Raw genomic sequence first — 69,483 nt, forward strand, 5'->3', positions numbered from 1 at the left:
TTGTCTATCTAAGGATAGTACAGTATATGCCAGCAGCTCCATTAGGAGTAATGGTCAATCTCTATGAATAGACACTATCCCATTGAATTGTTTCTTTTTTCTGCCAGCTGGAATATCACTTTAGATGCTATAAACTTTCTTATTCCAAAACTCAAAGACAAAGAAATAAAATTTTGCTACAAAATAAATTTAACATTGTGATAAAAGAGATCTTGATCAAAGGCCCGGCATTCACTTGCTCCAAATATTCAGAGAAATACATTTTATTTGTTTAAAAGTTCATGAAAAGACAATTCAATAGGGACACAGTTAATTTATAATTAGGAATAACTCAAAGGCTCAGGGTAGCACGTAAGTATTTACCATACACTTAAATTTCACTGAAGCGAATTATATATAACTGCATTCACGGAATTAACCGCACGATGCAGTGCTGTCCTGAGCAGTAAGTACACACTTTGGTACTTTCCTGAATCAGGGTTGCAGTCTGTGGGATTTTCTCTTTCATTAACTGATTCATAAAAGGCACGTACACAAAACTGAACCTTCCGCGTTGACATATCTGTCAGCAGTTATGAAAACTGGTGTGTAACACTTCAGAACACCTGAGCAAATAATCTTTCATTCTAAAACACTTCATCTGTTTTGCCATTATACACCACAGATGATTGTTTATTTTCTTTGGCACAGTCCTGATTAAAGCGGAATACTGCTACAAACTAGAACAATTAGACTTTCCTAGATAAATTTTCTACTGAGAGTTTCATTGGTCCAGAACCGAATTAACTTATTTCTAAGCACAGAATGGTTTGAGTCCTTTTAAATCACCACAGGAAGCTATATGCCATGGATATTTCATGTGTTAGGAATTAGCAAAACCTAAAGTTAAGGTATAGACCTGGACAAATACAGCACTACTCATTAGTCACTGCAATGTTACTGCTTTCTCAGGTTTCTGGTATTAATTAAATTACAGAATAGACTTAAAGTCATTTGTATCCTCTAAATCATCTAATGGAAGACAGAAGCAAGACTGAAGCTAGAAGAATGATGCATCTCTGAAGTTTTATTGATTACAGAAAGATAGGAGGAAGCTTTGTTGAAGGTAAGTATGCTGCAAACTTCTTAGGCTGCATTTCTCTTTCTCTATTTCCTGTACTAGCTCCAGTCATGAGTGTGTGCATATGTATGTGCGTCTCATGTATAGGGAACAAAGCTAACTTGATGTCCCTAAGCCGAGTGCCTAGACTGACCTACCAGAAGGGGACCATCAATATGTACTTTCTGGGAGGGGGCAGAACATGGGAACCTGGTGAGGGGAATAATATGGCAGCAGTGGCTTAGTACTCTGACTTGAAACCTATTCGGAGAGAGAAAAAGAGTAGCAGTGTATCTCAGACACAGCACTGAAAGAGACAGGAAAAGAACCTAACTGTTCTTACATGAAGGATGGACTCACAAGAAAGACATCTGCGGTCTTTGCTGGAATTTTTGAAGAGACATCCTCTGCCAGGAGATACTTTCCCTGCTGATAGGCAAGTGAAAAGTTGTACTATGCTTCTATCATCTCTTTCCCACTCTCCCATTTCCCCAACTATGGCCCAAGCATGGCAGACACAAGCACATACAAGGTACACAGCAGGGTAGGCTGCATATAGACTCCCAGCACTGAGAACAAGGACCATCTGAGTGGGGTGATGGAACTAGCCAGCCTGAGATGATTCAGCCGTTGTCTGGGAAGTGCTGTGTTAGACCACATGTTTAATCTCCGTGATGTCCCTGTCGACTATTCTTTCTATAATTTCTGGAACATTTTTTCTTAACTAGTTCTACATTACTATATGTATGTACCTACCACAGCTATTTTACAATAGTTAATCCTAATCTGTCTTTATTAAGATCTTTATCCTTCTTCATCTTCGTCTGATGGTAATTCCATGGTTAAGACACTTAACCTTATATTTCTTTTATTCACATTCATTCCATCTCACATATTCCTCTCAGATCAGACTGGGTAATTTGTTTTCTTCCTTTGTATTTACATCGCCCTAATACTTCCAGCTGCTTATATGTCCTCTTTGGTCATCCTTTCGACTAAGCTATACAAAATTAATTTAGCATTTTCTCTCCACTCCTTTAACTGGTTTTGCTGTAATTCCATGCAAATCTGATGACACTATGATACTGAAAAATATATGCACAACACTACGTATCTGAGGTTTCAAAGGGTTAGAAATGTATTGCATGAATTTCAGTAAAATGTATTCTATGTACATTCTCCAGGTTCCTTTGTTTTGCTATACTTTATGAACTGAAGAGAGCTTATTGCTTCATTACATAGATTGGAGGATACCTGAGTAGTTTAACTTGCACATCCTTCATCTGGAACTATCAAACTCTTAACTGTCTCCACTTCCTCCTCCATGCTTAGTCTATTCACAAGTGACTATTTTCTTTTCAAAACACTAGCCCAACTTTGATGGCAGCAGGATCTTTTAACTTTTTTCTGACTTGAAAATTTTTAAAACTGATTTTTTTTTTTTACTTTTAACCAAACACACAAGTCATCCCTTATGTAATGCCACAGATATCATACAGACCATACTGAGAATTTAACTTTACTGCCATATTCTCCTCTCATATAGAAATACATTTCCATTTCCATATTAAATTTCTCTATATTTTGTTCTGCCCTCACATACTGAAACAAATTGAGCCTTGTCCTCTTAATAATATCCTCCTTGATCTTAAGTCACTCCTTATTCAGTGCAGACTGTAAAGTTACCATATATTGCACACTTATAATAAGACCAGGACATGACTGCTTCAGTAACTGGCATAGTTTTTGCACTATTGCACATATGCACATCATCTCTCTTTTTCTGGTTTGTCTGAGCAAGTACACGAGGGATCCAAAGAGCTGAATGGAAATAACTTCATCTCTTAGAGAATGTTAGCCAGAAGAGCACGGCAGCTGAACAGGCACTGGACATCTCTCTGGCTGGGACACATACCACGGCAGTTACTAAATCATGTGTGTTGAACTATCACCCAGTTGTTTTCAGGAAAAATCACGTAAGGCACAAAAATGCCACATGACAACAAATATTACGTTAATCCCTTAGCGGCTGGCAAAAGTGAGCTGCAAGTGACGTATCAATATACTGTGTTGGAAAATCCTGGTTTTCAGCAGAGAAAGATTGCAAAATCCTAAATTTGGTACTGACTCAGATTTTCAGCCTGTTATACTCTAGAAGTCAGCATCCGTCAAAAGACTAATGAATGGCATGCTCTGTGACAGCCTGGATTGCTGTGTTTTCTGGTGGTGCTTAAAACAGTTATGTAGACTATCTTCCTCGCATAGATCTCACTCTTACCCTGAGGACGAACTGTTTACCACCGTCATTCTGCGTGCACAAAAGGAGCTCTAGACAATATGGTCTAAGCTAAAACCTAAATTTTGTCACTTTTACAAGGGAATTCTCTTACGCAGAGCTTGAATGCTTGGATATCTGATTATTTCTACATGTAATAATTATACATTGAATTAACAGTGAAAGAAATTCCTAACRGAGGTAGATGGACAATTAAAATACTTACCATTTCTAAATTAATAAAACCATAAAAATTGCAAAAGATCTCTGGAGGTTATTTAGTCCAATCTCCTGCTAAAAGCAGGACTATCATCAACGGTACATCATTTTAGCTCAGTCCTGAAAATCTCCAAGGATGGAGATTCCATAGCATCTCTAGGTAATCTTCTCCTGACTACCCTCCTGGTGAAAAAAAAATTCCTATGTCTAATTTGAACCTCCCAAGCTATAATTTGTGACATTTTCCCTTAATATATTGTCTGTCACTACAGAAGAGTTTGGCTCTGTCATTTTTGTAATTCCCTTTCAAGCAATTATAAGCTGCTATTAGATCTCCCTCCTCATCCTCCTCTTTGATAGACTAAACAAGTTTAACAGCCCTTCCTACCAGATAGTAGACCATCTCCAGTTTCTGCACTGCCCTTTAACCTGGAAGGAAGAGGGGAACACAAAACTGGACACTGCATTCCAAGCACAGCCTCATCAATACTGAGCAGGAGGCTATAATAACTTCCCTTTATCTGCTGGCCATACTCCTAATGGAGCCCATGTATATTTTGCCTTATTTACACTGTTAGCTTATATTCAGTTTGGCATTCACTGTAATCCCCAGCTCCTTTTCAGCTGGGCAGCTACTCATCCAATTGGTTCTCAGCATAAGCTTATTCTAACTCTCGTGCAGAAGTTGTCACTTCTCTGTATTGAACTTCATGAACTTTTTGCTGGCCTAATCCTCACGTTTCCCAAGGTCTCTCTGGATTCATGTCTACCACTTGGTGTGTTAACTACTCCTCTCCTCGTTCAGTATTATCCACAGATTTTCCTTGGGTTTCAACGTGTAAGTGCAGCAAATCCTCCCAAGTATTAGAATCTAAGGCTTCCCACCCATTTACTTCAACATGTAGTTCATCAATGTTTTCTTTTTTGGGCCTCTAAAGGGATATTAGTCCTATCCTTCCTTTAGTATGGATCTTTTATTTTTCCTAGTTTTCATTAAAGGGTCTGGAATATAATGTACATTACAGTATGCATATTAGGTTTATAATGCTTGGAGGAATTGCTAATTGGCTAGTCACACATTTTTCCACACAGTTCAATCATTGTGTGTTAAATACAGCAAAGGGAAATGTTAATGGCTGCATTTTTAATCATTTAAATCAAATAGACCCAGGGCTAGGGAAATGTGGGTATGTTTCCTTTTCTTACCTCTTCAAAATATCTGCGATCTCTTATTGTCTGTATCTCTTATATGTCTGCTTGGTAAAAGCAGAAGATCATTTCCTCTGCTGCAAAAGTTTCTAAAAGTCAGATTAGTCTTGATGGGGAGTCAAAGCATTGTAGTTACAGAAAACAATGTATCCTTTGCATTTGTTTGCAACAGATACAGCTTTGCTAAACTCAAGGCCTTTAATTGAGTAGATTCTTCACAGGGTCATACTCTGCCTTAAGAATATAGGCCTGCAAGTACTACCATTCTTAATAGTACTTACTATATATTAACTTTCATTTTTTGTAGTAAATTGTTTTATTTTGCAGACACGCAAGAACTGGTTCACTTTCACTGAAAGATCATCCCTGAAGAGATGAAAAGCAGGCAGAGGTTAAAAAAAAAAGATTTTTAAAGTAGGTTTTATGTAACAATTATGTACTACTTAACTTTAACACAGGCAGAGTGAATAGCTTTGCAGGCAAGTTCAGGGATTCCATCTTGGTGCCTTTTTTGTCCTTCAAACAGTCAGCCACAAGTTGATTGTGAATCAACACAATGATGAAATAAAACTTTTGTGGGATTAACACGTGAGCAGTGTAACATATTGCCCCTAGTACACGTGGTCTGCATTGTAAAGCATGATCAATAGCTATAAGCTAATCAGGTCTARTTCAGTCTCAGAGCAAATAACAGAAGGAAACTTTCATTTGTTCAGATTATCTCTGGAAAATTTCTGCTTTGATAACATACCATTTTTCAGTCATAGCCAGCCTCTGACAGTGTATTCATCTCATATTGTACATTCAGCCCACGGTCTTGCAGTCAGAGTCTGAGGTTGTCAGTGGCTCTTGTGACATCTCAGTTTCAGCATTTTCTATGTCCAACAGCTTGAAATACAAAGTCCTCACCATAACTTAATGAGCTGTGAAACAGAAACAATGAAGTTGTTCATTGCCAATAGCTTTGTCATTTAACAGCCACGATCCTTTCCAAGCCTCAGATAGCTATTTATCTGTATGAGGTCCAGAATTCCTGACTTGGCTGTTTGGCTGCTTTAGCCAAAAGCAAGTGGCAGATAGAACTCTTGCATTGCAGCTGCTGGCACAGAATGGTAGGAATGCAACTGTACAACATGCTTGCACTGAATGGTTGTTCCATGGAAAATCCTTATCTCTTTCACTGAGCAAAACAACCAAGATTAAATGCACAATGTATGGTAGACGGACCCACTACAATTTCAAAGTCAAAGAAAAGTACTCCCCACCACACACAGAAGACATCTAGTAAGATATAATGATACTGTAAAAACAATACGAATAAGGACCAGCTCTCATTGTGCAAATGAAAGGAGTTAGTGAAACTATACTAGGGGCTATTCGGTCTTACGTTCTGCCAATCTGAAGCATTTGGTTAAATGGATAGAGACAGGAAACCACTTCCTTTTTGCAGTTAAACTTACTAAAAAGCATTTCTGCAATCTTAACAAAAAGAGTGTGAGCAGTTCTTACAGCCAGGCTACTAAAAATACCCCAACACCACACTTGCTCTATTTCTTACTGACTCCATTTATTCACCAAAGTTTCACACTGAATGTTCACACAGAACCATCAAAGACCACAGAAAGGAAATGATAAATCTTAACATCCAGAACCCATTCACACAGCATAGAAAGAACATCCCTCGTAAATGCACAGTGGCCATGTTAGACGGTATCAGCAGTAATCATTCTATTTTATRCATACAGATTAATAATGAAACTAACTTGAAGTTCACATTCTGTTTACAAGAAAAACTAGTATGTTATTAGCTCATCTGATATACTTGGATTCTGTTAGGGTTTTTCAGGTGCTTTTTTTAAAGGCTGACTGCTGTGAATAGACTACATAATAAGACACCATAAAACACCAGCTGGCTAAAGACTGTGTCAAGAACTTCTTAATCAGCTCACTAGGTGCCTCATGGTTGTTCAGTTCTCATAAAAATTTTAACAATCTTGCTGCAGAACATTTCCTGCAGTAATCTCCTCCTCTGTTTTTCTAAGCAATCTGCATACACCTTAAAATATCCTAGATTAACAAAGACCTTTTTCCAGTATAGTAAGTATTACAGTGAGACTATCAGACTGGCCAGGGCTGGGTTCTGGCCTTAAATCATAGCTTCTGTCTTGCATATTACTATGATGTTAGCATTTAGAAATTCCAGCCCCTGGAATCTGTAAATAATTTTATAACTTAAGAGCAAAATCAGAATGGAACTTCCAAGAAAATTAACTCAATAGAAGTCAGTTGCATCTTTTCACATCCCCATGGGCATCTTATTATCACTTGATTTGTAATTGATTTGATTACTTTCTTTTTTTTCTTTTTTCTTTTCTTTTTTTTTTTTTTTTGCATTACAACTGACCCAGACTGATATTTAGAAAATTTGAATCTTTATTCAGCCACAGCTCCATTAAAAGTACCAGCATCAAAAAAATATGGCTGTCTATGCATGGAAATAAGAAGGCCAGGATGATTTCAAATGCGCTGTCAAAGCAGCTGTTAATGGCAAATATCAATTTCTCAACAGAAATATAGTTCATTTTCTTTCTGATTAGAAACTTTTTGATTTCTTAAGTGTTTTACAGTATGATATAAAAAACCTGCAATCCAGAAACATTAGTAGGAGAATTTCAAATGTTTACTGATTTCAGTAGGAGCAGTATAGGCCATACTGCTTTTGAAAGTGTCCAACAGATGTCTATATGGTGATGTCACAGCTTATGGCATATACAATAGACCATCACTTCTATTAAGCAGGTTTCTGTCTGAATTATACCACAAACAGGTATTAGTAAATGACCTGTAAATGACAAGGATAATTGTGCTCTGTTCTTGGTTGAAACTGAATAAGATGGAGCAATGGATTTTTACTGCATGGTTACAGCCTCACCTAGAGTGTATGGAGTCACTTGAAAATCTCCAACAAACACTACCGGGCTTTGGGTTCTTAGAAAGAAATTCATTATGAATTTCTCTTTTGTAATAATCTAGCAATCCAACAGACACTTAAAAAAGAAATAAGAATATGGTTTAGTATCTCATTATTTTGTCATTGAAAGTCTTAATGTTTTCAGTGTAAAACAAACTTCACTCAACAGAAGAACCGATATACCTATAATCAATTGAGCCTATCATAGAGGCAGATTTAAACCATCTAACCATCTTTTCCAACATGCCTGCTATTTCTGAGCAAGAGGTTAAAAAGATGCAAAATTTCAAGGTGAAAAAGATAATTAAAATCATCTTTATTAACAGTAAAGTAAGCACTGGGTAAAACTGAAACAACTACCCTTTATTCTTTTCTCTTTTCTCAGACACTTTTAAATGTGAGCTTGATTGCCTTCCACACAAGGGAATGTTGAGACTGTCTGATAGGTACTTTAACCTGATATTCCTTATTGCCTGTCTACTCTGACTGAGAGAGCTACCTACACATATCCTGTCTGCCAGCAGGTGCATTAAAAAAGTGTGTCTTTAAGTCTCAGCCATTCCTGTAATTCAGAACAAGCTTTACAGATGAAAATACCATCAGAGCAATGAAATAGCAAATGTTGTCAACATAGCAATTAAGCTGTCAGGATGCTGATGTGTACAGCTTTCTACATATTCATTAACTCTTTAGTTCCTTCCTTGCATATAATCTGGATTTCACTATCAGTTATAAAGCACTATAGGAAACTTAACTAGCTCAGATGAAACAATTTTAATTTCAAGTGACTTTACTTTCCCTTTGCTACGGTCTATTGTTTTCTAATTCCCATTTCTTTTCCAATATAGTATTCCAGTTCCTCTGCAGTTTAACAGACAAGGATTCTTTAGATTTCTCCATACCAAACATTTCTGTCACACTGCTTTCTGTTTTAGATTAGAGAAATAACAAAATAGCAAAAAACAAACACAAAATCTACATAAGCAGAGAGCATAGTTTTAATTTACATTAAACATGCTACCATTATAACTAGATTTAATTTACATTAAACATGCTACCATTATAACTGAAGGTTAAAGACCAGGCTTGGATCATGATCCATCTTACTAGGTGCTCTGCAAACACAACAAAAACATTTCTGTCTCTAAAGAACTTATGACATACAAGAGTGTCCAATATATGGTCTTTGTATGGCCCACAAGGTTAATTCTTCTTTGGAGGAAAGTGTGGGATGGGATTTGCTCTGGCAGTGGCAGACACTGCCAGGGGCACACACATTTTTCCAGGTGCTTTCAGTTCTCTGCTGAAAATATGTCCCTAGAAGTATAGGGACATACAAGAAAAATCTTTGATCATTCAGAGGACAGTGGAAGAAATGGTGTAACCATCTATTCTACAGTTGCTAAGAAGCTAGAAAAAGAAACATTCATTTTTGCTTTACATAAAAAAATCCTAACTCTTAGAGTTTCATTTTGTAAAATACTTGAAGCAAAATGCCAATTTGGAGATAAAATCACAGTTCTTCAATTTTAGGGGTGTATATGCAGCCAAAATGTGGGGAAAAGTGTTGTGGAAGGGAGATAAAGAAACAGTATAAGTGAACAAGAGCTTTCTTTGCAATTGCAGGACTCAGCATAACATCAGGAAATGGAAACAGACAGAAGTTTAATCTTATTGGAGGCAACCAGCAGGTTAAGTGCTATATTTAGGAAAACGGTGCAAAACTCATTCAAAGTAATCATCAGTAAAATATCCTTCTCTGAATCAAGCAAAGTAGCTATACCACATCACTGATGGAAAATATGGCCATTGCAAAGCTCCAATCCTATTATAAGATTTTTTTCTATGAGAGCTATAGGACTGAGATGATAATCTTTTTCTAATAGATATCAATATGCCAATATTTAAGGATACATCTGCAATACAAAACACATAGGCTTGTAAGTTTTCTGTGGAGGTGGAACAGACTTCACGTCTATGAACCTCTGACCACTTCTACTACTTTCACTTCACAAAATGCTGGTGCTGCCTTAACTACATATACACATAAAACATTTTATACGTATAAGCTGGTCAAATGCTAAGGACAGCTATGAAGATGCAGCTTCAGTGCACGAAAGCAATATCCTGTCAAAAGAACTAAGTGAAGAACACTGACTTCCCTGTTACTGTAATTTCATACCGTAAATTTTGCTTTAATTATCAACAATATAACTTTTTGATCTCTATATTGCTGGAAACTAACAGACAAAGATCTGAGACATAATTGTGTATCTTGGGCATTTTCAGGCAAAGGGGTGTACACAGCAGAGGGAACTCTGAGAATCTTGGGGTTCTAGCCAGATTCATCAATTCTAGAAAGGGGTTTTGCTCTGATTTTTTCAAAGAAAAATTGCCATAATACATTTTTAGGACAGAAAATTCTCTTTTTCTCTTTATTCAGATCCAAATAATAAATTACAGTGGTGTAAGCTTTTTGCTTTTAGTGAGACATCTTTCACAAAGCTTACAGTTTTAAAGGTCAAAGCACAGTACATCTTATAGGATCAGGCTCTAAATGCTAGAGAAATTAGTGCTGTTCCTGTCCAGCCTTGTCCTTTGTGCAATTTGCTTAAAGGCTGTTTCCAAAGCATATTTTGAACACCGAGTTGTTATTATAATGGGTGAGGAATTTTTTAAAGGGTCAATTCTTATATAGAATTGTTGAGTTTGGAATTTGGCTGTAACCATGTAAAACGGCAATCAATTGAAAAAGATAAAGACAGTATATAGTGTAAAACAGAGCCTCACAATGAGATAAAAGGCAGTAAGGTCAAGCAAATATAAAACAACAGAACCTTCTGCCAGGAAAAATAAGTTTATAAAAAGGCTAAACAGTAAAGGAAATATTGATAAGACTCATGTCAAACTTGGGCTGGGAAAAACTACTCAGATTTTTGCTGCAGATTTTACTTCAAAGTGTTATTTACAAATCTCCTGCCCAAGGTCATTAAAAGCATTCTCAGAAAGCACCTAATGCAACAGCTACACATTAGGGAGCTAACAACATAAGCAGGATCCAAGATTTGTTTTCACCTGAATTACATGCACTAAGAGAAATTCAAAAGAAAACAAAGACACTACTTTATGTATCGCATGCTAAGAAATAATGATTCCCTATTTATAAACCTAACTGGTTCTTTATTGAGAGAAATTCTCCCGCAGATGCTGCCATTGTACTGTGCCAGTTCTAGCCATGTGCTAAAAGACTGAGTTCCTGCCATTTACCTCGCTCTTCCCTACAACATGTTCTTTGCCCTCCAAATTCCATGCAAGTTGCTACCTCCTTCCAAGAAATTCCATTCTTCCAATTCATTGTGTAAACGTCAACTTCTCAAAGCACAAGGAGTAAGCACAGATTAGAAGTACATAGTCTGTACTCCCATGGTATCTGTTATTGGTGTTGATTCAGGATGTGTTTTTACACTTCCTCCATCCTATTATGTATGGTCCAATTGGTCGTCTCCTGATGGCTGTTTGAATGCCTTTTACAAAAAGGTTTGCCAATGGTAGAAGACCTCTCAAAGTTCTCACACAGAGGTAGGTTCTCACACCTACCTGGTGTGGTTCAATCCGGTTTTCTGTCTGCTACTGCTTAGTAGACTGCTCCTTTTGGTAAACATATTTGGTTCTCTGGCAATCAGATCTTTTCCCCCAGTGCCTCACTCCACTCACAGTAGTCCAGTATTGTGAGAAAGGATTTTTTCAAGTCTCTTCTGCTTTTGTCATTAACCTCTTGGATATATTTACTGTTAATTCAGCCTTCTTATTCCAGCACTATTGCTGAAGATGCTATCAATTCACTTTAAGAACTTATTACTGAATTGCCTAATTTCTGCCCCAGTGCTGTGTTCCTTGATTTGAACACTTCCAGTTCACCATCCAGTAGCTTTACCATGGCTATTAGAATTCTGGCCTTTATTTCTCTTATTGAACACAGATCTGTTTCTAAATTCAGGCTTTTCCTCTAGGTGTTTTTCTTCCTGAAAAACCCCTTACCCTCTTCTCAAACACTAGTGAGAACCCCCAAGAACTGATCTTGTGCTAGGACTTTTCTAATATTGCATTGCAACCAGATTTATTGTTTGCACAGTCAAATGCAATAGATGTGTATGTCAACAATTATAAACTTCAGTTGATAGTATCTTTTTATTTTCGCAGGTTTCTTATCAATCCACAGTATTTGTCTTTGGGCCTTAGAATAGCTTTATTGTATACCCCAATAGTCAGTCATATTTCTTTAGTCTAGTGCTATGTTTATTCTGTTGCTGGGATTGCCTTACAGCTTGCTCTACAATTTAGCTAGAATCACACTCATTATTGATTAAAGAGCACAGCTGCAAATACAGAGTCACACCACTAACAGTCTCCCTTTACACTGCATAGCTCACTGGCATGGTGAACTGGTAAAACTATATTGCAGATAGCCGCTTCTCTCTGGGGAAATTCTTGGATTCTCAATCATTGTGCCCACTGCTGCTTTATTTCAGGTGAGATGGCTGTGGCATTGGGACATAATATGATTCAGTATCTCACACCTTTAGCACTGTTGACCATGAACTATACATTAATATGTCTACCTTCCATGCTGTCCTAGGGCACATACGATAGATCATAATGGATGGTTTTTCAGTCAGCGATCCTTGATCCTAATAAAATGTGGATGAAAAGTACTGCAGTGACTTCATGTGTTCCAGAAATTCACCATTTATGGTCCAGCCATGTGATTTGCGTCACAGTTACTGCATAGTTTAAGTTTGCTGTTTAGATCTGTGCTGGCAAATGTGCTGGGAGAAGCAATTTCCCTCCGTCTACTCTCTCTAGAACTTTTTATGGTCTCTGCAGTACCAATACAGCTTTGCCTGTTGGGCAGTCATCAGCCTAGCACATCTGCACCTGATCCTACTCCAGCAGACTTGTACTCCTAAACTCTTTTTGACTCAAATTAATTATATCTCTTTTTCTTCTTTAGGCCTTTTTGGCTCATTTTCTTGGCACAAAAATTCAAGATTATTCTCTATCTACTACCCGTTCACTGATAAGAGATCCCACAGTTTGACAGCTCCAAGACTCTGGGGTCAGTGTTAATCCCCAAGAATCCCAAGAAATCTCAAAAGGGGAGAAGTGAAATTGCCCTAGATCCTCTTTTCCTTTTCATAAGAATGGTTCCCTGGTGGATAGAAAAGACCTGGAAGATGAAACATATCCTCTACCACAATATTCACCATGCAAACAGAAGCAGTTTTTAACACTTCATGTACACATCCTCTGAAAAAGAACTGTGAACAACTTAGTCAAATTATTTAACATGAGAAATATGCAAATATGCAAACTGAGACAAACCTGTAGGCATTTCCTTGCTGAGGCTGATGCCTCTTAGGGTTTAGGACAGAATTCTTTAGAGTTGTAAATGAGAGAGCTTCAGTTTATTAATATATCTATTGTCTGATCCATTGCTAGTTTTCTGAATCTCACGTTCTCTATCACTTTTCCAAAGCAGCTTTCTCTAGCCCAGGTTACTGCACAGTTAAATACATTCTCTTTGAATTAAAGCCACATGTCCTGTCACTCTCTTCTGACCCACCTAACTTTTTCGTTGTTAAAATGACAGCAGAAGCAACAGTTTCGTTCATTTATTCTGGTTGGGGATTTCCAGTCTTGAAACCCTGTACTTTGTTGAAGAGACTCTTTACAGAGAGAACTATTTCCAGAGGTGCTATAATAACAGATAGCCTTCCAACTATGTGCACACATTCAACATTCCTAGGCTTTCTTCCAAACTTTTCCATTGAAAAATCTGTGTTTCTCCTTCTAAGTTCCAGACAGGATACTAGAGCCATCTGATAATGTTGCTATTTCTACTTGCTTAAATTATTGCTGAGGTGTATTAACTACTGTCTCTGGCCTGGAAGGTGTATGACTGTGACCACATCCAATTAACACTGATGCTTTGAGGCACTTCCAGAAGTATGAAATTCATAACTACAACCAAAACTCCTATGTTGTTTCTAGGCAGAACCCCAAATAATCACAAAGTCTCGTTTCTGATGCTTTCTCTGGGTGGTTCTGGTAATTCTGCCACCTATAGATACCCGTTTTGGGTTAGACATCTTTCTCAAAATAGTCTCTTCTGTAAGACAGAACTGTATTTCCCACAAAAAAAAAAAAAAGACACCTGTAATTAGTGGTCATTTGGGGCTTCCAAAGTAATATGCTGACACTAAAATTCTCAGCTTACTCACTTAATCATTTTTTTTATTTCTTAGTTCACATAAAAAATAATGGTGTCTTGCAATACTGTGATTGAGACCAACACTACTACACTCATAAATCCTTTCAGAAATTATTCCTTCATTCAGAATTATTACCTCTCACCTACCCTCTTTACCACCTACAAACTCTTTACTTTTATTCCTTTTGGTCACCAGATTCAGTATTTGATTGCATGGTTTCCCTAACTGCTTGCCCAAAAACTTGCTTGCCAAAACAGTCAAATTTCACAACAGGCTGAGATCTACCATGTTGTCAATACGTTTCTCTGTGTCTATATGTTTTTTTATTATTATTATTTTTAGCCATGTTCTTCTTTGTGGTTGATCTATTGAGATTCCCTGTTGATAAAATTGGGAATGTACCACATTTCATGTACTGCTAGGAATTAGTATAGAAGGGCTTTATGTTGCAATCTGCAATATTACTAACCTAGCTACTTTTCAGAAGCTGCAAGCACTTTTGCAGCTGCATATACCAATATAGTCATCTGCATACAGACTGAGGTCATTTTTGCTTGTTTTGAAGACTTCCTTCTGGCTTCCACTGGAAATTCCACATGATCCATAACAAACCCAGAGTATCTTTGGGCCTTTGATAGGCTATGTCTGAACACCAGAACCTCTCATTATTAATCATTAAGAAGCCATGCAAAGTGTAGAGCCTTTGCAAGGCACTTTGAACCTTACACGATCCGTGATCACGAAGCTACAGGATGAAGCCTTTAAAATGGTCTGTACTTCAGAAAGAGCAGAACACAGAGAAGACCAAAATATAAGCACGGTTACACTAAGAGTCCAAACTCAGACTGCAGAAAGATTCATTCAGACCAAATCTTCCACATGCAATTGAAAGACCTGTGCTTAATTGTACTAGGGATCTGTCTGCAATTGCACACTATGGTAGAATAACAGAACTGACATCTGACCCTGAACATTTTGACGAGGGAATGAAGCTGAAACTTGAGTATGTAACTAAATTTAACTTCACTATTGAGGAAAGTTGCAGAAAGCTGGAAATCGGCATATAACTGAAACCTATCAGTTTTCTGTTTATCTTAGGACAGGTTGCCTTTCATCACCTTCATCACAACAACTTAACTGTGAACACTCTTATTCTGCCCCAAGTAAAACATCCTAGGTGAAGCCATCATCACAGCAGTTGCAAGGAACAGATTTTTTTTCTCTAGTTCAATTAAGTATGGTAGGTTCTTTGTCTTAGTTTGATGGTAAGAACTTTCCTTCCATACCACTGCATTTTAACTAGCCCTTAATGGATGCCGTATCTTTGCCCAGTATTAAGAAAGCTTCCATTCTGGTTTTCTGCAGTGAGGAAGGGCTCAACTGTAATCATCAAAATCAAATAAATTGTGATCACAATTAAAATCAAATTGGATGTCTTGTAGCACAATCACAAGCATCAATTTATTCTTGCTTGAACCAGTCCTGTGTAGAAAATTAAACAGAACATTTCCAGTGAGAAGAAGGAGAAGGAAGGGACAAAAATCAAAAACTGAAGAGGCTTTTTGCAACAGCAATTTATAGGCATAAATTCTAATCAATCAGAGCAATAGAAGGTCTCAAGAAAAGGCTAAGGCAAATGCACTGGGTCACAATAGAATGAGAAAATATTCATAGAATGTAGTGTGTCTGGTCTGTCTTTTGATTACCTTTGTTCTTGCTGTTTGCATCAGCTGATTTTTAACTGCTAGTTACTGTGTTAYTGTGGCCTAAGCATGATTTCCCACAAACCAGGATTTCACTTAAAAGGCTTTTTAGAGAGGCTAAGCAGAAGGTATTCTATTAGAGAAGACAGAGAAGGAACTATACAATTGTAAGGAAATGTCATTTCAGTAGTTAAAAATATATTAAGTATAATTTGGGTATATGTAAGCTACATATTAAATTACCTATGTCTAAACTGTATGAACCCACATGTATAATAATGAAGCCATAGGAAAAATTAGGGCTTTAGCACATTGTGTTCTGTGTATAGATATACATACATATGCAGATATAAAGACGCTGTGTACATACACAGTTTGAGTACATACCTGATGACACTTCAGAAATCTATGCTACTTTTTATCCTTCTAAATTGTCATAAATTCAGCTTTTAGTTAAAATAGTGCAAATAGTGGAACAACTGTATTGAAACACAGCTAATTCAGAATAGTATATTGCTCTGAGTGTCTGTTGTTTCTGATAGCTTTTAGTACCACCCCAAAGACAGTAAAACAATAAATTACACACTGAATCAGTATGTCTAGTTATATTTCTGTCATTATAGGTGAAGACCAAGAGTGACAGAAATTATTTCAACAATTGTCAAAAAGGTACAAAAGAGACTCAGACTGCAGGCAATTACAAGAAAGATGCAAAAGCCTGCAGCAAAAGCTGATGCAAAATCTGTTGTGTTCATCCTGTAGTTTTTATCTATCTTCTGATGTCTAAAATCCACCCCCTCACCCTCCCAAGTTTTGCATGGCATTTCATTTTGTCAGCTCCCCCAGAAGTACAGAGGAAGACAATTTTTGTCCTTCTGCAGATGCTTACTTACATTTCTTTCTACTTTTGAATCTCCAGACCAGTCCCATATCGACATGCATCAAGCTTATCAGTTCTGCAGTATCCCACTCCACACTACCATTCCTGCAACTCATTGTCTGTCTAGTTTGATTCCATTGCTCCTCTCCACAACAGGTGCTGCAATGAGAATGGAATGGAAAACAAATCCCAAGAAATCTCAGAAGGGGAGAAGTGAAATTACCCTAGATCCTCTTTTTCTTTTCATAAGAATGGTTCCCTGGTGGATAGAAAAGACCTTAATCTGCTTGTCCTCCCAACAAACTGGACAGGAGGAATTTACCCCTAGATAGGTCTGATACCCTCCAGAGGGCACAAGATTCTAACATGACAAGTTCTGACAAGGTCCAGCCAAATACTGCGCCACCCCCCCCACACACACACACTTACAGCACTGCTGCCACTCCCTGTGCTAGAACTCTGTGAGTCAGAAATTCCATTGATCTAGAATCTTCAGGTACCATCTGTATTCCAGACACTGAACATACAAAGCAACTTCAGAGATTTCAATACCACTGTTTCTATCTGTGTGAAATGTAAAGCTTACAAGAACAAAAAATCAAATAAACAATGTAAACAATCATTTGCCACACTTTCCATGCCAACTGACAAAAAACATATTTAATTCAACATGGAATGGAACGGAACCCGATGAAGAATAAATATATTACTTTAAGATGATGTAAACATATTAGTTAAATAAATACTTTCCAGTAGCATTCATCTAGTTAAGATGCTTCAAGTAGCTAATTTATGACTTTGTCCTCAGTTTGGCAGTATTTTAATGTTTCTCTAAACATGATGCTCCAAAAATATCCAGCCAGTTCTTGGACATAGCCTACTTTTACTTTTCAAATTCAGACCTGAAAGCTATGAAAGCATGGGAAGTATTCAATATGTGATACACACAGCAGGAGCCCATTTGCTTCTGTTAAGACGGTGCATATTTTTGCCTGTATTCAGACATTTTCACAAACCATGTAACACCTTTGCGAGCTACAGAGCTAGTGAGCTAAAGATTGGCCTGACAAATACAGAAACTAATAACTCAAACCTCACCTTTCCTTTAAAAAAATCTAGTCTTCATGAATGATGAGAAATGCTTTAAGTTAAAGACTTGAATTACAGAAGGTGAAGTAGAAAAATCCAATATTGTTATCATTATAATATCTAAAGATTTTGAATCCAATCAAAATATCATAAGCCAGACCCTTCCAGTCTGAGAAGAGGCTGGCTCACTACATTTAATCCCTACACTTGCCTATACTACGTGTGGTATAAGAACAAGTCTTGACACACACCTCTCTCAGCTCCCCCGGCTGTTTTGCTCTCCATCCTATCAGCAGGTCCAGGCATGGGTTGTTTTTTATGTACAAAGGGTGGCATTGATGGAAACAAACAGTTGAGGCTTGTGGGACAAGTTCTTCAGGTGCCTTATGGGAAGGCACTTGGGATTTTCCCTGTTCCTTTTCCTCCTGTTAGACTTGACTCCCTGTATCCTCAGCAGAATTCATGTTAGAGTCAATCTATACCAGAAATGCTAATACTATGCCTACGGGAATTCAGATGAGGCTTGCAAGACTTACTATTACATCTTTATCAAAACATAGCTGATTTAGCAATTTAAAGACATATCTTCATTGAACAGGGCTTTCTCTTTCACTTTGTTAGCATTTCTCTCTCACTGGCACTCTTTCAGCTGTAAGTTCCTTAGATATAATTCATCCTCTTCTTAATGAAACTTTTCAGGCTATGCATTATTTTCACCTTTTAGTAGTGAATTCTTATGAATTCCAAACTGAAGTTTTATTAGGTTATGTTCAAATGATTTAAAAACAGAAAGGGCTCCCCATACTCTAGTGTGACTGCTTCTATATCACAGGCCATTAGATTTTACCCCACTGTAGTGAGACCAGTGATGTTGTGTGGCTACAGCAAGCCTTTCAGAAGGGCATCCAGTATTCCTCAGATGACACGTCATGGAAAAGCTTCTTCCATGTTTTACAGTTTGTTCCAATGGCTTCTGTAGTGACTGTCAAAATTATATCTTTTTACAACTGAATTTGTCTGATTTCATCTTCTGCTCAGTTGTTGTGCTTCACTCTGTGAATTAAACACTCTACTACTTATTCTATATTTTGTCCCTAAAATTGTATATGGCAATCCACACAGTTCTTAGTCTTTTTCATGTTCTAAGACTACCTTCTGTAGCATTTTTTGAGAACTTTCTTACGCTTCAGCAACTTTTCAAAATGTAGACACAGGAACTGAAAAATGTATTGCATTCCCAGAGACATTTCTTTTGTACCATGTTTGGAATCTACAGGAATAATACACCACAAAGCAACAGATGTAGGTGTACACTTGTGGCAGCCAGTTTTCGAATATCAGTGCTGAAAATCACAGGTAGCATGGAGGTGTAGGATAATCCATATTTCATCAAGTTTGTTCCATTTGGTTACACAACACATGCTGTTTTCCTGAATGTCCACCATTGCCGTAGTTATAGTTCTCGTATAAAATGTTCCCCATACTTAAGCATATATGAATCCAGAAATGGAAATCTAGTGGTGTGACCAAGGAAAAAAAGTTTGTGGAAGAATATCTGAAAGACACAAACAGATCAGTTATCTGACCAAATAAATTAGATGACATTTGATGTGCCAATAGAAGCACATCTTTGAGACTATGTAGACTTAAACATGTCATATGCATTTTAACTGCTGCATGTTTCTATAAGGTCTTCCAGGTCACCTGAGTCATAATCATTTTAAGTAATGAAATGATTCTTAATATTACAAATTCTGTTCTTTGGTGATGATGGTTTTTTACAGGGAATTACTTTGAAGTTTTACTAGGACATCATGTACTCCAGTCCTAAGAGACAACAGACCATGTCTTTCCGCTTTTCTTTTTAAATGTGGATAGGTCAGTTCTCTAAGGAGAATCTGGCCTTAATGTTTTTTGTTTCAGACTCTGGCTCCAATTATAGTTGCAGTTCCACCCAACTTGAACATTTTTTCTTAAAAAAAAAGGTTACGGGCAGAATTAACTTCTGTCTTGAATCAGCAAACATATATCAGGGATAAATTTGGCCTAATTAAATAACGATGGCAAGGAAACTGAGTTACATGATTTACTATGATAAAGGCAAAGCCTGGATCTAACTGTTTCTTTCAATCCTGTTTTCTGGAAATGTGAAAGTAAGGAAACAGTCAGCAAGACTTGCCTGACAGAAGAAACAAAGCACTAGCAGAGATGTCAGATATTGTATGCTAGGTGATTTTCATAATCATCATATTTGCTTTTTCCTGTTTATAATATACATAGAACATTGTTGCCTCTATCTTCATCCACAGCAGATTATTTTAAAATTATCTATATTTCTAATTAGCAATATAAATACTTAAGCAACAGTACATGACAAGAAAATTGCATTTTGAGCTACTGATGACATATCTTTGGTAGTGTTGGCAGATGCATATTATTGTGAAACGGAATTTGAGTTGAAAAAAACCCCAACAATGAGAAGAACTGAGGAGAGTACAGTATGTTCAATGCCAGGTAATGCTGCCATGAGCATGAATTTCCTGACAGCCAGTCACAAAAACTCTGCCTGCACCAAGCAGGAGCATGCTGCTTTGTAATACTTCAGAATCAGCTGAGTACACAACTTTATCATGTGCAAACTGTATCATTATAATAGGCCAAGCAGTTAGAGACAAATCCTGCTCTCACTCAGCCTCTTCTTTAGGAAACAAGATTTGATCATTTATGAGACTCTCATAAGTCTACTAGATGCTAGCTGTCTATTAAAATCACATGGTTGCTCAGTATGTGCCAGAGAATAATTCTTTGTGGTGACTTTGTAGTTGTGAACACTGAAAGGAGGAAGGGGCTTGGAGAATTCAGGAATTAATTCTATCTCACTAGCAGTTGAGTATAGGCAGATAAGAGTCATGGAGTATTACTACAGCCTGAAGGAAGAAGCAATGTTTGCATAATGACTGTCATTAGTACCAGAGGGGCTTTACATTTCACTTAGTCAAATTCCTTGCTATTGCAGTCAACCATGTCGCACAACCCAGGTCATATATTTACCAAATTCCATCTTAAAATCACAACAGGCCTTTTTGTCCCCCCTGGTCTTAAAAGAAAGAGCAGTTCTTATTTTAATTTTGCTGATTGTTATATATATTCTTTAATTTCAACTCCAAACTTATTTCTAGCCAGTTCTTAAGCCAGTTCTGCTTTCTCCTTTCTCTATGTTTGTTCCCTAAAATTTAGAGACGACAACTACCATCTGCCCCAACTTCGATTCTGCTAGATTAAGCACTCTCTTTCAGACACCTTTTGTAACTTAGGTGCTCTATTCTTTGGCTCATCCTTCCTTTGCACTTGATATCCCTCTATCCTTGGGCAACCAGAAATACAGAAGGTATTTTATATGTGGTTTTACTAGTCCTCTTCACAATATAGTCCTTTAATATATCCTTATCTCCACTGAAAATACCTTTCCAAGCACATCAAACAACTCATTTTTTTCATAGCCAAAGACGTGAAATCATCAAATAGATGTCTATCATTCCCCTAAAATCTGATATTTTGAACTAGGATACTAATTACTAACTGAGTTTATCCTGTAAATGTGAATCAATTCATTGCTACTCAATGTAAAATAACATAATAAAATATTTCTTTAATTCAAATTGGGTATAAAATAAAATCTCTAATGATTTAATGACTATTGGGGAAAAGTATATTTGTTATCAATTTCAAAATTAGGTTGTAATGTTGTTTGCAGCACTTCCTCTTCAGTCTACAATGCTCTACAATGCACAACTGCAATGGAAAATTGACTGTCCCCACTGTCTTTATCTGACCATTTTCCTTGCATCCCCTGCACTAGATCAGACTTTCCCAAATTGTGATTTGAATCACTGTTTGCCACCAGAACAGATCTTACCTATGTTCCTCTCTTGCAACTGTTGCGTAGTGCTGCTTCACTTTAATCAACTTTGCTTCCATGGTGATTGAGCAAAGTGACACTAGAGAGGTTGTAAGCAGTGTGGGTTTGCAGTCTGTAGATATATATATACACTACATGCTATTGCTTGCTTAGAGCCATAGAATCAATTCCAGCATATACTGTGATCACAGACTAAATTGAATGAAAACTAATGGACATGGGGTACATGATTCAAAAGACAGATTTTTCCTTTATGTACTGCAATATTTTCTCAGTATAATGTTTCAGAGTCATACTATTTCAGGGGTAGAAATGATAACTGGACATACTGACTGCATTGGACATACTGACTGCATTGTGGGTCACTGTATAAAGACTGTAGTAGGGTGGTACTACACAGATATAACACTTGCCCCAGAGAGATCAAAATCTGGAAGAGTGTATGAAACCTGAGAGATACAGAGCAAGTCTTTTTTTATTTTGGAAAGTTTGCTGCATTCTATGCCACAAGGCCACACTGTGAAAAATCAGTAAGGACAAACCAATGATCAAGCACTGTGTATGGGTAGGATTAACCACAAGCACTTAAACTGCAGAGCAAGCCCATCATTATGTGAGTAAAAGTGTACAGCATAGGCTATTTCTACTCATGACCTTACGATAAAATGATGCCTTTTAACAAAGAAGAGCAACACTGCAGCTACTAGTCAGTGGAACAGCAGACAATTATCCATTCTGTGGCAGTCCTGCCTTTAATCAGTAGGAGTCTTATGAATGCCAGCTACAATGTTATTCCACTCTCAAAATTGCCATGTACATTAATCCTCTAACTTTGGTCAGCAAATGATACAGCGTTTTCCTGCCACTTAGTCCCATGAGGGATAACGGAGCAAAGGAAGGTGCCTGCAAGATGATATATTGTATTTTGTACTTGCCTCTACTATGAAAAAGTCAGTCTCTGAGGCTTTCAAAAGAGCAGGAAAATTTAATTAATCCCTCTTCCGCACTGGTCTACAAAGTAGGCCAGAGAGATAGTCAAGGGCCTGCCACAGATACATGGAATACTACATCTAAGGATTGACTCCTAGGACTTCCACTGAGAGAATGCAGCTTCATGATGATCTGCTCATCAGCTGTGCCCCAAAACTACGGCAAATAGCAGCAACACAAATATCCAACGATAGCGAAATGATTTAGGTCATTCAGTATTACAGTGTTTCATTGCACAGCACTTACACTATCACAAATATCTATGAAATGTTTTAGTAGTTTCTAGTTAAAAAGAAAAGGGTATTATTTTCTTATGTTAAATAAATGAAAAATTCAGGAACAGTACCCCTAAACTGAGTTTGCTAAAACTGAGCAAACACCTCTGACACAAAAAAATACTTTCAAGCATCCAGTACTTTCCAACTTCACATCTTCATCTATTCCAAATAATTACTTCCGTTGAATGTATAAAAATGTACTCACAGGGATAAAATTGAAGCAACAAACACTTCAGAAGAACAGGTTTGTTCCTTTTCCTTGATTATCAGTTGGGAAGGGTTCCACAGCAGAAAAGGCAGTCCACGAATGTGACTACCATGGAGGAAAGGAGTTCATACAAACAACACTAACCCCCTGTTGCACTGGAGAATTCTGTTTGCTTTCTAGTCAGAAAGGACTCAGAAAACACCACGTTGTTTGTTGCTTTGGAAAGACAGAGCCAGGCACTCCTGCCATGCAGACTCTGTGGATAACTTCAGCAATTCAAGGCAAATTCTAATTCACAGAATCACTGAAAGATAGGTTTGGAAGAAAGTTCAAAAAATCACTTAGTTCAGTGCTAAGATGGGACTGCTTTCCTGCTTCTTATAATATTGAGAGAAGTCGCAAAAAAACAAGCTCATTCTAGCTGCTGAGATACTTGACATTGAGCCACTTTCTTCACCATTGCCACAGTATTATCCAGTAGATCTTTCTTTTTGCTTTGTCCCCCCTTCCCTTTTCCCCTAGATTGCCTCTTTTTCACAGGGAACACAGTATCACAGATTTCCAAGAGTTAATGATTTACATTAGATAAACAAGAGTATGTCACTTAAAATCTTATCAGAAGATCTAAAAAGATGCCATGCACATATCAGATTGTTGCTTGATTTGGAGAATGAGAGCTCTGCTTCAATGTTTTTTGCTTTTGCCGTCAACAGTTAAATAGAAGTCACATCTAGCTGTCAGATCACATCAACCTTGCATGAAACAGTCTTCAGGGTGAAGCTAATAGTCTTGACTCCTTACTGTGGCATATTGCTGACCTTACTAGTCCTTCCTCAGTTTAAAGGATGGCCTAGGAAGTGCACTTCATTGTATTAATGCCAATCCTACTATTAAATCTCCTTCTCAAAATAAATAAAAATAGGAAAGTTTGATTTTCAAATCATTATCTCAGGTGCCRTGGATTTTAAACAACTTTTACTTATTTCTAACACTGCTTACCCTGATTAAACTAAAGTTAAGAACTTTTGCAATTGGTCTGAATTTAAGTATAAAGAGAATAGAATCATAGAATCAGTAAGGTTGGAAGGGGCCTCTGGAGATCATCTAGTCCAACCCACCTGCTCAAGCAGGGTAACCTACAGCATGCTAGACAGAGTTGCGTTCAGGCGGGCTTTTAACATTTCCAGAGAAGGAGACTCCACAACCTCTCTGAGTAACCTGGTCCAGTGCTCCATCACTCTCACAGTGAAGAAATTCCCCCTCACGGTCAGGCAGAACTTCCTGTGCTTCAATTTCTGCCCATTACCTCTTGTCCTGTCACATGGGACAACTGAAAAGAGTTTGTCCCTGTCCCCCTGACACCCTTCAGGTACTTGTACACATTGATAAGATCCCCCCTCAGTCTGCTCTTCCCCAGGCTGAAGAGGCCCAGTTCTCGCAGCCGTTCCTCATAGGGCAGATGCTCCAGTCCTCTGATCATCTTCATAGCCCTACACTGGACTCCCCAGTAGCTCCATGTCTCTCTTGTCCTGGGGAGCCCAGAACTGGGCACAGGACTCGAGATGAGGCCTCACCAGGGCTGAGGAGAGCGGCAGGATCACCTCCCTCGACCTGCTGGCAACACTCTTCCTAACACACCCCAGGAGACCATTGGCCTTCTTGGCCATACGGGTATATTGCTGGCTCATGGTCAACTCGTCATCCACCAGCACTCCCAGGTCCTTCTCTGCAGAGCTGCTCTCCAGAAGGTCAGCCCCCAGCTTGTACTGGTGCATGGGGTTATTTTTCCCTAGGTGCAGGACTCTGCACTTGCCCTTGTTGAACCTAATGAGGTTCCTCTCTGCCCAGCTCTCCAGCCTGTCCAGGCCTCCCTGAAAGGCAGCACAGCCCTCTGGTGTCAGCCACTCCTCCCAGCTTGGTATCATCAGCAAACTTGCTGAGGAGGCACGCCATCCCCTCACCCAGGTCATTGATGAAGWAGTTGAACAGGATGGGACCAGTACTGAGCCCTGGGGGACGCCACTAGCCACAGGCCTCCAACTAGACTCCAGGCCACTGATGACGATCCTCTGAGCTCTGCCTTTCAGCCAGTTCTCAATCCACCTCACTGTCCACTCGTCTAACCCACACTTCCTGAGCTTATCTAGGAGGATGTTATGGGATACAGTGTCAAAAGCCTGAATCCGAACCAAAACTTCAGATCAAAATATTCACAAGCTTCAGTGATGTTCAAACTGGAACCCATATATGTGTGGTTTAAATCTTCTTTCTTTGTTAATGTTCTTTACTGGCAACATTTAGATTGAAACTAACATTAAGAAAACTCATTCAGTTGTGAATTTTGTACTTGTACAATGACTAGAAAAACGTGCTTCTGTTTTAGTTTGGGGCTTCTGTGTGCTGTGATGATAATACAGATAATAATGAATAGCTCTATAGCTAGAGAAAGCTGTAAAAGCTCCCATAGCTGCAACTTTCATTACAGTCTTCAATATATGACCAGTTTTGTCAAATAGCTTCATAACAGTTAACGTGAACCTGAGTTGACTTTTAAAATAAATCTATTGTCAGGCTCAGGAAAACTGGTATAATGAATCTGTGCCTGGTTTTGGTAGTAGAGACTGCTTGTCAATACATAAAACTCACAGGCCAGTAAGCGTCAGTTACCCGACTAAGAGGTGATCTCCAGAGGGAGACATCAACACATGCAGTGCACACTCCTCTTGCTGGAGTATGGTGTAACTATGCCTCTGTGATTACCGTTGGTGGAAGCTGACTCCTGTATCACAAGCCTCCATCATCCCTCTCTAGTTCAAAGTTTCTGTGTTGATACTGGCACCGTTATCCTATGTAAACATTTGGCTTCTCAACAGATGTAGCCTCAAATTTAAAAATTTACATTAAAAAACAATTGAGGGCTTTCTCTACTGTTTTTTTTTCATAACTTCACCTTCTTCTTTTTTCTTTTTTTTTTTTTAATTTTCTTCAGGTTTTCATAATTAAACCTTTCCCCCAGTATGTGAACACCCAGCCAGATAAACAGCTGGAACTCAGTACCGGCTCTCACAGATTAAGTAAACAGAAATATATGTAAACACATATAAGCTGTCTTGAAAAGCCAACTCAGATCATCTGTATATCTGACATGTCAGACTATCTTGGATAATGAAATAAACACTTTATAAAAAGTCATTTAGCCAACCCACAACAGGAACAAACCAAACAAATAAAAAATCATCCACGGAGGACAAAGACAGCTAAAAGGTTTTAATTTGACATGTACTGTAATCCATTTACATTATTTGCCTTTCTGTGTGGAGCCAGTTCTAAGCTGTTTTACCTTGTTTTGACAGTTTTGCTTCCATCCTCAAATTATTTCTAGACTATTTTCCCTGCAATTTGTTTCATAAGTTAAATATATTAATGTTAAATAATACTATGAGCTTCTAGCTGGTTGTGCAGTACCTGCAAATAAGCTTTCAATATTGACTCTCAACAGCAAAACCAGTAATACTCATCTTTAAACCTTACTGACTTGATTTTATTCACCTATAGTCAATCTACAGTTTTCCAAATCAGGTATTGTGGCTTGCTTCACTAACTTTGTGCATTTGCTGTTCTTTGATTATTGGATCTAATGAAAGCATAATTCCATATCTCTGGTCAACTTATAAAGAAGAGAAAGTCCACATTCACTGACACTTCCTTAACATTTATCATTTATATCGCTAACAGGACGAAGACTACGAAAACCGAATAATTACTGGGAGCACTTATTTCCTGGGATAATTTATCACTGTAAATTTAGTATGCACTGTAGGCATAGAATTCTTGTCTGCTAAGACTGGAACACTGAAGCTTCACTCAAATTTTGAACGTCACAGACATTACAGGATGAAAGTTTCCTCAAGGATGCAGAAATAAACTCTCAACTCAGTGTAGTTGCTAACTGAATTAAGAGACTAAAGGCCACTTCATTGTGCTTTGATATGGGTTATTACACACAGAAAACAAGAGTTTGATTTCCTTGTCAAGCTTCTGTTTGTGCTTTGCTATAACTTCATATTTACTTTTTTAAACTGGCTGCAGTGCTTGAGAAAGGTGGTAGGCTAAAAGTCCTGCAGATTGGAGCCGTCTACTTGTTCTTTGCACAGGACAAGATGTAATACATTACATCAACCAGCACAATCAGACTGCAGTTTGAGGAATCTCTTCTAGATATATCTGAGCATATTATCAGGCCAAAATGGCATACTGCAGTCATTTAACTTGCTCTCCTACATAAAAGAGGTTATAGGATTTCTGCTTCAGGGCAACAAGTGTAATTGAGGTAGATTATATATCTTTTAGAAATATATTTCTAGAATTTTGTAGGTAAAAATTTAATATAATATGCGGTATTTTTTCAAATGGTTCAGAAAGTTTATTACTGTTCTTTGTCTGAATTCAGATATTGATCCATATTGTGTATTATCCCTTACAATGAGAAGCCCTAAATCAGACCTAATATGGCTTTGGTTATGCAAAATAAATTAAGCTCTTTGATTTCTCCATAAAAACTACATTTTCTAACATTTTAGTCCTTTTCTTAGCTCTTGCTGAATTCTCTCAAATTTTTCTAAATATAGCTAGAGTAAGAATGCTGATTTTACAATGTGAACCCCTTTAGTCCCTAGGAACAGAAATGTAACCTACTACTTCATTTCTGTAGGCTGCAAAATAGCTGCTCTGTGAAGACCACCATTTAGATAATGACTAACAACATGATTAAAACCAACAGGCTACACAGAAAAAGTCTGTATGGTCCACTGTCAACACTGTTGAGCTAATTGTTCTCCAGATATGCAACATTTTACTTTTATTCTGTGAAGAATTTTTCCTTCCTAAAACTCCCTTTGGAAAATTCTCACTTATTAACCTAAACAACTGAAATTGGCATAGAGAAGTTTGCAAGTAAACCACAAAACTGTCTTTAAGTAAGAAAATAAGACGGTTGAACTTCAAATCTAGAATATACTCTTTGCATCTGAGATAGACAAGAAAGACAATTTTAAAGCCACGTGCTTTTATGACAGATAAGCATTTCACTAGAAAGAGCAGTCCAATGTTTCCTTCCTTTGTTCTATTTTCAAATCAGACCAACACTAAAACTCCCCCACCTAGCATGTAGCTCCTCCACTGAGGTTATTATGAGAGCCTGTACCTAGTTTCTGACTTGAAAGGATGTCAAAATGTACTCCCCGGTTAACAGGAAACTGCATGAATGCTTCTTGTGGTTTTGAGTTTCAGATCACACTATTGGCAATATAGCAAAGACATGTTGCCATTAGATTATTTGCTTTTTTCCAGTCAATGTCCTATTTTCTGTAACAGGGCAACTGAACAGCTTTAGATAATTTCTACACTACTGTGAGAGGTACAATTACAATATGGGTTAGCAATAGCAGTGGAAAACTGGAGCGATGAAATTCAATACAACCAGTCATTTGCATGCATCCACCAAGTTCCCAGTGGGCTTAGACAATCTGCTGTAAAGTTTATGCTGCCACTCCATCATTACTATTGTTTAAAAGTAGCTTAACCATGCCCGAACATGCTGCATTCATACCTCTGATTTAGTGTAGACATACCCTTAGGGCTTGTTTGCATTAGGATCGCAGCCATGATTATAGCTGAGTAAAGTCCAAGCACCTAGTGTAGACATGACCTAAAAAGTGTGTTGCACTGGCTTGAATTGCTGCAGTTATCCTGACACAGCTCTACCCACTTAAAAAGTTTGCACCAGGAACAGAGCATATTGGACTTAGTGACAGCTAAAGCAAAAGGCAAAGTGGCCTGAGCAAAGACTAAGATAGGCTGGCTATAGTTGTTTAAGCCTATTAAACAAGAGTGATTACAGTGGGAGTTTAGTCTGAGTAAGAACCACTGCCTCAATGCTGAGAAACTAACTGCTTGGAAATTTTTTCTAGAAATAACTACAGGCAGTATATTTGACACTAGATTATGACTCCTCATGTTCCCACTTTCAAAATAAAATTTCAGAAGTACATCACCACCACATCCTTCTCTCTTTGCCTATAATTTCATGGAAAAGCACTCACTAGTCCTGCCACATACAGCTCATTAACTTTGTCATTTATGATGCTTTCACGTGCCACAGCACATGTTCAGATTTCCTGTAACGTGTAAGGGAGTTCTCTCTCTAGTAGAGAAGAAAATGCAGAGTATGAAGGTTTGGCTTTGCTCCATGTTCACACTGCACACAGATCAATGAAGAATGGACACTATTCAGAACTTGATCTGTGGGCAGCAAACTTCGAACACATACTCTCCCTGGGTAGTGGTGGGAATATTTGGCAAATAACTGAGGAAAAGCCAAACTAGTTTTAAGGAAGAAAGAAAATGCAACAATAAAACCATCAGTTAAGGACACAGGTACCCACTTCCCAACTAAATTTCCATGGGGTCCTGAATAGCACATTTGTCCATCCTCATTGTTCCTTATTTTTCTATATCAAGACCCCACTATTTTATTACACTTTATTGCCTCATCCTAAATGACATATTCCTACCTCTCCCATTCTGTGCTCCCTATGTCTCAAGACTCTTACCTGTAAGCAGGAATTCTCAGGTTGTGAAGCACACACTGAAGCTGAGGACCCACGCTGCCTTTAGGAGCTAGTTAATGCACCTCAGCTAACATGCAGTTAAGCTTATTTTTTTCCTATTTCCACATATTTTACTTCATTGCATGTTACTGCAGCTTGCTTCTGAATTCTAGACAGAGTTTTTATATGCCTAAGCCTAACATGCAAGTTGAATCTGCCTCCAGTACTCCAGTTCTCATACTTTTGTTCCTAGAATTGCCTGTACATTTAGCACAGTAAGTCTATTATCTACTCAACACAATATTCTGAGTATCCCTTCACAGTAGATTAATAAATGAGATTCCCTTCCTCATCATATGATCTTATGTACCATTGTAACTCTGAAATAATCAGGGATTGAACCCCTACAGAAATTTACTGAACTTTTCATCAATAGCTCTAATAGTTCAGACAAGATGTAATATATTACATTAACCTGCACAATCAGACTACAGTTTGAGGAACAGCTTCTTAGTGATCTTACAGCTACTACAGTTTTCTTGCATTCTGTCATATCTTAGTTATGTCTATGTCACGATAAACTGAAGATTGAAAAGAAATATAAAAAGGTATTGATTCATAAGCTCAATATAAGCATAAACTGTTTTCAGATGTGAGTCTTTTTGGCAGTCTCATGCTTGTATAGATTTTAGACATACCATCATTCATTCTATGTAACCTTGAGTGAATGCAATTCAAACATGTTTTGACAAGTTTTGAATAGAAGGCCAGATTTTTTCAGCAGAATGCTCATATGATGGGAGGAGAAAGTAATTATAAAAAAAAAAGTTGAAATGAGAAGTCTTTTTTTTATCATTTTGTCTGCTATAATATCAGCAATCTTGCAGTTCTACTGCATTTTGTCCTTCTGAGACAAGAGTCACCCATGGAGAAATACAGTAACTATAAGGCTGCAGCTTGGTGCATGAGCAGCCCTTAATTCTCTCCAATCTTTGGCCACTCATTCTCCCCTTACCTGCAACACTACACGTATGAGAGCTCAAGCCTGCTTGGCTACACAGTGAAAATGAGTGGGCAACTAATCCAGCTTTTAAAAAATGATTTTACTGGATTTTATTTAAGCTGGATCAGTTTCTCTGATCAGATTCAAAATTCAGGATCAGGTACAGCTGTTATGGCATAAGTGAATGAGTGATCTTTGCAGTGTAGTGACACGGGAAACTGAGTCTGAAGAGAAACATCCAAGTCTGCTAGTAAAGACTTCATCTCATAAAAATACAGCCTTAGTGTGTTCACAGTCAGAAAATGTTGGAGATAAGCTCATATTTTGGGCCAAGTGCCCTAGTTCAGCCTGTGGTTAGACCTTTGGCATCAGTACTGCTTAAGCATTCACCACCCCTTCCTGTCTTGCCTCCAGCTGCTTATTTATACTTTTGTGCTGCCCCCTCTCTTGGGCTGGCACAACTGCAAGTGCTCTAAACAGCAGCAGAAAAGAAATGGGCTGAAATATAACCCATCAAAGAAACAGTTACTGATCAGGTGGCACTATTCCCTGAAGTGACTCTTGCAGAGTTTGGGGACATCAGAGAGGTGGGGAAAAGCGACCAGGTCAGGGAAAAAGAATAGGGAACGGTGATTTCTAAAGTTATCAGTGCTGCCAAAAAGTTCTTCATGTTCATTGTATCTGCAGGCTACTAAGCAAAAGGCAACTGCAGACAAGCTTTCAGGAGCAGCTGAGAATCATAATCATTACAGAAAGAACTCTGTATGACAAACAGACAGTATAGTTGCTTAGCATCACTGACTTCTCAGTCTTCCTAACAGTAATAAAAGTAGATATGTCCAAGGCAGAATGAAGCACAAAGCAGTTCCCTAGAACAAAAGTCTTTTAATACACAATTCTTATGCAAAAGTCTGCAGCTAACTACTCTCAGTTATATCCAGGGTTATTGGGGATTCTGACAGTTTTAAAGAACTGAAATGGAGCCTAATACTTCTTACCTGCTAGTTGCAAACTCAGCATAACTTAGGATATAGCCCCTTGACCTCTCTGTGATTTAGTCCCAGAACACTGCCATTGCCAGCCAATGACCCTGAGCTATGTATCTGGAAGAAAAGCTGGAGCGTACTGTAGAACATTCCTATGAATCACATAACCCTAAAAGAATGTGGTTTTACAATCCTTTTTACTAGTGGGGGAAGAACTTACTGGCATCAAAACTTGAATCCAGATGTTTTCATCAGACACAATTCTGTTTTTCTTCGCATGCAGTCATGACATTGAGTTCTGCCTGCAGTTGCATTAAATTAATATAGCTGCAAACACTCAACATTCCTTAGGCATTTTCATCCTGTACTTCGTAATATGCATTTCCTTAGCTCCAGCAACCCAACAGCTCACTCTGGCATCTGGTTTAGAAATTTAGCTAACAGGGCATATATATACAATAATTTTTCCTGCATCTCCCCATTATGTGAGCTCTGCTGGAGACCATATACATACATACAGAGGCATATATATGTGGATACACATACAAACATTTATAAAGTGAAAAGACATTTAAAACTCAATAAAAAAATAAATTCTTATTTCAAAATCTAGAAGCTGGTCAGACTTAAACAGAATTGACATACCGTAAACAGTGACAGTCAGTGGGATTACCCCTACAAAGTTAAACACATGTTTACTGTGGTCTGCAAGTTCAGCCCTGAGAGAATAAACTTCAGATACAAATGGATCTGAACTGGTAACATTCACTGAAAAATCCTGCCAGGAATCCTTATGGAAAAGGCATATAATGAGCATAAAATGATCAAAGCAAATCAATTAAGTATTGCAAAAAACACATGCAAACATTTGATTGTTTTGGAACAACTAATGAATAAAAAGTCAGGAAAAACTAGCTGAGATCTAAATAAGTTTTTTTTCATTTGTTTTTCTCGTAGAACAGCAGAAAACTTTTATTTTGAGTGCTTGTAAGGAAAGTAAAAATAATGAAGACAGCCAACCATACAACTGTATTTTTGTATTTAACAACTAAATTGTCTTATTGTAGTGGCTAGATCATTTTCGAACCACCTTGACTTTTAGGTGTATGATTCCAGTGAACACTTAATAATTATTTATCTGCTGAGGAATGCTGCATCATACTTCATTGCTTAGCTAGAGAAACTTTTTGGAGCATCCAGTTTGTGTGTCTTTCTTTCTTCTCCATTGAAATGTCAGTATAAGAAAAACAGAGAAGTGGTGCTAGTGCACATCTGGGTCACAACTCTCATATATAGTTCAGGCATGCCTCCAGACCTGAAATTGGACTGTTATTTTTTCTATTACTTCTTCTCTAGTAGCCTTTTGACTTCAGTGTTATCAGTTTTGACTGCTTTGCTAGAAGACACAGTGAAAAGCTGATGAGACAGTGTCCAACACTTAGGTGCACCCATTTCTATTACAGTGTTTTGCCTCAGAAATTAAAGTAGTACACTTAAACATCACTTCGTCAAACCACTGTGCAAGAATTAATTTTTGATTGATTTTGTAATCAAAATAAAGAAGGTACAAAAGGTTTAAAGATTCAAAAGAGTATGAGGATCAATGGGAGTTGGGTACTTTATTCATTTATGTATCTCTGACTATGTCTATATTGGCAAGTCACGCAGTGTAAGAGCAGCAAGTCAGTAGAGAGGGACCATTTAATCAAAACAATTGGTACCGAGGACTAAGCAGTTACACTACACGTGTGGGGAGTTCACTCTGGACTAAATCTAGTGTTGACCCATGATCATGATTCGTCATTTGAGCTGTCCAGCTGTGCTCCTGGAGAACATCTTCAGTTCAGTTTCCATCTGAAAGAAACCCAGTTCATTCACTCCAAGTTCACTCCGTGATACTAGCCGAAGTGCAAGTGGGAACAGTTGGGTGATTCACTTGAAAAGCACACTGCTTCTCTTGTCCACAGTGTCATGCAGATGTGCCCTTTCAATTTTCCAGAGTAAAGGATGTTATACAACTTGAAGAACACAAAGAAGTTACCTAAGACCTGGAAGCGATGAAACCAACATCAGATTACAAATGGGAAAGAGGAACTTTTGGAAGTCACACCTTTGGAAAACAATCAGTTAAAATAAAAATTATTATGAATTGTGGCTGTTGATTTTCATGTATTCATGCCAAAACTCATTTTCTATGAAAAACTCTTACTATTGGGTTCTTAGTATTGGGTATTTACCCACAGATTAACTGCACCTTCTTGGTCATTTTACAGAAATTGGCAGGTGGCAAGATAATAGTTGGAAGATGAGCAACATAATTCAAACTAAGGGTAATGCAGGCCAACAGAATGGCTAGATAGAAGATAGATGAAAAGCAGTTCTTACTTTAGTCACTTTAGTTCTCACTTGTCCATCTTTCATTTGAATTACTCAGTCCAATAGAAGTGGTCTTTGAGCACAATTAGATTCTACTTTTAGATAAATTTTGAAGAAGGAAGCTACAAAGCAGGTTAGTGCTGCACTAACATTTTGCGGCATTCTGTAGAAGAACAAACAGGTTTCTAAATGCAATACCATTAAAAAAGTGTTGTAAATCTAGCTCCTTTTTTCATAGCTCCTGAGAATGCATAAATTGTTCTGATGGCTTCCTCAAACAAGTTGCAACTAGGTTTTAAAAAATCTAGTGTTTATGCAGAAATTAACTTCCCTATTACTGAAGCTGTACCTCGGCTGATTTCATAACTGGTCTGTGCTTGTGCTGAATGCAGAGTGCTAATAAAAACTGTCTTGGATTAGAAATAGGAATCTTCATTGAGCATTCCAAATGGAAACATTCAGATGACTTTACAGTTCATTTAGCCCTCTGATTTTATTCAGAAACATTGTTTCTGTTGCACGCATCTATGAACCGCCAAAAACCTCTGTCCTGGGACTGTACAATAATGTTTTCATTGCTGTTTCCTTCATACCAGCAAAAATTATGTCATAAATGCAAATATCCACAATATATAACACAAATGGAAGCCTCATCATTTGGTATTTGTTCAGTTGCATCATGACCTACTTTTCCATCACATTAGGATGTCTACTGTATCTGCAGTAGTACGCAAGGAAAACTAAGTCAATTTTGCCTGAACTTGGTCTAAAAAGAAACTTGAATTTTGTGTAAACACAGCTTTACAGAACAATTTTTTCTTCTCTTTCAATGTTTCTTGTAGCATCACTGCTCCTTGCAGAGCTTGAATACCTCTGTAAACAATCTTAATGTCTCATTGTAATTTTCCAGGCAAGCTATAAGGCCCATTTCTCCTCTCATTTATATTAGTGTAAATTAGGATGACTTCAAAGTAGTCACTGAAGCTATACATGTAAAAATCCAGTGTAAGTGAATGGAAAATAGGCGTTCACGTTTTTAAACTGCTTATAAGCTGAGAAATTCTTAGCATCCATAGTTTGGAGCTAAAATATTTGTCTGGAGCAACAGAAACATTGATGTGCTTCCACCATGACTGAAAGCAATTCAGAAATGGTGCTTTCTTCCATGGAATTTTATCAGCCAGAATGACTGATGCATGCAGAATAAAATCCTGCTTTGGCAAATTCAGAATCCAACCTCATCTAGTTCATGTCTTAATGGCACAGGGAAAGACAGCAAAATGTACATTAAATGGGCCATTACACTCTGCTATGGCATCTAGTATCATATGTGTGAATTAGAAGTTAGTCTACTTATTTAACCAAGGAGAAGAGGTTCTGCCAGAGGATAATACAGGGCATCTTCTCTTCCTGTTGAGCACAGAGTTGCCCAGGCTCCTAATGTTGCGTGTTCAAGTTAGACAACCTCCAAAGTGTAGATTATTCACGCATTAAGGATTTCAAAAGTGAAGAAAAGTAAGACTAAGGAAAATTGAGAAACCAGACAACTAAAGATCAGATTCTGGTATGACTTGAATTCAGATGAGCAGTGAAGGCAGGGTACAAATACCCTGTGGGAAATCAGGATTATCTGAATCCTCAAGTATAAAGAAGCACAGGAGCAGTTTCCTCCGCTATCTTTCCAGAGAAGACAGGGACAAGTAAGCACACAGTTTGACAATCCCTATGCACAGCCTACAGCAGCAGTTCTAAAGAACCAGTTGTGTCATGGGGACAGAAAACTGCATTCCCACTAGGACACGAGAAAAGGGGACAGAATAGTGCACTTCTCTAAGCATCATCACATCAATTCTCTCCCTTGTAGAACTGTACTTTCCCTCTTCTCTGAAATATCTTGCTCTCAGTCTGGCAACAATCAACCACAATTGATCATTCACAAGTTGAATTACATTTTGCTAGTAATTCTTAGTCTTCAAATACATCACTCCCAAGAGGCAATGATGCAATCATACAATGTAGATGCAATGCCATGGCAATGAATGCAAGCCCAGAATAATTATTATTGATTTTAGTGACATTTCACTGTGTTAATCTGATGTTACTCTTTCCTCTTCATTACATTTTTCAGACCAGTTTACTATAGAAAGATATAGCTGATAATAGACAGCCCCAGGGCACAATCACAATAAATCATGCAACCAATTTGATATTGATAGGGAAAAAAAAACAACATTTTATTTGGCCCGGAAACATTTCGTCATAAGATGATGCATCACCCTTTCGGTCTTCATAGTTGTCTGAAAAAAATGTTTTGTTCATTTTGGGGGAGAAACATCTCCCAGATCACAACACGTCAATATTCTTAGCTAAGTATCTGTCAAATATTCTGTATGAGTTGTGTGTATGGGTGGCAGGCCCAGTACCTTCATCTGTATATGGTGACAGAAAAAACTCCCATTAATTTTCCCATTGTTATATGAACACTGAGTTCATGTGGTTGTTAATTATCTTGAATTAAAAGAAAGCAGAGATCACTTTATATGCTTCAGATTAGGGGAAGGTGGTAGTCATACGTACATTTGAAAGAATCCTAACTCTGGAAGCATGTATTTTACTGCCTTGAAATACTATTTCCTTTTTCTGTTATTTGTCTATTTAAACATTCTGCACAGCAATCATAGTGAATTCACTGACATGAAATACTAAAAAGAAACATTATCATCGTAGATCRACTCTCAAAAGAAATTGTTGCCAAAAACTGCCCAAAAAGCTCTTCGGCAGATATATACTACCAAAGCAGCTGTAACYTGCAATGATCTAGTTGCTGTGCTAGCATCAAAGCACATTACACTACTTAGCAGGCTGTTGTTTGCAACCTCAGAAATACGTCACGTCCAGAAAGACTTGGAAGTGGAGGCTCAGATCCTCAAGCATATTCATATGTAAGTCAGAGCTGGTTAGAATATGCAAGTCACTGAATCTCTATTCTTCGTCCAAGGTATACTACAGRTCTGTGAGGTTCATCAATACACAGATCACTATCAAAATGAATCATGTTTGTATATGCACCAGTGGTTAACTATCACTGACATTCAGTGTGTGAAAGGGTGCAAGGACATTGTATCTGTATTTCTAAGGAGCTAAGCTTTGAAGCTGGTATTCCTTCTAAAAAAGATTCACAAGAAGAGATAATTCTGGCCAACAGGAAAGAAATAATTTATTAGAACTGGGATATCTTTAAAGTGAAATTGAAGCATCTAATCAAAAAAAAAGTGCAGGTCAGATAAAACTTAGCTCTTAACATGAAATCAAATGAAGGTGAATGGTACAGAAAAACCCAAAGAGATCTGCTGAACACTATCAGTGGAATCCCAAAATGATGGCAGGAAAATTAATAAACTTCCCTCAACTTTGAATAACTGGGTCACAGAGAGAGCAACTATCTCTGTTTTCTTGAAAATGAGGGTACTGACTGGTACTGAAAACTTTGGTATGGGTAACCTTGGTTCCAGGCCCCTGGAAACTTAACCTTTTTTCACCATATGACTAACAGGTAACACAAACTGAAATAAACAAACTTAACACTTACCTAAGTTATCTTATGTTCTTAAAGGGCAGCATATGTAAATAGTTCTTCATTACTTTTGTGTAATTATTTTTAAATACATAGAGCATAACAAGAACTCAAGCAAACATCAGAAAATCAGAGTTAACATTGCAATATAACTCTACAACCTTATGAAAAATAATCTGTTGCAAAATCAATCAAACAAACTGTTAGGGAAATTAACACTAAAATGCAAAATAGTGGGATTGTTCACCTCAAACCATTGCTCTTTTCAGCTGGAAGCAGTGAATCATATCCTTACAAAGAAACTTCATTTACTTTTAGAGTTAGAAAAAATACGTTCAACATACAATATTAGAATATTCTAGCTCCTCCTCCGTTTTCTTTGAAGAACTTTCTTAAATATATTCTATGGTGAAAGTCTATTGACCAGCAATTCCTGAAACTACACTGTGGCTTTGCACTCATCCATTAGTACAAGCAAAAGGTATTCTGATATATTCTGATTCAAGCAGATTTAGACAAAATGCTTTGGGGAATGAGCTACATGCTGCTCCACCTATAGGCTGTTGAAAGAAACAAGCTACATTCCTCATGACCACTGTTGTTAGATGTTGGCAGGCTGTGCAGCCAATTCAGCTAGTCACACTGCTTCGGGATTTTGCAGTGAAACTTCCTATGCCTGCTGTTTGCTCCTACAGCAAAAAGTAAAGATACAACTGAACTTCCTCTAGAGCTCAGGCATGTTCCTGCCCTTTTCATAAGTGTAAGGCAAGCCCCAGAGATGCAGCAAGATTTCAAAATGCCAAGAGTGTTTTAGTTCAAACTCTTTTTTCCTACTGAAATTCTGCCACTCCAGAGTATCTAAAGTATCTCACAGCTCAGGCAGGAGTATTCCGATCAGTTAAAGCTAGGATAGCTCACTTTGTCATGAATGTCTATAACTACCTTTGCTCTCCCTAATCACTGCCAAAGAGCTCAGCATTTTAAGTAGTACGTTGACCTTCTGAAGTTCTGAATTACACAATGCAGTTTCCAGTGAAGTGCTTCTGCTTCAAGCAAGAGGTTGAACTAGATGATCAATAAGGTCCTTTCCAATTAGCATGTCTGTTATTCTCTTAAACAAGCACAAGACTGACATCTTGAAGTCAAGACATAAACAAATGTTCACATGTCTATTATCAAAATAAATTTGCGTGTAAAACGGCCATGCAGCCTGCTTTCAGTAAAACCTGAACATAGTGTAAAAGCACACGGTCTAAATTACTGCCAGCTCCCACCTGTTCTCAGATGGATTTGCATTTTTAACTATTTCAAGGATAGTTGGTTTGCAAGTTCTCTAACTGTTCCACAGACTACCATTGTTAGAAATGTCAGTATCTGAACACTGGTTAGTGGATAAGTTTACACCTACACCTCAAAGTATCAACTGCTGTTTACTTCAATGAAAATCTTTACCATGCTTTTCTTAAATCATCATGTGCTTACAGCTCGATCAAATCCTCTCAACATAGCACTACGCTCACTATCATCCTACTTGTTAAACATTCTCTCCCTCTTAACCCCCACCCTTTTTATCTTCCCTCAAGGCAGACACCTGTATAGCTCTTAAGATACAAAAGCAAAGTAAACAACCTCACAGTATCGTGACTGAACTGTCAGGGTACAGTATGTACAGCACTTTCCAGGTTTGACAGTTGACAGTACTTACTTTGGACACATTTGCTGATAAGGACAAATAAATTTGTGCTTTTCCTCAAAAATCCAGATTCCATTTGTAAGCACCTGAGTGGAATGACTGGTCTAGTGATAATCCTGACACCCTACCCCACTCCTCAACTTCTTACACTTGAACTATGCTTTCTAATTATCCTATCAAGATCATATGACTCCTTCGCGTGTTCTTTGGCTCACTGCATGGCTTAACATAGTTCAGCATTTCATCTTGAAGCAGAGCCCGTCATCAGAAGGCTGAGAGGTTGTAACACATTTCAGGTACACAGTTGAAACCTAAAAAGGTCCCATGTATGTGTATAATGGTCTTAACCACTTCACAGACTTTTTAAAGTGTTTCAATGATATAATTTATAAGTAGTTTTAATTGCAATTACTTCTTTTATATCCTCTCTTTCTTTTTAGGTCTTTACAGTGCTTCATCAAAGGAACTTTGACCTCAGAGAAATCTGAAACTTCCAAAAGTGAGACCAAAATAGAGTTTCAATATTGTATTCAGAAATACTCATACCAAAAACTAGCCCCTAAAATCCCCTTTTTCCTATGTGCCAGTTTGCCATTCCATTTCCTGTCTATGGGCAGTGTTACTGAATTAATGTGACATTTCTATCACTGGTACAAAGCTTGCATTAAAGCAATAATAATGGAACCGCTCCTAATAAATTGAGAGAATGCAGTGGGTAATAATAAAGTATGTCATTTGGTGGCAGAGTCAGACATGAGATCCAGAAGATGTCGCTTTTCTCCTTGATTTTTCCAGCATATCTGACACAGACTCTGCAGAAATAACTAATATAAATGGGGAAAACACATGCCAAAAGCTGTTAAGGAAAACATAAGGCAGAAATAGTTTACTCAAAATCACTCTCGAAGTCAGTGGCAGTCAGGAATAATGCCCAAATTTTTCACATTCCACCTTGAAGACACAAATTCAACATCCACCATCAGAATAAAAACATTTATAAAACCCAAGATAAAAATCTGAATTTCAGTCTGAATTCTGAAAGACCTGTCTCTAGAGATTTTTAAATCAGATCATCATAATGATATTGTTATTATTTGAATCTTGCTATGCCATATAGCTAAAAGAAGTGAATCACATATTGTAACACAGAGCTAAACTGTGATTGAAGGGCCAGACTGCCATAAAAATTTGTGCACTCCTTTCTGCATGTCAGCAAGAGGGTTCTTCAGAATGTGCTTGTCCTGTCTTCCTGCTGTCCTCAATACAACGCACTATGTATCATGCCCAATTACTGAAGATTGCAGACGTGCACAACCCRTTAAATACAGCTGAAATTGTAACTAATTAAGCAGATATGTCACTAAGTATTCGAGGGAAAACAGCTTGCCTGGGCTTCCAGGTCTGGTCCTCCTGAAGGTAATACCTACATAAAACTCAAAACAACAAGGTAAGCTAATCATCCACATCAAGACTACTTTTGTTTCTTTATTAATAAATGGAAAAACATTACTACTGCCAATACCTTTATTTTCTAGAAGAGGGTAGTAAAAAAAGACTACATAATATATTATTATACACCTATTTGGGGAATTACCAGTCAGATATTACACACAGAGAAGTGTAAAGTGACTAGAAACAATCTGGAAAGAAGCCAAGCAAAACATGATCATCCAAACATTATTGTATACTATATGGAGAAGGTCAAACTCAAAAGATCCTTAACAGTGCTTTCAAAAAGAAATATAATATGCATCACCTTTTGCTCTGCTTGTAAAAAGCGGAGTTCCACAGTTAAAATGTCTCTGATGATGTATTATTTTATGTCACATCTTGCTAAGGCAAGGAGAGATGAGAAAAAAAAATCACTCTGAGATTTCAATGCAATCTTTTTTCCTGGGGCCATGGGAAGACTTGCACAAGTTCCTTTCTTAGCTGACACAATCCCACTGTCAGCTGATTATTCAACAGGATTAGGACTGTTATCCATCTAGACTCTCCTGCATATGTCCTCTTCATCTCTTCAGAAATTTCATCTGGGTAGGTTTCATGGACATAGTAAATTTGTCTGGGATTTCTAGACATCATTAACGCCACCATACCAGATGCCTCCAACCTAACTGCCACACATCCGGAGATGGAAAACATGGACATGACAGTATGTCTTAACTGCAATGCAGCTATGGATGGTGCCTTGGCTTTGGATTACACTTTCCTAATCAGATGATATAAAATTAGGACAAGTGGTTGATACACCAGATTCTTGGGCTGCCACTCAGACAGACCTTAACATCCTGGAGAAACTGGCAGACAGGAACTTCAAGAAGTTCATCAAAGGGAAATACAAAGTCTTGCATTTGGGGAGTATCTACCTCCTAGTACAGGCTGGAGTGACAACTGACTGGGAAGCAGCTTTACAGAAAAACAGTCAGGCATCCTGGGCAGATCGAAGGTGATTTTTCCCCTCTACCCAACATTGGTGAGACCACATCTGGAGTGCTGTGCCCAGGTCTGGACCTTCAGCACAGGAAAGACATGGACATAATGGAGCAAGTCCATCAAAGGGCAAGTAAGAAATAAGGACTTGGAGCACTTCACATACAAGTAGATGCTGAGAGAGCTGAGACTGTTTGGCCTGCAAACAGAAGGCTCAGGAGGGATCCTATCAATGTTTATAAATATCTGATAGTAAAGAATATGGAGCCACATTCTTCCCAGCAGCATCCAGTGACAGGATAAGAAGTAGGTTTTTTGTTTGTTTTTTTGAAAAAAAACTATGAGCATGGTCAAGCACTGGAACAGCTTGCCTAGAGAGGAGCTTGTGGTGTCCCTGTCATTAGATATAATCAAAACCCAATTGGCCATGATCCTGAGTAAYCTCCTCTTAGCAGAGGAGTTGGACTATATTACTTTCAGAAGCCCCTTCCAACCATAACTATTTTATGATTCCTCAGCAAAAAAATCCCCAATTCTTAACTAAGGAACTGATTTTACAGCAATGATTTTTATAGAATTTTAGTAAAAATGTGCAAAAGAGTGGGAAATCACAAACATTAAACAAATGCGAATATTTTTTTCCACAGGAAGCATATATGCATGATGTCCTGAACACACGAGATGACTACTTCTATAGATCATGGGCTTTCATGCCTTTATCCTGCAACCTAACCTGGCTTTTCCAGACAGTGGTTTTGGATATGTTTTTGTAATAAGCTAACCTTTGGCATTGTCCTTGTCATCTTGACTGCTGATGATGCTCAGTTTCCCTTCAAATATACTCAATCATTACTCAGCACTTACCCAAGAAGGGTATTTTACTGACATGTTTTCTTCATCTATTAAATATTTTATTACATCTAAAAAAGTTAGATACAAAGACTTAACCATTTAAAACACAAAATTTGCAGTGGCTGGCCTAAGAACTCACCTGAATTTATAAACATTCCTTGTAACTTCCCTATATACAGAATCACAAATTCAGATATCCAGGGTTTCCTCTCCCCCCCCCCCTTTTATTTAAAAGAATCAGAGTAGCTCTTGATGAAACATTTCTTTTGCAATGTTTCATTTTTTGAGAGTGAGTCTCAATATAGCAGATGCAGAGGTTACCTTTGACTTCTGCTCAGTGTTAGCAGCATCAGGAATAAGATACATAGGCGCCATCAGCAAAGGTAGGAATTGTTCCTAATCAAATTTAGCCTATTGATCAAATTTACATTTTTCAGTAGAGATTGCTAATGTAGATGCAAATAATTAAGCACAGAAAAAGTAGATAATTTAAAAGCACAGATAATTTAGTGCTTCAGCTTTTCATGGGACCTGTCTAGTTATTTTTTGCACAATTTATCTGAGAACAAAAGTATGTGAGGTTCATCTGTTGATAAGACATGAATGTTACGCTGGATGATCAAGAAGAGAATTATAATATGTTTGGGTGGAAGAAGGTGAAACAAGGACACAGTGACAGAATCAAGGGTGGATAAACTAAATTGCTTCTGGTGTTGTGCTCCTCAGACTCTAACTGGGTTTTAGCAGAACAAGGAGCCACTGGGATCTAGCCCATTTGCCTGTAGCGTTTTAGGATTTCAGTGTCCCAGGGAGATCTTACGAAATGGTATCTAATCCTGACTTGAACATGTCTAATGATGATGATTCTGCCACAAGGTACATATGCAGAAACATACCAAAGTGGACAAAATAAGAATTCTGTCTTCTTTATGCTAAGGCCCCCTTATCCAATTTCATTGCTGTAGAATCTGCCCAGAGAGCACAGTAATAAACTTTTTGCCTTGGAATAATATAAATGAATCACTTCTTTTTACGCTGCTTTGACACATTAAAGGAAATCTTCCTGGATGATGATGTTATAGGCAACTCACCTCTCTGAAATCAGTGGTAAGAGAAGTATCTCTCCCTCCAGAGATTTTCGTTAATGATGGTTAGCAGACCTGTTGCTTTACTTAAGATTCAACATGGTTATAAGCTCCATCACAGAATTCTCACTAAGCAGCCATCTACAAGGCCAACATAAAGACATTCTCTCTTCTGAAAATGCTAGCTTTAACTTCCATGGGGTTTTGCTATTTTTTAAGGATATAATTTTGAAAAACAGATATAATGATACTTATTCACACTTGCAAAGACTTTGGCAAACTGAAAGTGAACAAGTATAAATATTGTCACTATTATTCTTTACAATTCTAAATTACAGTACACTATAGAGTTAACCAAGAAATCTCAACCAGTTATCTCTTTCTCTCTTTTAATAGATGTTGTAAACACTTATATTTCTTCTTTTCCCAGCTCTTTATTCACTAAAGGGCATTATAATGTATTGTCTCAAGCCATATTCGGTGCTTAGTGCCTGCTGAAGCTTGTGAAAAAGATCTGTTACATGAAAATGAAAATATGCTGTGGTTTCACCTCAATTTCTTTCCTTCTCCCCCACTTCTAAAGAGAAGAGACAACTTTAAGAAGCAGAAAAAGTAAACAAATAAGATATACAAAAATATACAAGCACAAATACAAACAAAAACAACTCATGAGTTGGGGGGGGAGGGGAAAGGAACTTGCGCCTGGGGTAAAGTATGTGAAAAGTGGTGATTTGTTCAAGGGCAGAACTTGGGCATTTTTCTTTAGCTTCAAGTAAATAAATAAAAAAAGTCTTTTCACTTGATTGTCTTAAAGTGCCTGGAGTTACGTACATTGGACTCTGTTTGCAACTGTTTTCATTTAGGAATGAGTGAAGTGGTTCAATTAAAACATGAGCAGCTCTGAACCTTTGCTGTGAATAAAATAGCACATTTCTGGGGAGGTTCAAGGAAGCCCAGCTAATTTCTTGTCATTATTTACCTCTTCTTTGTACTTATGTGTTGTGACACTGTCTGCATTCAGAAGTGCTACCAATAAAAGCCAGCAGTATCACACTGTGCTTAATTCTGCTGATCAAAACAGTCTGAATTGGTTGGGCTAAGAGCATGGAAATTCTGGGGAACTAACCCAAACAAAATGTGAAGTTTTGAGGTCCACCCTTACTAAGATCCACACCCACTAATGTGATATTCATTTCTGTGGGAAAAAAGTTGTTGCAATTTCTAAGGAAAAGAGCACTGCAGCATTAAAGCCTGAGGCTAGGTCTACACTACAGACCTCTGAAAGTATGTATTGTGAAAGTGAGAGGTGCACAGAGGTTCATCTCTGTCTTAGAAGAAACTCATAATATAGAAGCAAATGCTTGTTTTTCCTCAAGCAGGATGATTACATTACAGTACATTGCACTGTACTGCATTAGTACAAAGGGCCAGTGTAGTTACAACCACGCAAGGAGCATCATTGCAAATTGTTAGTATTTCTTCCCCAGTAAAAGACTCTTATTGAAGGCAATGATTCTGTTCTCTTGCTGTTTTTAAGCCAGGCACCTCAGCAAACTACAATTACTGGAATATTCTCCACTGTACCATAATCCACCTGTGCTAGCTTTTCCCCACATCATGATACAGATTCACTATATCCCTGTTCACTCAGTCAGCTGTAAAAAATCTCAAGCTTAAATGTCAAAACTCACGGAAAATAAAAAACATACTAGAAGACAGAACTGACTGCAAGCCCTCCTACAAATCCCAACTTCACCAGCTCAGCAAGTTCTTCTGGTTCTACTGAATCTGGCCTGAGACATGTGACGGCTGATCTGCTGACACACCAAGTCCTGTTACTGCCATGGTGAATCCATAGACATTGTAGCTGTATTTGTCACAGATGATACAAATTGGCATTTTTTTCCACTGTCAATACCATCACAGGGGATGTGGTGAACAATTTTGCTGTTTGCTGCTGTTTTTTTCAGAAAAGAACGGTAATCATTGTGATAGAATTTGCACTGCTACTGCTCAATTTGTACCTATTTCATATGCTGAGGGATACACTGTCCTGACTATTTGTTACTCCAGTCTTTTCCCCATCTTACTCTTTCTATACATTGGGATACTGATGAGTATTGGGATAATGGGGTTATTCCTGTCGTGTTAATCTGGTCATCCACAAAGGATGCAGAAACTGACTGCAATAACCAGACTTCATACAAAAGATGTCAGGCTCTGAAAGCGGCTGGCTAAAGTCACCTGTTCTGTTCCCATATAGGTGCAACATGCCTTACCACCTTTGTTTCATGTATTCTACAACTCTGACTGAATACCTCTGCTGGCCTTCCTTAAAAAAGTTCCCATTGTCCAACTGTTGTTTTCCTCATATCTGATTCCTTTATGTTGTTACTAGTTCTTTATGTTGTTACTCATAACAAATGTTAACCCTAATTCATTAGTGCTGCTTTATGCCATATGCAGAGTATCTTATTCAAGTGTCTAAATAGTTTGAAGTAAGTTTGATTTCTGTTATAAAGGATGTTCTCTTTTCATAATCTTCCATGATATGTTAGTTTTCTTCTTTCTAAACTAAGTAGAGTGAAAACTTACAGTGCATGTTTCTACAGTGCTGCATAAACTATCCTGAATGGTAACACATTGTTAGGGCCACCAACATAGTCAGTGTACTAGAGCACATGATCAACAAAGTGGCAGCTGGACTTACCCTGTAGAAGAAAAGGCTTGAGGAGACCTTCCGGTACCTAAGAGAAGGTTACCAAGAAGTCAGTAAATCCTTCAGCTGTTTCTCTATCCTAGTTCATACTGCTTAACAAGTAAATTAAACCTGGGTTTGCACATTCTACCATTAAGCAGTAAGGGAAGTAGTACTGCAAACTGGGTTTAGCCATATTTCATTTGTTGAGACTAAACTAGAAAATGATACAATATAGACTATCTGCTACTAAATAAATTAGAAGTAAGACAAGAAATGCTTTCAAGTTTCCCCATTCTTACTCCTCCTGGAAAGATCCAAACATCAGGAAATCATGAAAATTAATTGGTAGCAAAATGAACTTTAGCTTTGAGCTAGAGAAAGACATTTTAAGAGAGGATTTTCATAAAAATCAGAGTAAAAGTGTAGGGCCAAAATTGTATCTGCACTTCAGGATTACTGCATTTATAAGGGTAAATTCAGATTTGAATCATAATTTTGCCCTCTCAGCTTTGTGAATGCACAGATAAAAGAAGCATACTGTGATGTAAAGTTAAGGATATACTATTTTTGAGAGAAATATATACTAAATGAGCTCATAGGCATTTTAATAACCTGAAATTTATCCTCCCTTTCTCTTCCTGAACTCTAGATATCAACCATTTCAGGTACAGGCTTATGTCATTTAATATATTTAAAGTGTAGCAGTCACTATGTATTGAATCATATCTTTCTTCCATTATGATTCTAGTAATTATCATCTGTTCTGAACTTGAAGTTTACAACAGTATTTTTTTTCTGAACAGCTTTATATACTGTGAACCTTCTCTGAAGTCCCTTCTAGTTTTAATAAAGAACACTGATAAATTTATATTACCTAACTGACTGAACATTACATGAAGATTCCTGGCTCTAAAGGAGGCAACTACAATGTGAATCAAAAAATCCATTCATTCATTCACTTCTTCCAAGCAACGTTCTTTGGCCTGGAGCCAGATACCATTTGACGTCATGGCTCTAACCAGGAACATAATGTACTGGCGCTAGGACAGAAGTTTTACTATGGAAAAAAACAGCAACAAGTTGAAACTTATCACAGTAGCTGCAGTGAACAAGTTAAGAGAATGAGACTGGGGGCAAATCAGTAGAAAAATAAACGAATTATGACAAGCCTAATTTTTTGTTTTGCTTTTCTTGAAAGCACCTTCTCAAGTTAATACTCAGAAGCACTAGCCTCACTAGCACAAACAGCACATGTAGGGAAAAGATGTCCTTAAAAAAAAATCTATTACTATTTTTTGTAGTATTTATTACAAAAGGTCTATTCTTTCATGATTTTCTACTTTAAGTGAATTGAAACAAACTAATCCAAAAGATTTTTCAGTCTTCAGTAGCTAGTTTTATGTAAAAATCTCAGTTATGTTTATTTGAGTTAAATATTAAACAGGTCTTTAAGTAGAGACTGAAAAAGTTTGTAGTGGTAAGTTAACACTCCAAATCCAGAAAGCAGGTTGAGGATAGGAAAAAAATCTTTCCAATCCCTTCACAGCTACAATTAAGGTGCTGGGGGAAAAAATGAAAACCAGTAAGTTTCCAAAATACCACGAAGCACGGAAAAAAATAAAGTTGGAAAAAAATCTAGAAAAGATTAAGAACTATTTGTATAGCAACCATTAAGACTGTTTTTGCTGATACGAATTGAGAATGCCAGACTGACAATCCACGAAGTACATGCGGTGCCGTACAGCAGAGGTTTCCCAGCATGGCATTCCATTACGGGAGTTCAGGCCTCAGCTCAGTCTGGAGACTGGCGGAACAGAGTTCCATTCTGAGCTCCCTTTCAAGGGCTGCGATCCCTAGTCAGCAGCACACTGCAGTGAGATGCCCAGGACTTGCATTCCATTTCTGAACTGCTCCTAATAGGCTGCCTGATTTTTGGAAAGATCTTTCACCTCCCTATAATGCAGATTTTATCTAAAAATGGGTTTCATGTTACAGCAGCAGCTCTTAAAGTGAAGTAAGGGAAGGCAAACAAACAACGCTAAACAAGAACTAAAATTACCGTCAGTGGCTGTTGTAGTGCTAGATTATTTTCATAACATCAAACAGTAACTAGACTGAGGCTCAACAAGCCCATCTCACAAATAACACTGAGTAACTGTCACATGTTAAGATCTCTGTCACTATTATAAGCTAGATTTGAACCTCTGACCTACATCTAAGACTCTGAATCAAATCCTGCCACATGACATAGCCTCTTTTGAAAAGTCCAATAAAGGAGCCAGAAATCTGTGGTAAAAATGAGTATCCATAGAGCTGAGGATGTCTCACACTGCAAGTAGCTCCCATCTATGTAGAGAAATTATAGGGATAAGACTGGTTTAAAAAGAGGAAGTACAATTGGAGATCTGAGGTACTAAAAAAATCCTTAGAGAGTATTAAAAATTTGTGAAACTAAATTGTACCAATAATCAAACTCAGCAATGATACCTAACAGATCTTTTAATATATACAATTATCAGCCCCTAAACCCCAGAGCTATGTGCTTTACACGCATCACTGTGCTGAACCTAAACATGTTCATCATGTGATATACATCACCATTTATAATTTATTTTTTAAAATGTGCACTGCATTTTAAAAACTCACTGAAGTATTCTTACAAGCTCTGCCATTCTTTAGAAGACATTAGCTTCAAATTACATTGCTGTCAGCCCAAATCTTTGATACCTGTGAAGTTCTTGGATTCAGTATTTAAGTTCTCAATTACAATATGTGGCACCCAGTGCCTAGTTTTAGGAATTCAAGCCTATAAACTTACATCCAGATTATTAAATCAGATCTTGGCCCAACTCAGTGCCCTGTATTTCTGATGTCCCAAAAGTTCTCCAGACACAAGGCAGACTGGTACAGTCTGTAAAGATCCAGACTAGAAACCTGAATCCCAATTCTGAAAGTCATTCTGAGATTCTGAAAAGCACCTTACAACAAAAGTTATCAGTGCTGATTTTAAGTGAAGGTTCCAGAACTACACAGAATATGCCATTAGCTTAGCAACCCCGAAGACTGCTGAGCTAATAATGTGAAACCAAGGGCTTTATGAGAATTTTAATAGCACTGAAGTCTTCACTTCTTGATTCTTGTGAGAATTCCACACTCAAAGCTGTATCAGTTCAGCCATTAACTTCTGGAAGTTTCTAGGAGTAATTTCCCAAACTATCTGTAAATGTTATGGCAGTCTAACATCAATTTTAGAAAACAGAAATTTCATTTGGCAGTTATTCAAAATTTAATACTGTTATCATTTGGTTTTTTTTTTTTGGAGGGATGAATGTTTTAATTCCTGTAAAAACCTCCTCCTAAAGATATTCATCACTTTCTCATATATCCTTGGAGTTCCTAAACTCCTCACAGAAAACGCCAAATTTCATTTAAAGACAATGGAATTTGAAGTTGCTCAGAAACACTACCAGGTAGCCCCTATATATTTCAGTGCCTCTTCAAGGACTATATTCCTGTTCAATTCAGAAGTGGAAGGACATCTTGGGAATCAGCAATGTACATCCTTCAGTGATTTGAAGCTAAACTGGAGCCATGAAGAGGCATACATTCCAGAAGCCATTTTCACCATTTTCTTGGTGAAATTGATTCCTAATCAGCATTAGTAAGTAGACTGAAATCTGCTTGGTATCCCTGTTTGGTTGAATATGCCCAGTCATTAGAGACATATGTAGAGGAAAACGTTCTCATTGTGTTTTGTTGAAATCGGGTACTACTTAGACTGGAATTAGAGAAATATGGACAATAGCATAACCACTCTGCACACTTCTGGAAAAAAATGCCCTGCCCAAAGTATAGATATTTGTTCCATGAAGAGTTTCAGTTGGGGCACCACTGTTTAATAAAATGTATCTTGGTTTTTTCATTATATCTCTGTAACTTGCTAATTATCAATAGCAATACAGGCATATTCATTCAGCTATGCCAAGCTGTAAAATTCTCAGTGATAGAATTTAACACTGCTAAAATACTGTTCTATCCAGGCATGGAACAATCTCTGTGATATAAGTTATAACCTACACCTAGCCACGTCTACAAAAGTGTTAACTAAAGTGTATTTATCTCAAGTTATGTTATTGTTAAGAAATTTATTCAGGCTTCAGAGGTATTCAGCTGAGGAAAAACCTGTGAATCTACCAAGGCATTCTTTATGTACCTAAGTTTCACTTAGTTACATAAAATTTCACATGTTACCCACTCACCAGATATAAAGCAATTTGTACTAGGATCCTTTCCCATTCAGCATCACATTGTTGCCACAATACAGCTGTCTGCACAGCCCATGGATGTTGAACCAGGAGACTTTATTTCACAAAATCATAGGATAGTGGAAGTGGAGAAGGATGGTAGCTCAGGGTGACGGGGAGAAACTAGTGTTTGGGCAGCAAATGTCACCTTTGCCGTACAACAGAGTGAGAACCACTGAGCGTACTTTGCTCTGTATTTATGAAGATATTAGGCCATCTATTCTAGATTTCTATTTGACCAAAGTTTCATTATTAAGTATTTACCACTGCTTGGGGAGTAGTACTGCATTCTGTGCTGCATATGTACTTCTCACATGCCTGGCTTTACATTGATTAAGTGCCTCACAGGAATGAAAAATAAAAATAATAATGCACAAACCTTATTAAATTCAAGATTTTCCACAGTCTTTGATGGTCCAATGTAAATTCTGATTTCATCTCAGATGGATTTTGCCGAGAGTATTATGGATTTCTTCTAATCCTTAAGAAACTGCTCTGTTATAAAAACACACACACAATTGGTTGTCTGCCACTTGTCAAATTAATGATTTTGCAAGTCTATGATATTTTTCATAAATTGCTTAATGGATTTTCCTCATCCTCATTGTTACTTGGGATCAATGGCTTACGTGCAGAATGTGCAAACCTAAACACAAACAAGCCTCAATCATCCTATTGTTCAAACACACATTTTTTGGTTTTGGATGTTCACAGTCCAACCTATTGTAACTGATGATATAATGTCAGAATGCTAAGCTATTAGATGGCTCATGCATCCCATGGCATTGTTCATTTGTGTAACAGATGCAAGACAAACATGGTACACACATATCCCAAAGAAGGAATGAAACCAAGATGGATGATAAGATTATATGAAGGCTAAAGTCATGATATTTAAACTATCCTATCTTATGGCTGGATAGGGAAAACATATCCGGGAAAAATCCTAAAGTTTCAACATTTAGTTGTATTCCAGACTGGAACAAAATAAAGATCTTTCAGATTTTTTCCAAGAGAGAGAATTCATAACCCATATATCGGCAGCCAAAATCCAAACAAATCTTTCTTTAAGGAACTCTTCTGAAACATAGGAAACCAAAGTTAAAGTTCCTGTTGTGAGTGCCAGCCCTAGACTGATTTTCTGCAATAGAAGGTCTCTTAAAATCTTATTTTGACTTGAAATTGCATCCTCGATCTTAGAAGTTTTTTGTAAAAACTATAACAAGTTAACATGAAATTTCCATTCTAAGAAATCAGAAATTTTAGACACAATGTTTGGCTAAAAATCTTGAATCAGTATTCAATCATTCCTCTTACAAGCTTAGCTATATACCTCTATTTCAGATAAGGAAAATCTTGAACCAGAGACTTTCATGATTCGCTGAAATGGTGGAAGTAGTGAAATGTACTTCCCAGATCCGTATAGTTAATCATACAAAAACAGTACAATTTTCTGTGAAGACACTGACTTTTCCAGCACTTAAAACTATGTTTTGGCAACAGGATTTTTCATCTCATAAAACAAGATGTTCTAACATTTGAAAATGCTTTGCTGTAGCAAAAGTGAAGTCCCTTGTTCCTTTTAAAAAGTCCCTTGCAAAAAAATAGAATGTTCATGCTAAAATGGTTCTGAAATCGACTGTAAAATACTTCAAATTCTTCCAAACAAAAAATTAATATTTGATAGGATTTTACTGACAGACTGTCATGCAAAGAACTTTCAAAATGAATTTTGTTTGTTTGCTCCCCTTTCGGAGTTCTTGACAGTTTCTTTAAAACAAATTCATTACTGCTATAAAGACTTAATGGTTAAAGTCTTCCGGTCTGTAATAAGAGCTCAACTTCATTTTCATCAAAATCAGTGGCAAACTGCCACAGATGTTACATGATGCGGGCTGAGAACCAGCAGTTCTGAGTTTGAGTTACCCATTCCATTTTTGATCTATGAAAAGAGGTGGAAATTCATACTACTGACTCTTGCACGTTGAACTGGATATCTAAATGAGGAAGCTAGCTGCCCTTACTAATTCCATTGTCAATGCAAGGTGGTGGTATAATTGGACCAGAATTTAATGTACCTAGTTCTCAATTGCTATCTCTTTCTACTTACTGTTAAGGTAATTAAAAACTGAGTAATGGAAACATAAGATTTACTCAAAGATTAAGGAATGTGAATGCCACTTCAGTTAATCATGTAAAAGCCTATGCTTACAGACTGACTGGCCATTATTAAGTACTAACAATACTTTGCAACCAAAAACCCCGAGGTTATTAACAATCATGTGACCAATGGCCTTCAATGAGAGTTTATACTGAATATTTGTATTTTAGAAGCACTTGCTTATTCCACTGAGAAACTAACAGCTTACATTTTGTGTGTTGTTCTTGGTATTTGTCAGTTTTCTTTACACTAGAATAAATACATATATTTGCAAGATAATAGAATATGCAGAACAGAACTTGAGAGCCAAATCTTCACTAGATGTAAACCTGCATCAGTGAGGTTCCCTAATTTGATCAAGACATAGTTTGTGCATAATAAAATTTCTCAACTACATCATCTGATTTTCAATTTGTGAAAAGATAAGTCATAAAGTTAAAATGTCAAAAAGTTCCTTGAACTGGGGATAAGTGCTGCGTCAATCAAATATTCATGATCTACAGGTGTCAGAGAAGGTTTTCAATTTTTCATTTTGGTCAACACTTGGACAGCTAATATGATCCAAAAGTGTCATCTGTTTTTTCCTGTGGGCAGACTCTTTGCTTAATGCAATCCACATGAGCCCAAATTTCTGTACGAAAGAACACATTCAGTGGACCTCATTAAGCGTTGTTTCTTTCTTCACCCTTTCAATTCAACAAATGCCTTGCAAAACATACTATAGCATATATAAATCCCACAAAACATAAAATAGTTGCAGAGCTACAAGCATCAATACTGGAGATTTCCAGGTGGCAGGTAGCAAAAATGATGTCTGTAATACACAAACTAGCAACTTCAGATTTTCAAACTACCATAGCTTTGGTTAACCCTGCAGTGTCTAAATTTCAAAGAGGTACACAGTAACCTGTATTCCTGTGGAGTTCTTGTCTTAGTTGTCAGTATTCTGGCAATAATGCAACTAAAATAAACATTTTAGTGTACACAAGTGATCACTTCCTCCCTTCATTTAAGTAATCATAATTAATTTAGAAGCATATGTGGAAAACAACTGAACACTGTCTTTCACAGGCTCCTTAAAGGGTCCTGCCATTCAATTTCCTATTAAAGTTATATTCCAATACCTTTAGCCTTCATGGTAATTTAACACATTTTACTACAGAATTGGCACAGGCAAAAATACCCTCATGGTCAGGGACTGAAGCTCAGCAGACAGTGATTTTTGACAGCTTTAGGTCATGTGACCACATCTTTACCGTGGTATTGTACTTTTTTGTGCTTTTACTGCACCTGAACTGAAAAAGACATTTTAATCACTCCTGTGACAAAGACTCATTATAAAATGTTTAAGAGTTTGGAGGCTTTCAGTTGACAAATAGTCTACAGGAAGTGTTTGCAATGATTCAGGTTTACATTTATGAAAGATTTATATCCCAGGTACTTCTGAGTTTTACCGAACTACTGTTCATCAGTTAAAGATCAGAGTCAGAGGAATCTGATTATAGTTTTATCTGCTTCATCCTTTGGGTGGATGCAGACAACAACACGGCAGATAACAAAAAATTATGTTACGCATTCTGTATTACATTTTAAATAGAATATCAGAATTTTGACTAATTTAGCAAACCTGTTAGGCACATTCCTAAGTATGCATATAAACCATGCTGTAAAGAATTTTGTTGAATCTAGGCCTCCATGTGAAATTGGTAGCAAATAAAAAGCCTTCAAAAGGAAAAAACTTAAAATTAGAAGACTCAAGCCTTTGCAGTGTACTTCATATTTGACCTCTTCAAATTTAAGTTTGTAGTTAATATGCCAAAGAATAGGACCTGAATCTAAATCCCAAGTATTTGCATTTCTTCTGATTTTTCTATTCCATTGCATATTCTAAGATTAAAGCTATCAAATACATCAATGTTTTCCTGGCTTCTGATTAAAATACAGGAATGCTAAATACATAAATTATAATGCACCTGGAATTTGACTGATATTACTGGACTATGTATCTAGGTAACCAAAATTCTTTCCAAGACATTAAGACTAGACAATATTTTAAGGGCATTTTAGTTACTTAACTGTTTAGCTCTTAGTGAGAGAGCAGACTTTATGTTACACAAGATCTACAAAGACATCCTACACTTATTCTGTGATTTGCAAAAGCATTTATAGTACATAGGAGGCTGAATCTTTAATTTCCAGAGAGATTTTCAATCCCACAAATAATACATGCACTTCCAAAACTCTGCACAGTGACAGAGCACTAGCTATAGCATCATAAATAATATTGCTGAATTATGGCAGAGATGAGGCAGAAAGGCAAGACTAATTTAGAGCTTTGCTACAGCTAAGCTACACTACTTAGAGTTGCCAAGGAACGTATCTGCAGAAGTGCACCATGTTCATGTGTCAGTTCAGCACCCTATAATTCACACCACCACACGGTACAGACATGTCTTTTAAGCTTTTAAGTTAATAGGTTCTGAAAATGTTATCCCAAGCTAGATATGTGTACAGCTTACTGCATACAGTGGTGATAATTACACATGCAGTAGGTAAGTTTTCCTATAATTATGCCTGTCAAAGATACTAACTTCACACAGAAGCAAAGTGAAACAATAAGCAATGCAGAATATACATTTCTAGATCAAACATGCAAAGGCAGTGTTTGTAATAGATGGAAGTTTTGCTTCTGTTACAATACAAAGTTAAAATAAACCATTTTAAAACAAGATCATGCAAACTTATTTGATATAAATCATCCTGTAGAGAGCAGACACCCCATGGATAAAGGTGGTTTGTTTTTCTCTCTAAAACCTTAGATAATTAGTTTTGGTTGTCATGCAGACCTCCTCTTTAAGAGGTTACTGTGACCTATTCATATTGATCTATGTGGAGATAGGACTGAAATGTTGACATTTTGTAAGTGCTTTTACGTTTTCACAAACAACATTTTTCATAGTAACCAGAATAAATTAGTTTGGTTAAACTTCCTCCTATTTTAACAGTTAGAAAACAGTCCTACTACAAGGATTTCCTTCTTTTATAAATAAGGAGAGCTTGCAATTTAATCCTTTAGCACTCAAAAGTGATTTGTATGTGGCATGCTCACTGGCTAATGCCATGGTCAGAGAAAATAATCAAGTTTTTTAAAAAATGGACACACAAAAGTTCAAAATGCAGATCTATTCCTTCATTATTCTGACTACATATGCAATTTGCACAATTGCAACCACATTCCACATTTACTGCAGGAATTTACTAATTTCCGTATGTTACTGTGTAATCAGCACGTTCAGCTTCCTAACGTGTTTGCAAACAAGTTAGGTGGACATTTTACATATGTATTTGGATGCTTAAAGTATCTGCTCCAAAATGATTAAAATGTAAAATACACGACAATAATATTGGAATATCACTTGTCATTACTGGCATATATAAAGAATAATCCTACAAAACATACAGGCTAATCTCCACACTCTTTTTAGCACTGAAGAACACCTTATTTGAAGATGGCTTCTTTAAGAACAGAGCTACAAGTAGAACTGGAAATAAGGACTGAGGTTAGACACTAGGATATAATATCTAATGATGAGGCTACTGAAGCACTGGAATAGAACACCTGAGAGTATTACAAAATCTCCATTCATTCAGCTCTTTAAGAACATCGATGTTCATCTAAATGCTTTGTTTCCCTATGCCAGTACAATCTGTGTCCTTGACATTCTCCTCCCCAACTGATTACTCAGTGGTTCTCGGATTAAGGTTGAGAAAGGGATACTCCATGCATTCTATTGTGGAAGAACGAACGCCGCAAGCTGCCAAGATGAGCACAGATGTGGCTGGGAGAAAGTAACGTGAGGGAAAAGAGTAGAAATGCACTGCCTAGTTCTATCTCAAATTCCTGCATACATCCTTCACTCTGTTCCCAGAGACTCCAGCAATGTACTCTTCCCCTCCGCTCCCAATATTCTTTGTAACTCTCTGTTTGAGAATCACATAGACAAACATCTGTCAGAAATTATACCACTGTATCTGATCCCTAATTTTACCTCTCAAGATCTCTTCCAACCATACTTAAATATTACTCCACTCTTTCATGACATATGAGGCCAACCCTAGCTAGTCAGTGTGTATAGAATATACTAGAAAATTCACAAGCTGCAAGTTTTGCCCAACTCTAGGTTTCCACAAGAACCAAGAAGCAGCAGAATGTGGACAAGATACCATCTTAATTCAGTAAAAAAGGATTATCTACATTCTAAATAATACTAGAAGATCTATTTGCTGCTAGAAAAATACACACAGTCTTTAATTCTACCTATGCAGCACTCACATATCTTTTTTGCAAAGCATCTGTGTGTAAGGCACATGAGAACAAGACTGACTTCAGAGTCAGATGGTTTTAGTGACCTCTTAAAATATGTGATAGTGTTTGCTTTTTGTCACTTCTTAGTTCATAGAATAGTTTATTTGAATTTTACACATTTTCTATCTGAAATTATTTGAAGAACAGTATGGTTTGACAATTAAAAACAAAAAGTATTCAGAAGTCTTCAAACAAAACAAAGAAAGAGCTCACAGAAAACATTGGGCAGGAAATCTCTGCAGGCACAGAATAGAAGGAAACAGAATTCAAGGCCAGCTCTCACTTAAAATAGAAAGGATGATCTAGTCATAATTACTGATCACACTATCTGTCAGAGAAAGGAGAATTAGTAACAGCAGTGTTTTAATTTCATAATAATGCTTTAATTTCTCTCTTTTTTATACTTGAAACAGTTTGACAATATCAGATTAGAATTCCTTGTTGAAGTCCTGCTCAATCCACTGAAATTCTGTTCAAGCAAATATATTTCTGTATGTCATTCTATACAATTCATGCAACAGGGAAGGAGACATAGAAAAAGGAATTGCACCTTGCTTTTATTTTCCTTAATCACAGATCAGATTACACATAACAAAAGGGATAGGGCTTCATCATAAAAGATGTGCCAAACAATTTATACTCTGTATCCTCATTACAGAATTGGAAACAATTACATCTCTTGAGGCACAATCATTCTTGGAGCTTCCTTTGGGACATAGCAACTCGAAAAAAATGGCAGTGATTGGTCAGTAAACAGCAAAACAGCATTAGCCCTTGTAGCTTTTATAAACCATAGCACTCAATAAACAAGGTGTCAGTAAACTGAAGGAGAGTTTTTACAGATGAAATACTACCATTTCCATTTAAATATAGTGCTGAGTTGGCTTGAGAGTTGGGCTGAGAATAGCTGGTTCAGTAGAGGGTGGGGGGAATAACTAGTCTCCCAGTTATCAGAGAAATCTGGGTGCGAGTAACATCAAGGTGCCTGCTTTCAGCTGGCAAGACAGGGATGTTCACAAAATATTCCTAAAATACTAAAGATTCTGCTGTGTCTGAACTAGCACGGCAGTGTACAATGTGAGGGTCTACAGGGTTTCAGGCACTCTGGAGTACTGCACAGTCAGCAAAGCAATATACATATATTTTAACATTTTAAAATATTAGTAGACAAGGCTCTGAAAAATCAATTCCTCTTTTATATGTTTCCAAAAGTATTTTTAAGCTTTCTAGAGTCAGATTAGTAGTAATAGCTATGACAAATCTGTTCTCTGATTTATACTAACCATTGTATCATCAACCTGTCGAGATCAGATAGAATATTGGCCCCTGGATACAAGCCAGTAGATCCACTTCCCCTCTACCCCCAGCAATTATGTATTGTGCAATTTCACTGTCATCTGAGTAGATACTTCCAAGAAGATTTCAGAAGCGTCAACGTAGGTTAAAATGCTCCCTCCCCAATCCCACCTCCCAGTTCCTTCTCCACCCCAGCACCTCCCCACGCACAACTTCTCTCTTCTGTTTATCTTTGGTTTTAAACACTCTGATCAAAAATTGACTTTGGCTGTTCTGCCTGAACTCTGAAGTGTTTGAGCAGATAAGATTCAGATAATATGTTAGAAGAAAGTTTCATAGGTCCCCTTCCTCCTGGCAGGTAAGAGAACAACACCAACCATGCACTGAGGTGCATTCTTTCCCTTGCAGAACTATTTGTCTGGCTTGCCGGCTTATCAAGGTAGGCCAGTGGAATTTTCACTATATCTGACTTGGAAAAAATATATCAGGTGAAGGTTGCTTGTTTATACACAGTGCTGAGGAAATACAAGGTGTAAATCTACCTCCTGCCAACCCAGATGTGCTGTTAGTTTTTAAGGCAGTTATATTAAGCTCTTCTTGCACTAAGTGAAAAGGAGCTGATCTGAGATTCTTTCCCTTTACAGGAAATACATTCAGAATGATAGAAGAACTTGCATACTACAAAAGTAGTAAGATACGGCTCCAGAAACAGTTGGACATTTTTTATACACACACACACACACAGAATGGAATATATAAAGCAATATAGTCACCTCTATTTCAGAATACTGGTTAAAATGGACATATTCTTATTTTCATACAACTAATTTTTTCTATCTAGAGGTGTACCTAAAACTAGACCATAGTAGTTTGAAGGTAAAAAGAATTTCAGAACACTCTCGTCACACAAGATAGTTTCTGCCACCTATAGTGAACTTGCTTATGTTTTTTTGGCATAAAAATTAAGCTCATATTGTGTTGGGCATACAATTGAATTTGTGTTTGTCAGAGCCCATGCTATATTTATGCATCATCCAGGGGACAGCCTATGGAAAAGGCTCCAAACAGAATCACTTAAAATATCACCTTATCTTAATTTAAATCACTGAAATAGGAGACTTACTTCACTGTGGTGTCACAATATGAAGTCTTTGATAGCAATACTTGCTTAAAGCATTGATATTTAATTCTATAACTTTCCTGCTCTAGTATCAATGTTCTCTCTTATGCTAGAAAACAGTTCTATAGCCATGTAGTTTGCTGTACCACAGACCTGGTCGGGATTAAGCAGATGAGTTCCTAGATCCATTCCAAAGCGCAGCTGCATAAATAGCTAGGCTGAGACAATGAAAGGGGTGATATAAAACAGGAACCAGCAGCAGGTGGCACAGGAGGTGAGGACAGGCCAGTATTTCTGTCAAACACTTTGCATCTGGATATATAGCCCAGAGTCTAGTCAGCAGCTCATGCATATAATTTGGTTAGCTTTAAACTTCCTGTACTGGTGGCAATAAACTCAGTACAGACTGCAGAACCCTACAGGAATGTGAGTGGCTATGAATGGCTTGCTTGCACTGAATGCCATGCTATGGTTATAGTGATACTAGTGACATACTATCTCAGTATTAAACTAACAGCATATCAACCCAAACTGAAGTTAATACTTCTTTGCATATGCACAAACAGCAGCCACAACTTTGAATGAACCGGCATTCTCTTGAACTTCAGCTTGAGATGAAAAATATTTATGTTTGCAAAATTACAGGCCCACAATAAGGCCAGACTCACCCATTCTGTAGCTCTAAGATATTCAGGTGAAGAGGAGTCCATACTCAGATATGCCATACCTGCTGTGAGGAAAAAGAAAAAGCATGATGTAAAGACATGGTTGCTGAATATGTTATTTTCTCATTAATATAGAACACTTGTCTAAAGCATAAAAGAGAGAAGCCCTGGGATAAAATACCCTAAAAATCACAAAATATAACCTAACATCTTCTATGACAGCAGAAAGCACGTAGTACATAAGTTCCAAAAACCAGAATCAACTGCATTTTAAAATTTTATCTTGAAAACTAAGCAGCCTGGCAAAACTTGAATGCGGACTTTCTAAAACCTAATGTTGCAAAATTAGAGCCAGCTCTGAAAGGATAATTTTATTTTATTATTACCACATTAGCCATAAAAAAAAATCTTTCCAGTGATTATCTCCCTATTAGTTGCTGCTTGACCTAAAATTCTTATGAGTAAAATTCTTCAGGAGGATACGATTATTATGAGCTCTAATGACTATAGTGCCATCCAATGGTAAAATGGTCTTTTGCAGCTCTGGCTTTCTAACGAATTTCCACCTCTACCTGCTTCCACTACAGCATGATATTAACCTTAAATACATCCTGAAACATCTACAAAAGTTGAAAAATCAGAAGCAGCAGAATGTGCATGTGTGTGTGTGTGTGTGTATATATATATATAGATTATATACCCCTTCCACATACGCAATTTATCACAATCACTGGTGACCAAAACTTCAAGGTATATGTAATAGATAAGTATTACTCCCTTCCTCTTCACATAGAATTCTGACATATCATTTCTTCAGGCTAGTTTAGTATAAACTCATGTTCATGTGCAAAAAACTCTTTTTAACAGGGGCAGTGAGTAGAGTTTTTGGTATCCTGGTCCTACTTGTAGGATTCTGATCATCCAATCCCAGAACCTTTGTTTCAAAATACCTTAAGAATAAGACTGCTAACCGAGCAACTAGTCACGAAGAGCCCAGAAATCAAAATATGATGCTTTAGCCAGTCACAAATATTGCCTCACCATAAAACAGAACTTGCATATTTGCAAACTTTCTTCATCACATTGCTTTGAATCATGGAGACTGAAGAGAGGATATGAAATACAAGTTGGAGTCTGGACAAGCACCTTCCTTTTTTATGCAGTGGAATTAAGCAATGGGATCCAAGTCTTTATTTTGGCTTCTCCTTGTCTTTTCCAGTGCCAAATTCTAATGGACAATTTACCAATTAAACACTCTGAATCAGAATACACTGGGATCAGGAAGGAATGTGCCTCAGGTTATATAGGCTGGAATTATTTTGGGGAAGGATTACCTTTCTCCCTAAAGTGCAAAAAGAGTTGTGTCCTGAGATAATAACACATTTTCAAGTAACAAAAACCTGCATTATTGTAAGGAACTATGTTACCGGTAATGCCTTTAATCTCTTCTGCCCATTTTCCTGCAACACTTTCAGGATTTTGCAACATCTAGTATTTTGTAAGTTAGATCTTAAATTTCATATAGGCTGTTAGGAAATGTTTTGCTGCTCTGGAACATGTGGAGAGTGCAATCTGAGGACTAAATATCTATTAAACGGTTAAACACATTTGTAGGGCACAAGTGTCTGATCCAAGTGGCTGTTTCTTTTCAGCCCATATTCTAGACCAAAAATGTATTTAATACCTTCTATTCAACTGGGACAGGCATCCAAAAGTATGAAGCCTGTGCAGTAAAATTCAGCATTGGTATAAACATGCATTACCCCCTTTGACTTCAACTGCAATTTCAAGTCCTTAAACCAGAGCAAGCCAGGACTGGAAATGTCATGAAACAGTCTTTCTCATAAAATCTCCAATCCATTTGTTCCTACTACCTATTTTATTCCATCTCTACCATCACTAGATAGTGTTTTAAGATTTTTTTTCTAAAATTGCACTAGTCCCTATCAAGAAGGAAAGAGTTCAGAAGTCATCGAAAAAGCTTTCAAAACAAGCCAAGCTAAGCAAGTATCAATTTTACAAATAGAAGCATTTCAGACTAAAGTATTTTGCCAGCAAGAAAAGAGCATGTTTCACAGTGAAGCATGGAAAAGAACAATATAGAAAGTTACATGACTTTCAACTCTTAATAATCTTCCATCGCTTATAGCAAAGTTTTCAAAAATACATTAACAATTCTAAGACATTATGAATGAAGGAAAATAAAAATAGAACTTGAATTATTACTTAACAGGACAGGATAGTTTCTGCTGTCACATACAGCCTAAGTTAGAAAGACTAAGCCTGAGACCCTACAGCATTTCTGTAAGAAATAATTTTGTGCTATACTTTAGATGTTTATATTATTCAGTGATGGGGATGGCCATGCTTACTGCATACAAGACAGCAATTCCTCTAATACTTGTTTTGGAGAAGGAAAAAGAGTAGTTATGATACGCAGCAGCTGCAGCCTGCTCAGCACCTTGCTGTTTCCCTTCCCTGCCTCCCTATCTTCCCTTCCTTCCTCCAGTACCTTGGTCCATGGTTGAGATGCTACATCTACTGAGATTCTAAATTTCAGGCTCACCTTTAGAGAATCAGAGACACTGTAATGGGTAATTACAGTGTATCAAGATAGAAATCAACTACAGGGTATCAAGATACAATTATCATTACAGAATCAATACTAAAAACAGTCCATTTAAAAGAGGAAGTCATTCATTTCATGAGTAGCTCTGCTCCTACCCAATAGTCTACAATAATATTTCCAAAGAAGGTATCAACTGAGTAAGCAATTTTAGTATTTCTTTAATATCATACAGTATGACGCACTGGAAAAGAGTGACACCAGGTGGTTACTTTTAAGTGTGCATAGGGTTCTTTTTGCTACAAGTACTTGTACCTCTCAGCAGTCTCTTTACTAGAAATTATCTTTAGGGCAAGGTTAAATTGCTAAGATTTGAGAAGTCATAAGACTCATGCAATAAATTAGGTTAAAGTAGGAGACCACTGAGTTTTATGTCAGTGTAGGAATCATGTTATGATAAAGATATCCCCCTGAAACTCAAGATTAGGTTATATGAACCATGGTTACAAAGGTACAGTTATCCTAGATGACAAATTTACCAAAGAGTGGCATATGGGATATAACCACAGTGACCTTCTTCAGCTCTGAAAACCTCTGAGTTACTGTAGATGAAGCATGTTAACCAGCAGGTGGCACCATTCAAAATATTAATACATGATTCTGACATCACCTTGTAATTAATCACATTATTTAGAAAATTTGTGTTGCCTTTAAATTCAATTTCGATTTTTGACATTTGAAATATATTTTTCCATTTGCTTCTCCTGCTCATCTCTATTATTTACCCTCATTTTCCAGTCTGCAGTTTCTTTGGCTCCTGATAAAKCTTATTTCCTACATCAGTTTGGTCCTGTGATGCAAAACTGTCCACATTCTGGTCATACGCCGTATTAGAGCATGTCTACAGCAAAGGCCCTAGCACACCAGATCACTTGCATGTTCACCTCCTTTCTCAGTCATTCATGAATATGCTGACTCTGCCTGCAGAAGAAGTATCTGAAGCTTGTAAACACATGTGCCATTCTTCCACACAGCTGCACACTCTTCCTGCCATCCAGGACTTTTGTTTTGTGTTGCACTGCATCACAAAACATCTTTCCCCAAGATGCTCTATTACAGTGGAACTTCAGTAATTCTGTAAGATTTAGGGTTCATGGTCATCTCCCATAACCTCAATCCTTAAGCGCCCTGCTTTCTTTGCAGCAAGGATTTTCAGTATTTGTAAATCATACGAAATTTTCTGCTGCACGTTAACAAACTGAAATTTACTTTCTAATATTCTCGTTGTACTCCCACAACTCTCAGTTTATCTCTTTTTTAGCACCAGGTCCAGCCTCTAGAGTATCTTTTGCTTTCATTAGGAGACAAGGTCAAGTGAACCACATACTTCATACAGATTAGAACTCACAGGAGGCCTTACTCTGCAAGAAAACTATGCCACTGTTTCTGACGTGTTTCAGAAAGAAGCTGTCCTGGATAAAAACATATCATGCATTCTACCTAAAAGACTCGATGCTGAGCCATGATTAACAAATCTCTCTCTCCCCTAATTTAACACACCTGTGTTTAAATATTTGAACTTCTCTTTCTCTACTTATGAGTTAAATAAATAGAAAGAAAAGCCAAAATCAGGAATCATTTTCAGGGAGCACTGAAAACCCAAGGTCGACGCACAAACAGATCTCTCACTAGAAACAGCAGAATCTTAAATCCATTAATACCTTTTATCCTCACATTCTCACCCTTTGATCAGAAGGAGCTACTATGAAATAATTATTTGAAGTTTATTTGCTTCCAAATGCAAAAAAAAAATTAGTCACTGCAGAAATGGAAATTCATCCTGCTTCTTGATCTTTCAGAAGGAGCAAAATTCTAGTTAATTCCCAAATGACTTCCACATTACTAAAAACCTCACTCTCCACTGAGCCAAATAATTTAGGCTCCTCCATTCCATTCAAGTTGGGGACTTATTTAGTACTGCAGGACAACATCACCAGCATGAATTCCAGAAAAAATATCTTTGCCCTCTCCTCTGTTTTACCCTTGCTCTATCAGTTAAGCTGCAGAGTTTTCTAGGAATTTAGCTCCAGCAAGCTATCCAAATACTTCTGTTGCTTCTCTGGGGCTGCTTCTTCTTCTTCTTCTCTCTCTCTCTTTTTTTTTTTTTTTTTTTAAATGAATTTCAGTGACTAATTCAGTCMCTMMGTCCTCTCTGTGATGAGATTTGTGGTAACAGCTTATTTCAGTATCCTCATCCCACTATATGTTTGTTCTTTTTTCTTAGCTCAGGACAGAGACAGGCATCAGGAAAGCCAGATGTAAGATTCCTTTGATTTTAGGAGGTACAAAGGATGCAGGGTTACAAGACAGACAGCAGTTCTACATTCTGATTTTACTACTGTCTGAGTCACAACAGTCACATCATTGCATCTTCTCTGATAAATCTTTAAGTGTTTTGGACAACAGAATTCTTTATTACATGCCTGTGCAGTGCCTGGTACATCAAGAATCCTTGACTAGATTACAAAGTTTCTCAGCCAGTCTAAAATTCTCTTCCTAAACTCTCAGCATGCACAAAATTAAGCAACTTTTGATAGAACCGCATACATCAGCATTTTGCTTTAGTCTAAGTCCAGGACTCACAAAAAGATTTTCTACACTTACGTTCCTTGAGATGCCTGATCTTGAAGACATACTCAAAACACCAGCACATTACCTTCTGAAAACAAAGGAAGGAGCGTGAATAGGAATCACCTTTCAACTAATACTTCAGTGGCTAGATTTCTTATTAAGTGTGATGTGGCACACCTGGATTCAATTCTTTTGCTGGCCTGAGAGAAATACATCTTTCCCATCTCAGTTGTACCCTATGTGGTACAGCGTGACCATGAGGTCATAGAGTTTGGTGTGGAGATCTGTCAGCTTCCCTTATTAAAGCTAAACTGTTTTGCTCAGACTAAACATTCAGCATCTACAGGACTAGAATCTGACTCTCCTTCTGGATGAACTAAGACTTGGGCTATTGTAAGGCTATTGTAATTTTCTCTTTAACTCATCTTCATTATGACTATTTCTCTCTTTGCATGAAAAAAAGTAATCTGGCTAGAGCATCTCACTCCAGATGGTGGCTCTGATCTGTGAATTGAGAAATACATGCTTCTTTGAATCCCTGACTTAGATATTTAACCCTCTGAGAAGTATATGAACTAAAACATTTCTTAATAGCTTCCTACTTCAGATACTCACAACTTTGGTCTCTCATCCTGAGTCTCCACTAAGAATGCTATCTTTTGTAAATTCCATTCTTAATCACTTACCTCTTCAAGGAGGTTTAAAGTTAGCTGTGCCCAAATGTTACTTTATGTACCTAACCACAGTATTTAAAAAAATACAAACTAAAATTCATCTTTTACTGTAGAAATATAGAGTTAAAAGATCAAAGCTCGATCTTTATCTTTCATACAGTAATGGAAATTGAGAATAATTTCATTGCAATAAAACTTACACTTATATCAATATAAAATCAGAAGCAAAATAGTCTATTTACACCAAATTATCATGTCCAGTTGCACCGGATTTAGCTTCTATGATTCTAAACTTATAGGTGCTTCGAAGTATCCACGGTATAACACACGATTCACATGAGTCTTGTGTAATACTGTAATACAAGTTAGGGGAAAACCAAAATGGAACCCACTTTCCACAGTAACAATTCTGAAAATTTAAACTGCAATAAAAAAAAATCAGAACAAGGAATGCCTAAGGTGCAACACCAGAAGGACATATTAGAGGATGCCAGTCAAGTCTGAGCTCTGTTTAGCACAAGACTGTATTTCTGTTAAATAAATAAATAAAAAAAGAGATGTTAATGTAGAATAATGGAAGAAATATATGCAGTGCAATAGAACAAAGTGAGCTGCATGTGAATGACAACCTTTCCACCTGTACATTGGAGACGCAGCCTGAAGGAACTGGCTTAATACAACTATAAAGTTGCACTCAAAATCAAAGAGCGGAGAAACAACATGCATCTTATTTATAGATATTTTAATGGGGATTTATGACACTGGTTGTTTTAAAATAGGTCATCGCAAAGTGTTGAATATTGTTAGCAGAAATGCAAATCAAAGACTATAACATGATTACACCGGCTAAGTCATTTTATGAGTTGCAAATTAAATAAAAAGAACAATGTTAGTTTCATTGTTCTGCTGATTTTTTTTAAAAAAAAAACTTTAGGCCAGGCTGCGTCACATTATTTTGTGGGCAGCTACACCCCAGTCTGTATTAGGGGATATAAAAAAAATTGCTACAAGCCCCTACAACAGTCATACAATATACGTAAGACTCCTCGTAATTCGTATATGCTCGTAATTCTTGATCCTGAAATAACAGGGAAAAGGGAAAGCAGCAAAATTACTAAATTTGTCTTTATGTCCCCAGGTCTGATAGCTGAAGATTCACCACTTCCTTTATACAGACTCAGGGATAAGGATGCAGCTTCACAGCACCCAGAAAAAGAGAAAAGCAAGATGCAGTCACCCATCCTCTTGCTTTTACTAACAGGGAAAGATGTCTGAATCACAGCACTAATACCATAACTGCCTAATTCAAAAAAATCAGGTTGAGAGAATGCCCATTTGGTAAGAAAGGCAATAAATCTAATACCATCTGTTAACGCCCCTATACTACATGCAACAGCTGACCAGAGAATAATGCTTCACTGCTTACCTAGGTCCAGTCTTTTATCCTGTTAAGACACTTTCCACAGCTTGCCTTTATTGTGGGCAATTCACCTGCTCTCATATTTCAAGCCCCTCATCTCACATCTCTGCTAACACACTCTTCTCAAGAGAGCATCGAAGTAGCCTAATACAACTAGTCTTTAATGGCATGACATTCTGGGGCTGAACCGTGAAACAGAGCCACTTCCAAAGATCGCACAGTAGAATGAATAGGAAGAGCTTTCTCTAGCAGCAATGGCTAAATGGTGCAAGGGCTGCTGCTCAGCTATGAAATGCCTCAGTCTTCAGTGACATTGACATATCTACCACTCCTGAGACACTGCTCTCTTCAATCCATACTGTGCCTTAGGCATTTATGACCAAATTTACTCAAGAAAAATGACAGATTTTACAAGTCCACTCTCACGGCCTCATTTTAGGTCAGTGCTCATACTAGAGATACCAGTATGCAAAACCAGCACCAAATCTCAGAAATAGCATGTTTCAGGAAATCTGAGAATGAATAATCTAAACAAAGAGAAGTTGGCTGACATAAGAAAAATTCCTGGCTTTGGAAACAAAGTGTGCTCTAACATTATACAGGGCATAACTGTGTCCATATGTTTGGAATTTCTTTTCTTGAAGCTCAGGAAGAAATAGGCTCTCTCTCTAATATTAGGTATCCAGTCTACAACTTCATCTGAAGTTGCTTTATTAAACGAGTGCAATAGAACGGCGAATATTTACCCACTGGGATAGGACTATGGTTCACTGGATAGTAACGGTCATTTCACAGACACAGAAATCGAAGAATTGAGGACAAATACTCAAACTCCATGCCGAGTTTCTGGCATCACACATTCCTTTAGATGAAAGGGCACATGACAACTGAAAAAATGTTTCACTCTGCAGCTTGCGTAAGACTGAAATATAAACTCTTCATCTTCTGACTGCAGTGAGAAAGAATATAGTTGTCTTCTCCCATCCTTGAAGTAACACAGGCACATCTTGTGTGCTGCCAGACTGGTACAACCAAACACTCGTTGCAAGATTCGATGTTTTCCTTACAGTTCCTTCCTCTGGAAACAGAGGATTGCACGAGAATTTTTAAAAAATTTCTCATCCYCCTTCGCCACAGATGAAGAGCTTGAAAACACGATTCAAGCACTTCCTCAAGGCTCCGAAACGAGAAGGCAACAGCCTGTGACGCAAGAGCTAGAACTAACGGCTCTGTTTTTCCCCAGCTAGATCCAGCCACCTAGTCAAGGCTGGGGCTTCTGCCCCAAACCGCGCTGCCGGCACCGCCCTACCTGTCTGCGCGGCCCGCGGCCGGCCGGGGGACCGCGGCGCGGGCGCTGAGCGGCAGGCGGCAGCCCGCGAACTCGGCCCCCGTCGCCCGCCTCCAGCAGCGGCTCCCTGCCGGACCGCGGCCTCTGGGGGCCGGGGGGGGCGCGACGCCCCGCCCGCCCTCGCCTGCCGGCTCCGGGAAGGAGCGAGCGCGGCCGGAGCCCTCCCCCTCCTCCCGCGCCACAGAGCGCTCCCGCCCGAAGTGACCGTTAGCGACCGTTAGCGGCCGTTGGCGGCGCCCCCGCGCGCCGCCGCGCCGCGCGCCCCGCGGCCGCCCCGGACGTCGCGTGGCCGGGGCTGGCTGCGTAGTTCCGGCGGGAGGAGGCGGGGGTGACATGCAGAGCAGGCAGGCGCGGCCTCGGGAGCAGCTGGCGCCGGAGCCGCCGGAGCAGCGGGCGGCGGCGGGCCAGGCCTGGCGCGGCGTCCCCGCCATGGAGATCGAGAAGGAGTTCCACCGGCTCGACCAGGCCGCCAGCTGGGCCGCCATCTACCAGGTGAGGGCAGCGACCGG

At 37.8% G+C, this 69,483-nt stretch overlaps 1 protein-coding gene and 1 long non-coding RNA gene across 2 annotated transcripts in view; one reads left to right on the top strand and one right to left on the bottom strand.

Annotated features, from left to right (window-relative positions):
- Positions 1-32,669: 32,669 nt before the first annotated feature.
- LOC146590730 (uncharacterized) lies at positions 32,670-60,394 on the bottom strand. The gene is made up of 4 exons (XR_014896932.1): positions 60,339-60,394; positions 51,107-51,222; positions 46,433-46,469; positions 32,670-33,757 (listed from the first exon to the last, which is right to left on the bottom strand). It is a non-coding gene; the product is annotated as an uncharacterized LOC146590730 (long non-coding RNA).
- Positions 60,395-69,293: 8,899 nt separating this feature from the next.
- PTPN1 (protein tyrosine phosphatase non-receptor type 1) overlaps positions 69,294-69,483 on the top strand; it is a 44,600-nt gene continuing 44,410 nt past the window's right edge. Inside the window, exon 1 of the mRNA XM_085314045.1 lies at positions 69,294-69,466. Coding sequence (XP_085170171.1) covers positions 69,308-69,466 — 159 coding nt within the window. The 5' untranslated portion in view covers positions 69,294-69,307. The remainder of the gene's footprint in view (positions 69,467-69,483) is intronic.

The sequence above is a fragment of the Rhea americana genome, unplaced genomic scaffold (genome assembly GCF_003343005.1).
Source record: "Rhea americana isolate MKP2758 unplaced genomic scaffold, rheAme1 scaffold_4, whole genome shotgun sequence".
Classification (NCBI taxonomy): domain Eukaryota; kingdom Metazoa; phylum Chordata; class Aves; order Rheiformes; family Rheidae; genus Rhea; species Rhea americana.